Here is a 72,089-nt window from a genome sequence, read left to right on the forward strand (position 1 = left end):
TATTCTTAACTACAATGGTTAGTCCATCACCCCATTACCGCTTGCTTTATGCCTTACAATCACCATCAAACAACATCATGCGAAGACGTTTCTACTAATACGATAATATCGTACCATATCATATTTGTATATCTAATATAATTTTGTCTTACATTCTCTTCTGTTTTCTTTACCGGAAGGAAATATGAAATGTTATCCACCTTTCACGCTCATCGGATATTCGGGGATGTCTTACTCAATTCCCAAGTCATAATCCCTGCTCAAGACAAAGATATTTTCTCTGTAGATTCTTATCAGATTTTCCTATTTGTTGATTTCCTTCCATCTGTTGCACGTGCACATTACCTGCTTACAAGTTCTATCCCCTCTTTCAAGATCCACGTAATCTATCTTTTACTTATTTAATAACTCCTTGTTTTAAATTGCAGAGTTAAGGCATCACAAAGCCTTTTCTTCCACTCAACCATATAGTCTATAAATAAAATACGTAATACATTATTATATTAAACACAAACAACATATATTCATTTCACATACGTCCACACACACACACACATTATACTCAAACATACAAGTCTTAACGCGTTGAATATAACACACAAAATACAAAATACGAAATATATAATGCAAAATTTAAAATTGTATTCAAGTAACAATATATTTTTAGAATTCATTCACTTGCATATGCCTTTCAGTCTGCTTGACGGGAAGATTTAACGAGTACTCTGAAGAGAGTGGTGAACATGTCTTTTGAAGAAAACGACGGAGCTAACTGTTCCGGTGCTTTCTGCCTTACAGCAGATACGGAAAAAGAGTTGGGGAAGAAGTTGGATTTGTGGACGGGAATAGAAAGAGATGAGGAGCTGCGTGATTCATTGTTGTTCGTTTCCACCATTTTTTGAGATTGTAAACAAAACTGCTTTTAATTCTCGCTCTTTCATGGTCATCTGTGTGCCCAGTATTCGTTATGTTTTTACTTCTTCTCTATGTTTTCCTAATACTGTAAGTACTTTGCACGTTACCCTTTCTCTAGCATCAGTTCTTGTTTAATGAAATAAGAATTGAATTGGGTTTGTATTTCAGCTCTCTCAAAACCACACAGTTTGATGTAAAATAATGCAAAGTAATCGTGACCCCAAATATTCCTCGCAGAGTTCTAACTGGTAAGTTTGGTTCAGTTTTCTATTTTTTCCCCCCAATTCGTATGTTTTCCTTTTTACTTTTTTGCTCACCCACCTGTCATCATGCGCAGGTAATTTCATTATTTTAAACCTCTCCAAGATTAATTTCTATATTCTTTAACAAACGCACACTTATTCATAAATGCCATGGCATCAGTTGCCCGGATATTTCGCAGTAACGCTCAATATATTTAGACATTCTCGAGAAACTTTTTCCTGTCTTCTTAGAAACCGCCTTGCATACAGGAGAAATGCAATCATGACCTGAATGCAACATACTTAGAAAAACACGTGAACATTTTAAAACCCACACATATAAAATTGATTACATGAAAAACTAAGCAGTAAACTCACATCAAGTCCACTTTTCTCGAACCATTGCGAAGGCAAACACTCGAGATAATTTACCATCAGCTTACCTTGTAATCTCCTCCAATTTACAATCGAACGTTTCATTGGGTCGTCTGTTTGCCAAAATCGTTAGACTTGTATATGTCGCAAGATGCAAGTAACATGATACTGTCAAAGGCATCCAGGTAGCTCGTGGCGTGTGTGCACATCTATTGAAGTCTGGAGCAAAAAACTTCCGCGTCCGAGCACTTGGAAGAATCGAGGCCACGCACGTATCGCATGACGATGGGTTACGTTACTTGGAGAGCCTCTAGTGGTCCTCTTTTTCTCGCTGACCTCGCGAAAGGGTCACTTTCGGTTGAAAGAGAGCAAACACTCCACGCTGAAGTGGAGGACCAATTCGACTGTTTGATCAGACTGTGGCTGTGACTGTCCCAATTGTGCTGCTGCTGTTTACGCTCCACTCGACTCGTGGGCTGGGTTTGCTTTATGAAGCAGATACACCCAATAGTCACTTCTCCACCTGAGCCCATCACATGCTTCTTGAAACTAGATTCGAGCAGCAGTGAGCGAGCGCTGCTGGTTGGTTGTTTCTTTCTCAATGGAAAGGAATTGGGTTTCAAGACGAGTTTGTGTAAATGTAAACCAGAAGGTGGTAAAGGAAAACTAAGGCACGTGTGAAAGTTTTGCAATTGGCAGAAACTAATATACGTGAGCTGTACATTTAAAAGTGGCAATACTGTCAGGATGAGTTGATAACACCATTTATGTGCTATCAGACAGTAGGTGAGCATTGTCAGTTGTGGCCCATGTCGATATGTACCAAAAGTGGTTGGTGCAGCGAATGCTGATGTGTATGTACGAGGTTTAAATGAACAACATTTTGTGTACTGCCTGCTACGTCCCGCGTAGCGGTGCACTTCACAAGTACACTTACCTTATAAGCTCAGCAGAGCATGCTGGATAATCCCAGTGTTCGGGTTGAGTTACTGCGTTCCTTCCCCTTGGATCCACAGGTGAAGTCCAATGACAACCAACGAGGTTGTCCTCCTGATGCAAATACACTTTCGAAATAAAGAAAAACCGCAATATGTTCAACTTTACGTTTATAGACACACACGTATATCATATACGACTAAAATTACAATTAAAATACTTTCGAACGGTACAGCACGAGATGCGTAAGCCTATCTTGCCCGTAACGCGAATCACCTCTTGCTACTTCAAATCTCTCCGCACAACTGCTAACCGTTTTTCTGGAAGGCGATAACACCTCCCCAGTTACACAGTGTTACCAGACACAATAACCTTTTAATACTAGGAAGTTGATAAAAGCAAACAGTATAATATATTAGAAATGTATAGTAATCTGGCACAGAGAATTTAGGTATGTGGTGGCAACAATGCAATGAAAAGCGCGTGATCTTCTCACACGACAAGAGTTTAATAAATCAACAATAGCTTTCAAAAGAACGGCGTTTGCCAGAAACATGAAACAACAAATAGATATAAGGAATTTAACTCAGAAATTATTAACTTAGGCTTCAATATGTGACAATTACTTTTGTCACCAGTCTTTTTGTAGTTTATGTGAGTGTATTTTAGAATTTCGTAAATACTCTTTAACAACTTTCTGTAGCCAGTTGTGCTTTTTGGCTTTTCTTGGATTTTCGGTTCTAGACGGCGAGGGTAGGAAAACAATAGCGACTTGTGGAATTTTTGACGAACGAATGGAACAACGTCCGAGTTGCCGACCCAGGGGGAGTTCTTTCGCAATACGTGTGAGGACTGCTCTGTTTTTTTTCTTCACCCCCAAACCTCCCAAGTGGACAACGAGCCTGGAAGAAAGACCACCGTCCAGCATTTTTTCTAAGCTAACGAACTGCGAGGCGGTTGATTTTTGAAGTTTCAAGTTTTCCTTAAATACCCCTGGACTCCAGAGGACCGACACAGTTTAGCGCCATATTCAGACCGAACACCATCTCCGCGTCACTTTGCGCGAGATACGGAACTTTGCTTTGTTTTAACTTTTCGACCGCGTCGTGTTAATTGTCGTGAGTGTGTGATCACAGTGACAGTGCCAGGAATTGAGGCCGTGTTAATTACGTGTTTCACGTGCTCCAGTCGTGTTTTTCCCCTTTTTTTGTAAGGAGGGACATTGAATCAATATGGGCGGCTGAAAACTAAGAGGGACGGGACCTTCGGGTTTCCGATTACTGCTGCCATGAAACCAAGAGAAGAAGCCACGACGCTTGCTTAAGTATGCGACGCCTTAAATCAAGAGAACCGCACCATGACGCTTGCATAAAGGCGTCTGAGATGAAAGCCACGCCGCAGCGACAACTCGCATTGCCAACCCAGGTGAGAGACGACGGTACCACAACGGAGAGACGGATGTTACGCCGAGAAAAGGAGAAGAGATAGAGAAAAGAGAGAGATGAAACGACGTCCGCCCTTAGACGACCCGACGCCCTGCGTATCCCCGAACGGCCATTGAAGCCATGATCGGATGCAACGCCCCGAGCAGACAGATGGAAGCGAGGTGCTTTTTCCGCCCATCTTCGTCGCCGCGATGGAAAAAAGGAAGAAAAATGAATGTTACGTCTAAGTCGAAGAGACAGTTTTTGCCCGCCAGGAGGACAGACTGGCATAGCCACGAGTATCGTCGGAACGCCGCAACGAGGACCACGCCGCCATTGAGTCGGTATAGTATCCTCCAGTTATTTCTTTATGTGTGAGAGTGAACATTTGTCCACCTACGTCGCCACTGGTTCGTCATAACACAAAGCGAGATGAAATCGAACAATGTTGCCTGCAATTACTAATTATTTTGGCCAATCCAATCAAAAGTACTATAAATATTAAAAAATTAAGAACCTATTTCGCTCACCCTTCGAAATTCTATAAACGTAAAAGACCTACTATTTGTTATTGTTTTCCTATTCTCGCGCCGAGTATTTATATGATTAATTATAGGTGTGTTTTAACTTTTTTACCGAGCTCTTTGATATATATAGGTAGTAGAAAACTAGGTACTAAATAGTATAGCCGACTTAATCATTTTTAATATATATCCTAGTTTATATTACAGTCGTTTGTATTATCAGCACTCGTGTACTTGTAATGAAGTTAATTTCCTCTTGTCACTCATTTAGTGTGTGCTTATTTTTTTTTTGCATTGTAGTGCCTCAACAATGTGTAATGTCAATTATTATTTACTTTTGTAACTATGACGCCTAGCTAATCGCGTCTCATATGTGACAGAGTGCTGGCCGCGCGTATTTACATTGAAAGCAAGCCTAAGGGGCTAATAGAAATCTCAAATTCGAAGGTACACGGGAAATAAACCAAAGAGGCGGTTAGATATTTTATCATGTAATGGTATATTGTGTTCACCCTTGCAGTGTGTGTGTGTGTGTGAGTGCATGATGGAATGAGAGCGAGGGGATATGTACAAGTAATGTGTTATATTATCATTGTTGTGTTTATTTTTGCCGAATACACGTATATATTCGTTATCCTACAGGTGTTCTTGATTCATTTATATATATGTATAGATGTATATCCTCGTATGGTCGATATTTTTGGTTTTAGTCCTGAGTTTGAAGCTGTATAGCTTGTCTCCATTGACCAGAAGGGTTATAGTTTTCTATTATTACAACAATTATTATTATTATTATTGCTATAAATGAATAACAGCACCACTTTATGCACGACGTGGCTTACCGCCGGAGGTGTAAATAACCGACCCGGTGACATGAACCTGGAATTAAACAGTTAGCTGGTGGTAGGATTCGTGTTTCCTTAACCGGAGACGCGAACCAAGGACCGACGACCGTCCAATCGGGCGGCCGCGGAACCCTGAACCTACGGACCAGCGGTAGAGTAGTTTGGCACCTCGAACTGGGGACTTCGGTCTCCCGGACGAGTGGTCAAACCCTTTACAACTAACTTGATTAAAATGAAACTTACAACAATCTTTAGAACATTTAAAGGCAAATCAAACTATTAATTTTGAATCTATATAAATTGTTTAAATTTGTCGCTATTCATACTTGTAGATATATCAGCGTATAATGTTAACGATTATAAAGGCGGCCATATTGGAAAATTGGCTGAAGGCATTAATATATTTATGAATATATATACGAATTATTAACTGTATAATACGTTCAACTATAATAAGCATGAGATAATAATATAAGATATAATAATAACAATATAAAACCACGAAATAATGGCAAACTCGGGGTCATTACATGCCCTAAAATATGTTGAAAGAGGCAGAACAGCGATTGTGGATCAAAATCCAGGTGGCCCTTGGCAAAAATGCACGAGAATTTCATCAATGATGTCTGTACCAACAATATCTAGCTGAATTTGATAGTTGCATAATGGGTAAGTGCACTTCATGAGGAGGTTGGGATGTGTCAGTGAGATCAACCTCAACCTGATGAATAGTGCATGATGCTGGGTTCCCTATATTGTCACCATTGAGCAACCATCAGATACGGCTAAGTATTGTTGCTACAGGCTTCATGCAAGTATTGATGACATTCTCGTGCATTTTCACCACGGGCAACCTGGATTTTCATCCACAATCCCTGTCTTACCTTGGCAAATATTTTTTAGGGCAGTGAACAAAATGGTGTTCATTTCAACCTCGTACATATACAACAATGGCTGCACCAACCAATTTTAGTACTCCACACATCGACATGGGTCCCAAGTAACAATGCTCAATGCCTGATAGCACAGGCAGGGTGTTATCACTTCTTCTTAACAGTGTTGCCACTTTTAAAGTTACAGCCCACGTACGATCATATAATATTTACACGCAAGCAAGATTTGAATGATCAATAAAGGAATAAACGTTACGAGTAAATTAAAATTATATACGTCACAGCTGCATTTTAAGTAAGTTATAATAATAAATCATTGCAATGTGTAATAAAACTCCATTTATTGCTTTCCTCACACGTTAAAAGTACTCAAGCTTACAAAAGGTGGTGAACAATGTTAACTTTCAATCATTACAGCCAGTGCCGGATCTACAAGCCGCAAAACCTCGCAGTGCGGGGGAGCCTGGAGACATGTAAGCCATTAGGGGGCCATTGACATAGTAGAGGGTTCGCGTATGTAAAAAAATAAACGTAGTTACTCAGGGTTACAGAAACGAATACAATATACAGGGTGACTGGTAATTAGATGTATTCCCTGAAAGGCGTTAAAGTAGATACAATTTGCAATAAATTTGACCATATGATACCCCGTCCGAAAATTAGTAGTTTTCGAGATAATCGAGTTTCTATTGTTTTTTCTAAAAATGACAATTTTCCACATAAAAAGATGAATTGAGAAAAAACTGATAATTGTAGGGAACTTATTTAAGCGTTTTCTTATAGCTAACAAACAAGTGGTTCGTTTAGAAAAAAGTTTTTTCCAAATAACAATCACATGTAAGTACCGGGTGGGTCTAAACTTACAAGTGATGATAAAAAAATGCACTCTTAGTTTACTTGGCAACGTATTAATAACAAAAATGGTATGACACGAACCGTACAAATTACTTAAATTACTTCCTTGAGTCATCAGCTATCCAACAAGGTACAAATGTTGCTAACATTTACCTTTGTGTACAAGAAATAATACTTCATTCATCTTCATGTGTATGGAATCAATGAACAATACAATTAAAGAACATTACACGTCTTGCTCAAAGTGGGCACCTCCGTTACGAATGCAGGCACGTAAGTTTTTACGGGTCATTTGGTCTCTTAACTCGTGATGTGATGGTGTCCTTGACGTGTTGACCAGCTGTTAAGATCCTCTCCCTGAGCTCTTCTTGCGAGTTTACCGGTGCCTTGTCATGTGGCTCCAAATGTAAAAGTCGCAAGGCGTCAAATCGGGGGATCGAGCCGGCCAGGGAATCGGTCCGCCTCGGCCAATCCATTTCTTTGGGTACTTTTCATCCAGTCACTGTCGCACGCCCAGGCAGAAGTATGGATGGGCGTAATCAACAATCATTTCATCGAGCCATTTTTCCTGCCCCAAATCTTAAATGGCATCACTTATGAACATATTTTGCGGAACGGGATGGCAATGTTGTTGGAGGATATGCCTCTAGCTACAAGACGTGACATGATTTATCAGCATGATGACTGCCCAGCTCGATCCCCCGATCGATTTGACGCCTTGCGACTTTTACATTTGGAGCCACATGACAAGGCACCGGTAAACTCGCAAGAAGAGCTCAGGGAGAGGATCTAAACAGCTGGTCAACACATCAAGGACACCATCACTTCACGAGTTAAGAGACCAAATGTCCGTAAAAACCTGCGTGCCTGCATTCGTAACGGAGGTGCCCACTTTGAGCAAGACGTGTAATGTTTTTTAATTGTATTGTTCATTGATTCCATACACATGAAGATGAATGAAGTGTTATTTCTTGTACACAAAGGTAAATGTTAGCAACATTTGTACCTTGTTGGATAGCTGATGACTCAAGGAAGTAATTTAAGTAATTTGTACGGTTCGTGTCATACCATTTTTGTTATTAATACGTTGCCAAGTAAACTAAGAGTGCATTTTTTTATCATCACTTGTAAGTTTAGACCCACCCGGTACTTACATGTGATTGTTATTTGGAAAAAACTTTTTTCTAAACGAACCACTTGTTTGTTAGCTATTAGAAAACGCTTAAATAAGTTCCCTACAATTATCAGTTTTTTCTCAATTCATCTTTTTATGTGGAAAATTGTCATTTTTAGAAAAAACAATAGAAACTCGATTATCTCGAAAACTACTAATTTTCGGATGGGGTATCATATGGTCAAATTTATTGCAAATTGTCTCTACTTTAACCCCTTTCAGGGAATACATCTAATTACCAGTCACCCTGTATACAGGTAAGGGTAAAGTTAAAGTTCCCTGTGCATATAGCACCGTTCCATGAAGGCACATTTTGGGCATGTGAGGGTAGGGCCCCACATATTTTCGATGTCGGACATCTTGGAGGTGATGTGATCAGCACCATGCTCCGGTCGCCTTCCCCCGCCCCCCACCGGGTACCATATGATTTGAGGCTGGGTGGGTCCTGGAGCTGCTTTATGCGAGGACAAAGCCGGAAAAATTCCGCAGTCAGACTAGAATCAAATCAAGCTAGAATTTCATGAGAAATGCAGTGGTGAAGGTTTCTTCAACCTATCTTTAAACAGGAAAACGTTATGATCGCATGAGTGTAACAAATATCTCATTTTCCAGTTGTGAGAAAACAGTGTGATATATACTTCACATCACACCACGGACGCATAAATTGGAGGGGGGAGGCAGGGGGCCCGGGACCCTCGAGTTCTCGTTTGTCCCTCCCTTCCATAGGGGGCCCAATGTATAACTTTCAACATATTACATAACTTTTGCAAACAGAAACTTTGCACACAACAGGTTGAAATTACGCAGGATTCTGCTCTGAAATGTGCAGAATCAATAATGTGGGACTATCACTCAGTATAAGTGTCTATCTTGTGCTTGTGTGTTTACTATTTCAGTACTTCCTTTTTCAAACCGACAATGAATTAAGGAAAACGCATGGTACAGTCTGTAACAAAATAACTGCACCACTTAACAAAATGGAACGCAAACTGTGTTTTAGGTGATATGTAGACCATTATCCCGCTCATAATTTACTTTAGATTAATCCTTTGCCTTGTTTTATATGTCTATAAATGAAAAACCAGCTGATTTCAGGGCCATAATCTTGCCTTGTTTGCGTGGTTGAACCCAGCCTAACTCCTTTACTTTTTATAGAAGGTGTTAAGGGGTATTTTAGTCACCCCTGTAGGCCCTAGTATGTGACTTTGTCAACATGACATCAAGAATTACACACACACATACATTAAATATATATATACATACATAAGCTAGGTGGAGGGGGGCCTTTGGTAATATTTTGCGGGGGTGGAGTAAGATTTGTAGATCCGGAACTGATTACAGCCATTACAATTCTATTGTGGTGGAGACTGGTATCAATTATCACATGTTTTCACTTCGTGATTAGTGTGTCGTACTTGTGCAGTCAGGAGAGAATTATGGTTCTGAAACCATTAAAGCACATCTAAGATTTCTATAATTTAGAGATACTATTCCTTTGTGGCATATAAGCCACCTATTGATAAAAATCAAAGGTTCGTACACGGTCCAAAGTAGTTTTTCATGGTAGGGTGTAAGTTGTACTAATTACAGCGTGTATTTAAATAAGTTTCTAACAGCGGAATCATATTCCGAACTGTGCTTTAGGAATGCTGTCATACTAGGGGCTGAGCCAATACCGATGTATCGGTATCGGAATTTATTTACCAATACCAGCCGATACTTCTCCGGCATTCTGGTCTTTCACGGAGTCCGCAAAAATACCACGCGGCACTTTCGCATTCTCATTATCTTCGAAATTGTGCAAAATTCGAAGTTTCTTTTTATTTTGCACTAGTTTTGTGTGAAAAAACTTAATTTTGTGATTACATAAGATGTAATTTAATATTCCTATTTCATTCTTGAATATTTTAAAATAAAAACCTGGGTAAATTGTTGCATATACGTAATTAGAATGGAATACCTACACACTAATATTAATCAATATTGCGAACAACTTTTAATTATTGCAATTTCCAAGTATCGGCATCGGTTCAAAGTATCATCGGCTTAGCCCTATGTCATACACACTCTAAGTGAGGTAAATTACTAAACATAAATGTTGAGGTTTTGAGAAATTATTAAGTTGAGATAAAAATTTCTGGCCCAAAAAATTTCGAATGGTTGATATCCAATCGTCTCTCCATTATTACTATTCCCAACACTAGTTACAGGTGTACAGTTACTACAGCAACATTTCTACTTCGACTTTGCTGGCAAATATCACCTTAACCATCATTGGTTGCGGGTTAGGTGTCTTTGAATTTTCGTTAGGGTCTTTAACCAACCGACATGAACACATTTCATAGCATTACTGTGCAATGATTACAGACTTACTTAAAATGTTCAGGAACGACTATTTCTATTGGCTTTAGTTGTAAAGAACAATATTTTTTTTTTACTAATTTGTAATATTTTACAGTTTGATTGGCTTTCAAATTACCCATTATTTCTTTTAACCTTTTCTTCTTTAATTTTTTTTATTTGATTTGATTTAGTTTATTTCACTTCGCGTTTTGTGCCTCTTGGCTAATTTGCGAAGATGGGGATAAGAATGGACATTGGCCTACCCTTCTAATTGACGTACATCTAGTGATTCAATATTAAATTCTTTATCATCAAACATTCTGGATAATGTATCTGTTTAGTAGAGGTAGGAATATGTTCTATTTTGAATTTATACATAGAAAGCTTTTGTAAATATCGAGCATATTTTGGGTATTTTGAAGCTCCTTTTTCTCATCCATGCAACACTCATATTATTTATTTTCAATAGAAACGGTTGGCACCTCAAATAAGGGTCAAATCTTTCTAAGGCTACATCAGATTCTAATTCTACTTGATATATGGTCTTATTTTTATCAGCTTCTTTCAATCGCTTACAATAATTAGAATGCTGGTCTTCAAATCCACATCTTCCTGCAGTAAAATAGATCCATAACTGCTTGAATGACAAACCTTTTTGCATATCTGGTAGTTTTAATATGACATTCTCTTCAAATGCTAGCTTGATTGTTTCGATGGCATTTTGCTAAAAAGATCGCCAATTAAATTTTTGTTTGACTGACTTGATGTCGTTTAATGGTGAGATTTTTTTTCTGAATGCCAGGAATAAATCGTGAAAATAATTAATGAAACCCAACAATTTATTTAAACCTGTCAACGATTTAGGGGCTGGTAGATTTCTAATTGCCTTGATCGGCGAAGGATCCATACATAGACATTTACATTACTATCTTCAAACCTTAAAAAGTTTGTGTTAGTGTGGCCAAATTGCATTTTTTGAGGGGATATTGGTATCCCATAGTTTCTGAATCGTTTCAAATGAGATTTTTCATCATCAGATACAATTAAAATATCAGGACAATAGTAAGATATGAAACCCTTAAATCTCCTAGGACAATGTCCTTGGTTCTCGCCAGATATGCACTTCCAACTGTTAAACCAAATGGTAAGAATTTATGTCTATAGTGACCAGTTTTTGTTACAAAGCTTGTTACACAATTCAGTAGAGAGACTGTTTCACCACTCAACGTGCCCGAACACTAAGATTCATTGCATACAGTGTTAGAAAGTAGTGCGCAACGTTTAATTTTCATCACATGCACGAAGTTCACGTTATTCGGTTATTACTAACGTTTACATTCTTAATTCGAAAATGCAGTCATGGTGTTTCTTCTGAGAATTATATATTTTTGGAAATTTGTAGCTTGAGTTTACTATTTATAATTGATTCAATTTTGAAATGAATTACTATGCATCTTCGACTCGTATTATCAGAGTTTGTTACTAACTTAACGATAAAAGCACGTTTTTAGTACTTGTGCTAGTAGTGTGTGTACGTGTTAACTAAATTGCATAAGAAACTGTGACGGTATTTCTCTATTTTGAATGTTACCTTGATTGTAGAACTGGTCGGTTGATTCGCCAGGACCAATCATGTTTTGTTTTATCTTAAACTTGTGAATAGTAAAACATTATAATACTTGTGTAAACAATTAAATATCCTTGTCATATGACAAAATAATACATTACTTTCTGAGTAAAGTAACTGTCACGTTAGTTTTTGAGTAATTTACCCCGACTGTGTAGTACAGAGAACCTAAATCTAATTATTTATTACAACCGCGAAAAGGTCCGTACCCAGGGAGGGGCAAGGGGGTCATGCTCCCCCCTTTCGAGCCATGAAATATTTTGATCCAAACTTACAAAAAAAAACATGGATAACTAAGATTTTGCAAGAATTTAGATTTTCTTCTTGTAGAAATGAATGTTTCGTCTGTGGAGAGAGGCAGACTCCAGAAGTCTGCAGTCTACTATATTTAGTAATTTTAGTTTTATAACCATTTATGCGAAGCTACTAAATGTTAAAATTTGCTCGAGACTCCCTCTTTTGGTTAATTCACATTCAGACATGTTCATTATAAGGATATTTCTATATCGTTGATGGTCACGTTCAGGGTACTAATTCCCTTGGCGGAAGGGGGATCTCCCACCTTCCCAACAACGATCTTGTTCTAGTATTAAAAATCATCCATTAAAATTGTCAGAAGATAAGAGTTTGTGTTATTACAACAAAGATAAGCAATTAGTTTGGACTTCAAACATACTTTGCTAAGAATAACATCATAAACAAAGACTGAATAACAAAAAATGTCTTCAGCCTGTGTGTGAATATTGCATACATCTCTTGTTCTCTCTCTTTATGACTGGTAACAGCATGGGGTAAAAACGCACTTATACAGTCATAGATAAGATTTTAAAAATATATCAAATTGGACTAGTACGAAATGGAGCCGTAGCTGCGAAGGTGATTGCCATTGTCACCCTAGGCCCCTGGAACATAGTAATTTGACCGACCTGTTATTTCTTACCTCCTTTCGTCGGGAATAAAACATAGCACTTACATGTTAATTTAATAGGAAACTAATGTCTTCAAGTTTCTCATTTTTTGTCCCTCCACCTAGTTTTCTTTAATTTGCAATCGATAATAGATTTTGCAGATGTGAACAATAAACACACACTGCTTCAATGAAGATGGTGTGCGATGCACAACCGACTGTCCTCTTATTAGCCACATTTCTTGAATGCTAAGTTTTTTTTTCATCGGATTCGGCGGAAAAGAATAAGTACATAACATTTCTACAATGTCTAAGTATGCCAGATACATCTAGGTAGGGGGTGCAAAAATCATTCTCGTCCTGGGAGCTGAAATCTCTAACTACAGCTCTGATAAGGAAATATTTCCTTTCGAGAGATCATTAATAGATTTACACCATTATAAAAACATAACACAAAAAAGTATGAAAATGTAATTATTTTTAATAAAAAGCAATAATTAAATAATATCTAACACTTATTAGAAACATTTCACCTGTCTTCTAATTTCTTGAAATTTTGAACCAGTCGTTAAAGGAATTAATTTGCTGGTTAATAAATGTAGAAGATTAATTTGTTTATATATGTTTATAAATAAATTAATGATATTAATTAATTATTTAATAATTGACATATTTCATGACAATTTTATACACATATATAACCAAGGTTTCGGGCATGCCCCCTCCAAAACATCCTGGGTACGGGCCTGACCGCGAATATGGACAAATTTAAAGCGATAATTGTGCAAGGGCAAATGATGAAAGGAAAACAAATTTTATTATGAATGTGTAATATTTTCTTTTATTTTGAGCACTTGCGAATCAACTTTCACATACATATTTGTAAATAAAAATATTAACCAATCACGCCTAGTTATTGACTGTAAACTTCACGAGCATTATACAGCAATTGATTATTTCCTTGTACTTATATTTACATTAAGATCTCCACGTTGAATAAAGTTTTATAATATTCTTCTCTTTTTATGTACAAAAATAATTACTATGTATATTCCCTCTATGCTCCTTTTCAAAAATAACATTCCATTACATAATGTTTATCTCGATTACATTGTTCTTGAGTAGGCACTGTTTAGAATGACATTATGTACAGTAATCTAAATTTGCTCTAGCATTACTTGTTTAAAAAAAAGCTATGTACTTAAAAAATTACAACATTTTATAAAATTGTTCCAAAATTGCAGCTGAAGGCACAAATTTACAACAATATCCAGGCATTATATGATATATGCAAATAAATAAAATCAAAACATTAGTTGTAAAAATACATAGATATATTGATTTTCTTTATGAAAAAATAACATATTTACAGAATACAAGATGATATCAATATGGTAGTAAAAAAAACTTGATATGGCCGTGCTGCAAAAATAGAACTTTTAATGAAACTTGTACTCAACAATTTTGTAGTCTACTTCAAGATAATACACTTTCATATTATTAGCCGGTGTTAAACAGAAGGAAATTCGTAGTTACTATTAAGCTTTGTAGATTTGCACAATTTCGAAAAAAAAAAGATACTGATATTTAAAATATACGATATTTACATTTGGCACGTAGGAAATAGAATATAAAAAGGCCAGTCACCTAAAAAAACACATTTCACAATACTATTATCTGAGTATACATACACGTTTTCGTGAATGTGATCTGCTTATATACATATGGCTTTACATATATATGTTAATTATACACACAGAGACACACAGTCTATTGTTGATTCCAATGATGAATGCACATAATTGAGCAAATTTCAGGTCAACTAACAATAATCAATTTATAACTTCAGTTCATTTAACAATAATGTTAAGCTTTTTCATAATCGCGAGGTAATTGCAATAAATTTGCAACAGCATTTTATGTCCAACAAAGCCTATAGTTTAGTTCAGTCTTGCGTTACTATTTACCTCGGAAGGAAAAAATATAAGATGACTAGAGAAGGACCTATTAATTTCTAAAAATAGAAAATCTATTTCGACATTTACCTCGCTTAATAAATTCAAGGAAAAAGAGGGGGGGGGGAGTTCACAATCAACAACAAAATAACAAACTGGCGCTCACAAACATACGTCTAAATATATTAACAACAACAACTTGACATATAAAAATGGAACTACTAAACATTACATAGTCTTTGCAAATACACATAAAAAATTTACACACATCGGAGGGTATCGCTTCCGTAACACAATGTCTTTACGTTGTTTCACGCACACAACAGCATTCAAACACTGCTTGCAAAACAAACATGTATTGTAAACTTAGTCCTTTCAACACAAGGAACTTATTTAAAATAAACTATATATAGTTTCTGAGAATAGTCGCTTTTACGTATGGCCTAACTGCCCACGAGAACGATTGTCGTAAACAAAAGGATGCGAATGTCCAACCCGTACTCCTTATCCAAGTAGTCAGTCTTATAGTGTTTCGCTAGCATCTTGAATCAAGTCTTCAAGAGTATAGGAACAAAGTTGAGAGGAAAATACACCGAGTATGAAGAAGCGACCCTGGCACTTATGTAGCAGTTCGTAAGTTAACAGCACTTTGAGTACAGATGGCATCAGTGGAAGCCTCCTTCAGTCTTCTCCGTTACATAGCGAGTTGGATTGAGAAAGTTTTCTCTGCAGCCGAATGGCCTTCATCATAGCATGACGACGCACGTGCTCATCATCTTTGCGTATTCATTGTTTTTGACTAGACAGCTGCCTTTTATTGTAGAACATCCTGAAAGGAAAATAAGACTACGTTAGCAACGGTTTATGATGCAAATACTGAATCTATAAGCTAAATTAACATTATTCTAACCAGACCTTTATATAAAATACGTACTATTTAAGTTACTGTAAAAAACAGTGGTGGCGATTGGGTTCCAAACAAAATTGGGGGGCAAGGACAGTTTACTTTTCCGTGGTAGATAAGGTTTAACATACTGCGGGGGATATGTGAAAAAAAGCACGCATCCGCATAATCGCCGTCACAGGTAAAAACTAATCCTTCAGTTTTATGGATATAAAATTTCGTTAAGTCCAGAAAGTAGTAAAACACAATGGCATTGTTAGATAATGAAAGACTGCTGGATTGTGCTGTGTGATAAGGCTTCTGTGCTACAAATAAATGATGATAATTGAAATTATTCATGAAGGGTGATTTAAAACTATTTCAAATACTACATCAAATATATTCATCTCTGTGCAGGTTGTATTCTTTTCTATGATCTGCATTTCATAACCTGAAGTAAGGTCTCGCCGATGGAGCAGTACTAATGTTGTCGCTTTGTACCAGGTTCGATACACGGTGGAGGCACATTGCACAGTGGTTCCCACTTTAAACTGTAGGTCCAGTCCCGATTAGCCTATATGTGCATAAGTGGACTTAAAACAACAAATCAAATGCATAAGATAACGTCAAGTAAAATTTCGGAGAACTTAGTAAACCGATATGAAAAGTTTTCAAACTTGAATTTCTTTCCTACTGAGCTCTATACGTAGTTTACTTTGAATTCTGGACAATGGCATTGAGAATGAAATTTATTCGCATTCCTTATATTTTATTGAAACCCAATGTGTGTTCTTTCCGAATAAGTTTGTGCCACGTCAGCACGAATGCCCTGTGATTTACTTTCATAACTACTGTGTACAAAAATTACTTTGGAATTACTATTTGTTCTGCACAAAAGTGAGCTTTCTGGTTGGACTTATTGTGTATTGCCCACCAAGTTCACAGAAAATTTGGTTAAAGAGTTAAGACGGTTAACTGAAAAAGGTGACTGATTCACGACTCTTGCTTTCTCATCTCGCGAAGATTCCGGTTACAAGATGCAGCACGACGGCTCCTTTGGTATTTTGGGATGTTGCATCCGAAAGCGTGCCAAGTCAGCCCCCGCTGGAGCCAAAGCAGGAGACGGGGAGGAGGATTAGGCTCCCGGCCAAAGGATTTTCAATCCAAGCGGAGATAAAGAGAACTTTTTACGTTGGGAGGACTACAGAAGCTCTATGCCTGGGAATCCCCTTTGAATCCTTCGTAAAGCCTCAACATATTTCTTCGGGTTTTGGAGTAAAGATTTTTCCACTTGCAAATTGAAAACAAAAAACTATCTTCAAGTAGTGGACTGCTAGATCTAGAAGAAACAGTTTCATTGCAAGTTTACCATGCTATGAAGTCAAATGGGGGGGGGGGGGAGTAGGACCCCACACATTCTCGAACTCCGACGACCGTGGGTTGCTCCCAGGCACCCATTGATCTGAGGCTGGGTGAGCCCTGGAACTACGTACTTCATGCAATAACATTCTCGGAAAAAATCGGAATAGAATCTAGGTTTCCCGCGGGATTGCCAAACGCCGTACCGACTGGGGCACAGTGGTACCCACATTGTAGTAACAATGAATAAAAGACTGATTTATGAAGGTCGATTAACAATGTTGGAGATAGCATCAAGGCAACTTCCAACACGACCAATCAGTACCTATACTTCAAGTATTAAGGTTAGGATTTTCAGTTTCTGCCGACAAACTTTTTTTGTAGGTCCGAGGGAATTGAATTCTTGTAATTTTTTAGTTTGTCATGAACATCCGGAAGGGGGCAACGCCCCACCCTGGAAAATGAATGTCCACAAAAAAGTGTATATTTCACATACAATTTCAATTCAGTCATAGTAATGTATGTTAATTATTATAAGGGCGTTGAAGGAACATGATAATTTCAGACTGAAGCAATGTTTATTGAGGGGAATCACTATTTTTGGGAAAGTATGCCTCCTTTGCCCCCTTGAAAAAAATTACCTTGCTTACCCCTCCTTGGAAAAAAATCCTGCGGACGTCCATGTTATTTGTATTCTCGTTCGATGCTTGCATCCTGGCTATTGACAACAATGCCATTAACAAATGGATAACGATATCAATTTACACGTAGAAGCAGTAAGGGAGACATTAGCGGCCAGTATTAAATAACAAACAGATGAATGCAAGTCATGGTACCGCACCACACGAAATTGTTAATCTTTGATAATATTCAGTCAAAAGTTTTACACGCTGCCGCCACAAAGGGTCTCATATGAATCAATTCACTGTCTCTTCAGTCTTTAACTTTGCAGCGACTAAAAAGTCACCACTACCCACCCCCATTGGTCACCTTTATCACACAACGCGAGAACAACCTTGCGTTCTGACGTCACCGTGCAATTGTTAGGCTTAAAACAAAGGTGTTAGGTTTAGTTTTCTCAGCGTAAATAATACATTTGCAGTGTATTTATGTTAAGAGAAAAAAGGTATAGTGCTCCCTGTGCTTTACACCGCTCCCATGAAGGCGTATATAGGGTGTGGAGTTAGGGGCCCACGCTTTCTTGATCACGGCCGAAGGTCAGGATGATGTGATCAGCACCACGCCCCTGGCCGCCTTTACCCCCTAGGGTTTCCTCCAAGTACCCACTATATACGACGCTGGATGGGCACCGGAGCCGGTTGAGCAGGTGGAAAAAATCCCGGTTCTCCCCCGCCGGGGATCGAAACCGGGTTCCTCGCATGGTAGCCAGACGCCAAATCGACTTTTTTTTGTACATTGATTGTTTTGCTTTATTTTATTTCGCTTTTTGTGCCACTTTTGGCTAATTTGCGAAGATGGGAGATGAGTGATGATATGAATAAATGGACGCACTCACAAACATTCCTGCCCATGCCGGGATTCGAACGCAGGACTCTTGGCGTCGTAGCGTGATGTGCTAACCACTCCGCCACACGCCACTGGTCACGAGTCTGAGCATTGAAGCTACTCGTACGAGTTCACGTGCTTATGGTTTGCGAGTGAACAAGTCATATTTACGAAATAACTAACAACTTATAACATAGTTCCATCTATCAAGGATCAATAACATTAGCTTATACGATTCGAATATTTCAAAACCGACTGCCGATCAAGGCCCTCCATACGCAAATGGAAATTGAAACAATCACAATTTTCTTAGACATCGTGATGATTGATGATGTAGAGCCAAGGAAGAACGATGGACATTCAAGGCCGGGAGAGAATTTAGGTCACTGACAGCAACCATTATGCGTTAACCTTGCGGTATCTTAAAACAAGGCAATCTCGAAGGAAAACTAGGTCGGTGTAAGCCTAACGAAGCCGCGCTCCGACCAAAATTGACCGACTATTCCTACCTAATCATTACGAACTTAATGAAATAATTAGCTGGAAAAGTACACTCGCTCTTACGCAAAGTGCAAGGTAATTCGTGACGAGAAAAATGCAGTTCCGTAAGATACCTCAAAGAGACGGCATTGAGAGCTTTGAGGAAGTGACAATTACGTAATTAAACACACCGATTTAACCGTTTGGTAGTAAAAATTGCAACATCAATGGCCATCACAATAGACCACATCTGAAACTATGTCACCTTTCTTATATTTCGTTTCCGATCTTCCGATTGCAATTGTTTCAATGAGACAAGCAAGAAAATCATATGCGTGCGCACAAGGGAGTAAGGGGGGGACAGTTGCCCCTCCTAATACTCTCACTTAGAAGTTTAGTGTAGAGAAATCTTATTACAGTTATTAAACATCTATTCTTATTAAAAAATATTTTCAAGTCGACGAAAGTTCCGAGGAACTACGGCGGAAATTATTTTTTTTTATTATTATTAATTGGACTCTCTCACTTCGTTTTCCAGCAAGTTACTTGTTATTAAGACTCGCACATTTTATTCGTTAGCCTAGATATGTTACACAGAATATATGTGTCACTCATTGGAAATTAATATATTACGGTGTAGTAGTTTTTGAATCTGCTGTACGAAATCATGCTTGTATGTAAATAAGTCTGAACCACAGAGAAGGAAAATAAAAGGCAGGGGAACAGAGAACTTCTGTACCACGGAAGCTGGAATTCTAATAATAAGAGTAATTTTCGGTGAGTCCGGACACACACTATATACGCACCTGTTTAGTACCCCTGAATACAATAAAACAGTGAGATGGAATAAGGTTTTTCTTATTCCGATTGGACTTTCATCAAGGCTTCCCCCCCCCCCCAATCAGAGGGTCTGCGTACGCCTATGAAAAAATATCGTGTGAATGATTTGTGTCTGAACTTTACATGCCACCTAGAAATACCAACTTCAAAAATTACATATTTTATCTGGTACCTTGGTGTAACCAAATAGTGTCAGCAGAGGAGACGAAAAAAAAAGATAGTGACATTAAATGAATGACAAGTAATTTATTTATCAAAGCTACCACCTCCTCGCTGGCAATCCCTGTTATGATCGTTTCTACAGGCAACAATAATACGAAGTAATGAATTATTGTTAAGAGAACAGCAAGGACGTCGAAAGCAAATTCCAGGCGAATTCTACCAATATGGGTCTCGAAGACCTTGTTCATCAACGAAGGGAAGTTATCCATAACGTCAGTCTGCTTCACTGATTTCCGTCTCGTGCTTTTATGCTCGGCGGCTGCATTGGCAAGGCAAAGGGTAGGAAAGGAAATTGGTGGAGATTAAGCACATGCGCCGATAAAAGGATGAGGGTAAGGAGAAAGGTTCCGCCACAACAGGGAGAAGCAAACTGGAAGTAACCGGCTGGCGACAGATAATTCTCATTTCCTGTGAACCCCACCCGGCTGAACTTAGGGGCATTCTTTATATTCCTCTTTGAGAAGATCCGTTCAACGCAGGAGTTCATTTCTCTAAAGACGATTTGGAACAAGATGTACAAAGACCATCTTCATTGACCTCAGTTGGTAAAGTGTCGGGTGTCGGCTTTCGTATACAAAGTTTTCTGGAATATTTGAGCAAGGATGATTGAAACTTCTGCGGTAAAGTGACAAATAAAAATATAGGTGTAATTCAGTTAACCAAACAAAAATTAAAGTTTACTTTCAACTAATCTAAACCTACCTCGAAGATGATCATGGACCGGAAGTCGTAATGAAAGGTAAAGATTTTGAAATTGTAATTTCAAAACCAAACTTCCAAAGATTACTAGTCAGTGTTCTCGCTCAATATAAATAAAAAAGGATAATAAAGTGCAAATAAATGAATTTCTTTGACGTAGGTGATAAACGAATGGACAATATTTCATACCTATATACCCCGAACTCCACTTGCCCTTTTATAATCCGAGCCTCGTATATAAAGGATGTCTAGGCTAGAGGTATACAACAATACACACATATATTTTAGCATCTCTAAATTTATTCACTTTCTTGTTCCGGTTTTGTAAGAAGTAACTAAGAAATTTTTATGTAGGCTGGTACCACCTCACAATTTGTAGCTCATCAGATATTCAAGCTCGTGTCAAGGGTTGGCCAGTATTTGAGGAGTTTTCAACGCAACGATACGCTCTCAAATCACCCAAATCGTGAACTTTTCTCTTGTACACAACATGAAGCCCCATGCCAAAAAGTCTAATGGCTCAAATCTGGGGATCTGGGTGGCCAGTCAGTTTCTTTGCATGCGTGACTCAACACCTTTCTCTTTTTTATTTTGAATATTTCAAGTGAATATTTTTCAAGTTTTCATGGCATGTTGCATGCATGTTTTGTTAGTTTTTATTTTTTAGTGCATACAAATCTTGAGCTCGCCTACAATGTCATATTTTCTACTTTTTTACAGACTTTCGGTACAAGTTGACTACTGAAGTCTAGGATGGATGGTCAATCGACTGAGCTTCACTACGAGATAATATAAGGAGTAGTTTTCTCATTACAAGCAGTTATTTATGTATACCTCTAGCTCTGACACACATAAATACATACAGCACGAGATCAGAAATTCAAATCATCACTTGCTTACATGTTTTACTACCGAATGACTATTGCGACAACATTCTCTATTGGACAAAACTGATAAAAGCATGAAGATACAAGACTCGCAGACTTAGCCAAACGCTTCTAGGCACAGAGGTTTTCCAGTTTCTACAAAACAAGTGAAAAACAAATACGCCAAGTGAAAAACAAATACGCCAAGTCTGGAAACCTAGCCACCAGCAAATTTTCTCTTTAAGCAGCATGTTTTAAGAATTAAATTCGTGTTAAGTACGACCAGGCATTGGTATAACAATATTTTCCTTATTAGCCGGATACTTGGGACTTCCCCTTTAGCCAATTTCCTGTCTACGCAACATCCTTCCGGAGGGGAGGGAGAGGGTAATCCTCAAAATTGTAGTTTCTTGACCCTGAGCTTAGTTTCCTTAAGGGGAAGAGTGACAGTTTGGCACCAGTTGTGTCATTTATTTCAATATCGTCGGAATGGGTACTGCTACTAAAAAAAATCCCCGAGAAGTCAGTATGAACTTCTCTCAATCTTGCAAGTAGAAACGATTTTTAAGCTTTAGCTAGACACAATGTTTGAAAAATAATTGAATACATGTTTACAGAATCCCACGTATTCCTTATGGAGTATCAACTTCAAGTGGGAGTTTCTACTTTTCCGACGACCAAGAAATTGTTCAACGTGTCCTTTTTCATTCCATACACTTTCTACTTCATTGGATGTTTGATATTACCGATAGAACGAATAAAATAATGTTCCCATAAGTGTAATGCATATCCCCTTGCCTCCTACGGTCATCCAGGCAGTGTTGCCAAACCTGGAACACACAAAAGAGCTAAATTTCACCTTAAATGGAGCTAAAGTTGATTTTCAAGGAGCTAGATTTACGAAGGCTGGATAAAGTTCCTCCTACGGGAATATTAGTTGTTAAAAGGGTGTAGTGCGCTGCTATTACCGTTAACTTTAAAGTGCCGACATTTTATTCTTAGTTTTCAGCGTCTACGTAGATCTGGGGACATCACCCATCTCAATAATCCACAGATGGTCGTATGGAATCGAAAATAAAGGATTCCCGGATAACAATATTGTCATCTTCACCTCAGCCACGACGCTATCAAAAAGTAGCTGAGGATGTGGGGGGTGGGGCGATGCAGCCAATATAACAATATTGCGTCACGTGCAAAATGTATCTACTCATGGCAAAAGTTGATCTATGTAGGCCGGAGCCATTGATGGCATCATAGTGGGGCAGGGGGTCGGCGCCCCATTTCTCAGCCAAATAAATAGCACGAAAGAACCAAATCTGGCTCCAAAAGAGCTAAGTTGGCAACAGTGTTTCCCAGCTGCCGCAAAAAGAACCTCGCGGAAACCCTCCCTCACATTTCTTAGTAATTGTAACTGTGACGTAATAGTGTTTTCTATTTTGAGGGCATTAATAAGCACATGGCTTTTCAACCGAATCCCAGTTTGATTCGCAGTCAGCTGTTTCAGGAATCGAACCAACGATCTCCTAATTACATGGCAACTCTCTTGTAACAGCGATTTCTTTAACTCACAATGTAGCTGCAGTAAAATAGAGACTGACAATGAAAACTAATGTGAAATGTAAACAAAGAAAAAAATGAATGTGAACTTGTTCAATGAACGGCGGGTATTTTAAACTTTAGCGCTTGCACGTGAGTACATTAAAACTTCTCAAAGCGCGACCTTGAACAGACGACATTCACCTCGCGTGAATTGAATGTCACAGTGTCAACTTCAGACGTCGCCAAACTGCTGGCAGCAACTTCTCCCTTTCTGGCACTAATTTATTTATGTAATCGTAGTAGAAAGTTATTTTTAGGTTAAAATTTTGCGCAGAATGATTGTAATCTTAAACTGCATAACGAAGAAGCGAGTTTTTTTTTTGCCCAATTGTATCGTTGGCTCTACGCAACTATCTACGTACAACAGACAGCAATAACAAGGGGCTTAGCATTCTATCCCTCTCTCTACCACAGGAGCCAATGTTCGTGGAACTTTGCAAGTGTGCTCGGCCAACTCAAGCACAGTTAGTCACTCCAAGATATGGTAAACAACCGTAACAGAAATAGATTCCTTGGCCCAGTGTGAGGTATGAAACGTTAGGAAACCTGGCAGATGCTTACGGAGCAACACGTGCTGATGAAATCATTTCTGTAAAGATCATGCTGGGAGCAAAATATCACCACATTTGCTATAAAACAATGTACTTAGGTTCTTATGAAATGTCACGCTTGCGTCTAGAGCACTGCACCAAGCAAATCTGCGAGATGCAAGACTGTGCTGTGCCGAAAAACAAAGTTTGGTCAATGTTTTCAAATGGAAGACTATTGCGCTCTTGCAGAAAGTTTTTTTTCCGACTCCCGCCATAAAAATTGGCTGCAACTTCGGGGACATGACTTTAATTCCTCGAAGGCCTTATCCTCATCCTCTGAGGCATGCGGAAGCGACACCTAAGAATGAAAAACCATCAAGTACCATTTCAAAGTAACATAGACTTTCTGTATGACATAAAACCACAAGAGAGATTCACGGTGAACAGACAAAAAATTCATGAAAAATATAAAAATTCAAGGAAAAATCAAAGACATTCAGTTCACATATTAGAGTGCAAAATACATTTTTCTTTCTCGCCATAATGGATTTATTACCAGCACAAAATGAACCATGCTCAAAATTTTAATTTCGCTTGGTAATAATTAACATCTTATTATTAAGTAACCTGTAAAATTATTGTGTAACACAACAGGTGTAACCTAATGTTTATAAAACTTTATATTTCGTATATTTTCCTCCTATAAATCAAAACTAATTTTTGTGGGCTAGACTGCACAATCGACCTTTTTGTGTTTTACAGTTTCAAAGTAAAAAAAAAAATTGTTCGCTATACGTATTTCACACTTCGAATTGACACTGTGCATTTCTCAATTTGAAGTTCCAGTTCTATGAAATAAAATATATATATATATATATATATATAGACACACTACTACATTGCTTGCCATAGCTGGTTTCTTTTAACCTAATCCATGTTGTAAACACACAGTATTGCCAGGTCGAACTTTGGTTTTCAACTTGGATATATATATATGCGAATTTCCACTAGGATTGAACTTTAAATTCAGGTTTCCATTCGTATTTTTTTTATTTATATTGTCTTTTTGGATATTGAGGTTTCAATGTCTTTATAACTGCTATTTTTTCGATAATTTAACTTGTTTTCCTTCAATTTACATGGTTTTTGGTTATTTTATTGTTCAATGTTGTCTAATCGTTGTGCGATAAGCAAGACCCTGACTTCACTTGACTTCCTTATTGCACAACGTGAGGACAACCTTGGGTTGTGACGTTTCTCGAGGAATGCCTACGTTGTTAGGTTAGGTCAATTAGGTTTGGTTCTCTTAGCATAAAGACACTAAGTGAATTATATATGCTAAGGTGACTAAACCCAACAACTCTTACGTAACAAATTAGGTTCGTTATGTTTCAATTTTATTGGAGGTTCTTCAAACTTAAAACTATGTTTTTTCCACTTGCAATTGTTTCCTCACTCTAAATTCTACATTTCTGGAATCTTTGAGTCATACCCTTTCCAAGGATGTATCATACATATTTGTATTAGGCAGGGCCGATTCGCCAACTTTACCTTTTTGTGAATTAACGTTTTCTATGAGTCAGTGGCAACAGTAAATTCCAATATTGCTACAACCACTAATGATATAAGAATATATTATATATAACATTAGTACATATACACACACTTTTCTTTTTGCAATTTCAATTTTATCACACGAAGAGAACTCTGGCACTTTCTAGGGGTAAATTGAGCTTTCTGGTTATGGCAACACTGACCAGGAGTGCGAACAAAAATCCTTGACTGCCTTCGATTCTGAGATCACGTGAAGGAAACTCGACTCGCCAGACAGTGCGAGGGAAGGACAAGGAAATATTGCATAAGCTGACCTAGGTCAACCTTTCAACTCTCGCAGCAAAGGGAGCCAGCCATGCGCAAAAGGCTTCTGCCCAACACATCCTCTCCTGCATGTTTAATAACCGAAGCAAACATACGTCGGCAGCTGCTCTATTCATTCCTATGAGATGATAATGGATCATTCAATGTCTGATAAAATACTTCCACGATGCGATGGCATTTAAGAGATGTGTATCGAAAACCATTCATAACTCAACCACAGTATGCACGGAGTGACAAGGCAACTTGAGGATGAAGTGCGTGACACCGTTATTGAAGGTGACAGCAACTATGCTCTCGGGGAGTTCAAGTCGATCACGGTTTGCAACAGACTTCCTTTCGGGATAATTGTGCGAAGGATAAAAATCGCTCTTTGTACTTGTCTATACACACAAGTGGTGAAGGCGTTCCAAGGTTTTTGGCATTCTGTTCACGGCAGTAGGTTTCATTTCACAGAAACTGGTTTTCTTCACAAAAACAACATGTACAGTGGGATCCATGAGTATTACCGTGCAAATTGTCCATGGCTATTTTCATAAATTTTTCTCTTACATCCTATGTGCTTTTCAAGAAATAGATTTGTACGTATGCTGGTGCAGAAATTGTCAACAGCTTGTTTTGAGTTTTCTCTTACCTCTTGAAGCTCTTATTAGGTCGAACAAAGTGCACGAACATAGTGATGGACAATTTGCACTGTAATACTCATGGATCCCACTGTACACCCAACGGTAAAAGAAACAGTAGGCGAATTGTCCATCACCATTTTCATTCGGTCTGTAATCCACAATATGATGATAATGAATTGAAATAAAGACCTCAATAAGCGGAGGGCAATGCCTGTTTCGCACAAGCATAATGTCATTCCTTAAAACAATACAGGATGTACAGTGAGATCCATAAGTATTACCGTGCAAATTGTCCACGACTATTTTCATTAATTTTTTCTTACATCCTATATGTTTTTAAGCGATGGATTTTTATGTATGCTGTTGCAGAAGTTATCAACATCTTGTTTTGAGGTTTCTTTTTTAATTCTTGAAGCTCTTATTGGGTCAAATAAAGTGCACGAACATGGTGATGGACAATTTGCACGATAATACTCATGGATCCCACTGTACAATAAAAAGTAATGAAAATAACGATGGACAATTTACTTACCATTATATTTGCCAACAGCAAAAATAATAGGCAAATTGTCCATCACCATTTCCATTAGGTCTGTTTTCCACAATGTGCGAGTTATGTGTTTAAATTAAAATGCCAATAAGAAAAGGACAACCTCTGTTTCGCAATAACAATGTCATTCCTTAAAACACAGGATAAAGAATTTTGAAAAATGAAAAGAGTGATGGAGTGTCATCCTTGACTGTACAGCCTCTCCTAAACATTGCAAACAAATTCCGATTCTATGAAGCTAGGAACTAGGCCACTAGGTAATAGAGGAATTCTTATACCATTGTTGCAACAATAATATATAAAAATGGATACTAACTGGGTTCTTCTCTATTTACTTTCCTACAAGAATGCATACTAACTGTATACCAGTAAACAAATTTATAATAGAAAGAAAATCAACAGGGTGCCCGAAAAGTCACGCAACCGACACTTTTAAAGTACGCAACATTTGAACAAAATGCTATAGACATATAAACTTTGCACTGGTGAATGTGAATGCTTTTAAAACAATAAACAAGATAATGTTTCTCGACATTAACGTTCAGTATGGAGAATAGTTACCAAAGCGTAAAAAAGTTTTGTACGAAGTAACAATAACCATGGATTAGAAAGAGCTATGGAATACATTGCAAAAAATTCTGTGTGTTTCGATGATATCTGTGGGTATTTATCGAATTGATAAATAGAAAGCGTGAGTAAAATAATCAAGAGTATTGCTTACCTTTAAAATCTGAGCTCCAGCAGGCAGCACAGTACCACAGCAGGACGAAGCCACTCCATGGTGATGATAATGATGGAGAAGATTGATGAATTATTCCAGCTTCGACGATTCATTCACGTAATTTGCGGAAACGTTCGTGACTTCTTTGTTTTCGTAACGTGTTCCATGCGTTGATGAAATGGACGATGACCCCTTTTCTCGACAAATACAACGTCCTCGCCGTGAGCGCCTTTGCAGGGGAAGTTCAGCGACGCAGCATTTTCTTGAGTTCCTTCCCACCGGCTAGTCACCAATACGGGCCGTCGTTCACTAGATGGTTCCAGCTCGCGAACTCCGACCACGAGTCTATCTTGGCTCTGACGGCGTCGCTGTATTTGACGTGGAAGGTGGGTTGCGGCAAAGACGTAGATAGGGTGTCGGGTTTAGGTCCGGCTTTCAGGATGGCGTAGTTCTTTCCGTCATTGCTGTCCCAGTACTCCTTCCCCTCTGCGCGGAAGCAGACGCAGAACTCTATCCGTCGCGGGTGAGGCGGAATTCGCACTTTGAAGGAAAAGGTGTCGAAGAGCACGTACCCCGCTGCGGTGGGTCCCGCACCGTTCTGGACGTAGGTGCAGAAATTGTCCTCCTGGTTCTTCCACCCGTCGAACGTGACCCTCACGAACACTTCCTTCTCGAACGCGATGTTCTTCACTTTCACGGTCCCCACTATCACCTCGTCCTCCTCCTTCACAATAACGTTCTCCAGCGACACGCATTCAGTTTCCAGTCTGTGCCTGAACTCCAGGTAGTTTGATGCCGGCTGAGGGAAGGTGAGCTCCCACGGTTCCGGAGCTGCGTCGGCCAATACTCCCTTCGTCACCTGCGCCAGGAACTCCAGGGTCCAGAAAGGAGGGCAGTCAGAAGGCTCGGTCATGACGCGGACCTGGAACAAGAAGGAAACGTGTAAGGATCTAGCACAAAAGTCTCTGAACTCACCGAGCCATTAAACATGACGAGCTACCAAGTGCGAATTGAATTTTTTTTACGATCCCTTGTTGATTTATAAAAACTTTAGAATATATAATATTTTTTACAGTAATAAGACGCCAGGGGTCTCGGGTTGGAATCCCGGCATGAGCATGTGTTTTCTTTTTGAGTGTGTCCGACCCTGTGGCCGAGTGGTTAGCACATCGCTCTGCGACGCCAAGGGTCCCGGGTTCGAATCCTGGTCGGGCTTGGTTGTTTGTGAATGTCCATTCATCAATTTCATTATTTCATCACTCATCCCCATCTTCGCAAATTAGCCAAGAGGCACAAAACGCGAAGTAAAATAAACTAAATCAATCAATCAATCAATCAATCTTTTTGAGTGTCCCTTCATCAATTTCATCTTATCAGCAATCGTCCTCACAGTGGCAGAAAAGCTACGCTAAATAACAAAAAAACAAATCAAATCGCATCAAATTATTATTTATAATTTCTCAACAGCACACAGAAGCTTGTCATTTCTTAAAGCGAGTTCAAAACATGTAAATACTTTTCTTACAAACAGTCAAATTTTCAAACTTTCCTCTAATCATTATAATCTTGCTTCTTACAATGTTAATAAGGATGACACTCATTTTCATCCACACTATTTGTTAGGTTGGGTGAATGAGTTGTCACAGATATTGGAACGAGTTGGCCAGATGTCAATCTGTCAGCAAAGGCAGATATTTCTGCCACTCAAATATTGCCGCTCTTATCTACAGTCTATTCTAACAAAAACTCCTCACGAGCTACTGGAAATAACCCCACGAGCTACCCGTAAGCTCGCGATCGACGGTTTGGCGATCCCTGATTCTAGCACGTTGCCACGAAAACTACCTAACACACATCCCTTGCTTTCTTGCCAACCTTGCCATCCTGATACCAATAATCTTACTCGTAAATACGAGTAGCTTTGTTTATTTTTTTATACTTTAGCCTTAGACGTAAAACACCAGTCGCTGGATTTCAAGGCACAAGGCCTCTAAGCATGTTCTTGGGTCTACAGGCCAACGACATTGATGACACTATATCATACCAAATGAACCTAACGTCCTTCACTTATCTACATTTTCTCATTGGCTACATTTTGACAAAATGTTTCGTCATGTTTCATGGTAGATCGTGCTGTAAAATATTTGCGATCGCACACACATTCTTGATGAATTGTTTGCCTCCAGCGTAAAAGTCGACAATACACAAAATGTTTTGAGATTAGGAGTATACAAAAGAAAGCCCTTGTCAATCATTTGCAATTATGAACAAAAAATATTACAATTATGTTTTTGTTTGAAAAGTACGACGGACAGTCGAGAATAGCAAGCAACATGCTAAGCCAAACTTTGTAAATGATATGAATTCGAAGAAATTTAAGATGAATAGAACACTACTTCCTTAAAATTCCACGAAACAAAACAACAAATGAAGCACTGAGAGGTATATTACGCTATAACCCAAGAATCCTTACAATGTCAAAACTAATGTCAAAATTCTTGTTCTTAGATTAGTTCAGAAACTAAGGAATCGTCAAAATACCAATTTAAATGCTTTAACTTGTAATTTGAGGGCGTGATCATGTTTTGAAAGACAGCCCAAAAGAATTACGTCCATTTGCATCTTGCTTACATCTAGACCCCCCCCCCCCATTAAATGCATCATAATGTAAGATTTGATTTGATTTGCTTTATATTACTTCGCTTTTTGTGCCACTTTTGGCTAATTTGCGAAGATTGGGATGAGTGATGATATGATGAAATTGATAAATGGACACTCACAAATATCCATGCCCAGGCCAGGATTCGAAACCGGGACCCCTGGCGTCGTAGCGCGATGTGCTAACCACTCCGCCACAGGGGCCGGCATCATCATAATGTAAGAAACCAGTTTGATACTTTCATTGAGAAAAACTGCTTGCATGTGTGCACATATTCTATTTCTCTAGTTCAGGTGCACGTGACAATATCCTACCTGAGTGAGTGAGAGTCCTTTATCGTCAGCAAAGACCACCTTCTTCTTCAGCTTGGTGGGACTCGTGACCTCTGGTTCCTCCGTGACCTCGACAGGGTCGGAGGGTCGGATGATAAGGCAGGGTCTCCTGGGCGTCGCCACCGGCATCTCTGGGGGCGGCGGGGGCACCAGCCTCACTCGGGGCCGAGGGGGCGACGCTAAGCGGAAGCAGGAGTAGTTGCTCAGAAAGCTGGTGGCCGCGGAGGTGTACAGTGGGGGGCTTGCTGCGACGACCATCTCATAGTCTGCGGGCATAGCTATCGAACACATGAGCACGGGATTCTGAAAGACAGAAAAGGACACCTCGAATCAGTTTGGAATCGAACAAATTATTTTAAAATAGCTATTACAGTTTCAGGGTTCGCATTTCTTTTTATATAGCAGGAGTACCAACCACACTACGTTCTAATACTAAAACATACTGACGAAAATCACCAGGCACACGCACAGAAAGAAACTATTCTCAGGTTTTGTTTAAATCCACTTTATGCACGGATAGGCTGGTTGGGACTGAACCTACAATTTAAAGTGATATCCGAACCACTGTACAATGTGCCTCCATATCGAACCCGGGGCCCCTTGATTACAAGGTTACTGATATAATCTCATTCCCAGTTGCTTAGATTTACTTCATGATAAATAAAAGTCATTAAGAACAACACCTGTTTAATTGTGAAAAACTAGCACATAATATATCACAATAAAACTTATTCATGTATACATTTACTCCATGTTCGTACCTCCATATATCACAAATCGTGTCCATGGTAACCCACACAGATTACAAACTTTGTTACCTTCTTTAGAATTTATATCTATCAGTTACTACTCCGTCGTCGGTGAGGTCCGAGGAATTTGTTATTTTTCCTAGTTGGGGAGGAATTTGGAAGTGAGAGCAGATGGACATAGGAATTCGTCCCACCTGCTCAAACCTAACTCTGCGTGCACCAAGTCACGATGTGAAAATCAAATGCACAGAAATAGAAAGACGCCCGATATGTAAGTTTTGAGTGGAAATTGGGCTTTGAAGTTACAAACCCCGTAATCTTACAGAAACCAAACCAAGAGAGCTCTGTACGACAAGTTATGGAAATCCGGCGAGTAACTACCCACATACAATGTACGTATCAAAATACCTAAATAAGTAGACAGTGATAACAAAACGGCGGATACGTCACTGTGAGCGAAATCAAACATTTTCAGAACCACACAGAAATATCTGATTCCCACAAAACTTTCATCAATGTTCAAAAAGTTGTGAAAACAGTAATGAAAAAGTATTAAATAACTGTCACTCAGCTGGAACGTGCCTCTGTTAATGAAAACAAGTCGTCGGATGGAATGAGACTCGTGACCGATAACCTTTTACACAGATTCTGGTCATCTCGAGTCAAAATAGAGATGTCAAGAATGACTTATGACCATGCTACAATGCATAGTTCAGGCCTACTGAAGACGGAACTAATATGCGAGCTTATATGTTTAATGTTAATAGAAGGAAGTGAATGTTAAAAATTATGAAATATCTGCTCAGAAAACTCAGTCCCAACTACCCAGAAAAACTCATTACTTCATTGAGTTTATAGAAGGAAAAGGCCTAATATTACATTTATACGTATTTTCCTAAATGTATATGTTTTGTTGATGCTCTTCCATTTCGATACATTTTCTGCTTACGAGGAATGAAACAAGAAATGACATTTGACTTTTTTTTTTATTTCCCCTGCCAAAAAAGGCAAAAGTTTGATATTTTCTAGAAGGGTAGGTTCTGCAGCAATGAATACAGGGGCAGTACCAAAGTGTAAAAGTATTATAGGCAAATTTCATGATAAAAAAGTGCATAGAAAATAGGAACTTGTTTGTTTCGATTGCGTAATAACAATGTGAATATATATTTATTTAATATTTATAACAAATATTATGGTTGAGCCGACACTCTTACCGATTCCCATCGATACCGATACTTTGCAAATTGCATTAATTAAAATATGTTCAAAATATTGGTGTGTAAATATTCTTCTCCAATTTTATGTATCGATTTACTAAGAAATATGCTTTAGAATATTCAAGAATTACATCAGAATATTAAAATAGATATTATGTAACCACAAAATATAGTTTTTCGTGCAAATTTGATGCAAAATACAAAGAAAGTTGCAATTTTGCATAATTTCCATGAGAAATAGCGCGGCTTTATTGCGGACCGCGCAAGAAAGTAGCGGCTAGTACTATCGGTAGATGGATTCCTACAAATACTTTCCGATTCACTCCTCAGTGAATAGAAAAGTAAAAACGTGTGAGGAGGAGCTTTTCTGGATCCCAGACGGAGTTATTGAGCATACACCAAATATATACAAAAAAAAAATGAAAATTCGCTGCCCCTGTCCCCCTCTTCTGCTACCGTCGCTTATCCTTTACATTGTAACTGAAAATATCGAACGGGAGGGGGGAGGGGGTTTAGTTCAAGCAATGAACAGCAATCCTTGGTTTGCTCTATTTTGAGTTTTTAACTTACCCGAGGGGCAGGCACGTATCTAGAAATATGTTTCGGGGGGGGGGGGGCGAACCAAGTGTCTCAGGGATGATAATAATTTTTAAATTAAAATTATATTAAATTAAATTAATACTAATTACAATACATAAATTAATATTACGAGTACACGATTAAGTAAAAAAGACTAGCTATAAAAATAGAGATATAACAGTGCATATTCATTACGTAGCTTACCTTTAGTTAAGATCGGAATAATTTACAAAAAAACAAGTGCTCTGGCAACGAAATTAATGTCAAGTAGATGAATAATTGAAATTAATAACCATCGATTATGCAACAAATGCTAATATTTTCATTACTTAATTTTAGTACTTGGTAAGTCTTTAGAGGGGGCCCGGACCCCTGGACCCTTCCTAAATACGTCCTTCCTGTTCCTCAAAAGCCGTATGATCCCAATATAATCCTTGTCTTCCAATAAGTTCAGAGGAAATTATACAACAAATGCTAAACGAGTATTTTTCATTATTTCATTTTCGTACTTAAGTCTTTCGGACGTGTGTGTGTGTGGGGGGGGGGGGGCGGACCCCCTAAATACGTCCTTTGTGACCCTGAAAGGCCGATAGTCCCAATATAATCCTTGTCTTCCAATAAGTTCAGAGGAAATTATACAACAACGGCTAAACGAATGTTTTTCATTATTTAATTTTAGAACTTGATAAATCTTTCGGGGGGTCCGGACCCACTGGACCCCCTAAATACGTCCTTGCCGAGGGAGTAAGGTCTGTCAGCCCCACCACGTCTATTCTAATCATTTTTTCAACTGAAAATTTTTATTAAAAAATTGAAAATACATTGATTGTTCCGGTGTTACCAATATTCCTGAATTGCTTTTGTTCATAAAAACATCAGTGTAATGTAAATAGTAGGCAAAAAGCATTATATGGGCTCATTCGAGACACCCATGCCAGTAAGAGCGTGCAATTGATTTCGAATAATAGTAATTATTATAAATAATGAAGAACTACATCTCTATAAACAAAAAAGCATTGATGAAAAATTATGTTTTTTGTGAGTTTTAGAGAAATGGTAAAATATGTGTGTGACACTAATGGAATAATTTATTATTTATTATTAATTATGACATTTTTTTAATTGTTATAATTAATAAATAACTGCTCATATATAATCAACAAAGGAAGCAGTGATTCAATAACAAAAGGGTTTCTTGAATTGTAATGATAAATAAAGTGTGTGCCTTTTAGCTCCCCTCAGGTAAGTTCAGTTATCGTAGGGAACGAGTAAGCTAGCGGTGAGTGAAGGGTTGGCAGGTGTCCGGTCGACGGGGCGAGAAATAAAATGTCCTCGGAGGCCGTTGGTTCAGAAGGCACACACACGGAACGAGGAAGAAGATATGTTGGCAGCGACGAAGGAACTTTGATTAGGCAAATGAGTAGATGGAAAGAGTCCCTTGGGCGAGTAACCTGGTTCGAACCAACTCGGGGTCTCGTTACTACGGGCGAATCAGGATGATACTTATCATACCAACCTAGTTTCTAGTTCCTCATGTACCGTACAATACCATTATCCGTCCATACCAATTACTATGCAGGGTTGTTAAACGTCCAGGAAATAAAATCAGTAAGCTAAAATGGGTTCTGGACTGTAAAGAACCTTTTCGTCTGTAACGTATTTCAATTCGGTCCAGGAAACATTTTTTCGGATCAATTTAAATACGGTCCAGGAACCTTTTCTTCCGGATCAATTTAAATACGGTCCAAGTTCCGTATTGAAATGAAACAATACGCAACTTCGATGGAATTTAAGTTCTGCGAGCAAAAAAAATTCGGGGTTCTGTTGCGGAACCCAATAGAACCAATTAGAATTTATGGGTTCCTGCACCTTTAACAACCCTGGTACTAAGTCAATGTGAACAAAGCCACGTGACCTGAAAGAGACACTATTGGTTGATTTCGACGGCAGCTGTTTCATATGAAAGGTCAGTAAATGCACAATATTAGTAGTGACGTCAAGAGCACGATTGAGTCCGAACAAAAATATCACGTAGTTTTCGCCTAGCATTGGATTTTTAAAGATTGTGACAGCAGTTATGATGTTTGTCGTACATCCATGTAAAGGTGAGATTTCGGGGAATACGTCGATATATTACACATACCTTACAGAGCATAAGATAAAGAATAACTGGAATAAGGAAACCATGCATTTTTAAAGAACATCCAGCGATTCTGCTTCCGAACCCAGCCGAGCTCAACTCGTGTCCAACGAGAGTGACGACAGAGATGGACGCTATCGATAGGGATTATGGGAGTCAGAAGCCTCACGTGACTGCAGAGGTTCCGGATCGGACGTCGGGTAGGAGCATTCGCTTTAATCGATTTCTTACTTCACTTTCACTTTACCTTATCACCTGCAAGGTACGTGTAGTATATTGACGTATTATCCGAAATCTTATCTTGACATTGACTGCTGTCACATTCCTTAAAGCTACTTCCCATGCAAAATCCAATGCTAGAGAATAGGCCAAAACCACGTGACATCTTTGTTTGGACTCAATCTTGCTCAGTGACGTCATACTAATATGGTCCATTCAAGGACGTATTTAGGGGTCCAGGGGGTCCGGAGCCCCCGAAAGACTTATCAATTATTAAAATTTAATAATTAAAAATATATTCGTTTAGCCTTTGTTGTAGCTATAATTTCCTCTGAACTTATTGGAAGACAAGGATTATATGGGGATCATACGGCTTTGAAGGACAGGAAGGACGTCTTCGGGAGGGGGAGGGGGTCTAGCGGTCCGGACCCCAACGAAAGACTTGCCAAGTCCCAAAATTAAGTAATGAAAATATTACCATTTGTTGCATAATCGATGGTTATTAATTTCCTCTGAAATTTTTAGAAGGCAAGGATTATATTGGGATCATACGGCTTTGAATGACATAACAAAGAAGATTTATGTACACTACTACTCAAAATAATATGCATAAAATATTAATCAGAAGCTTACTTCTCTCCAACTACATGAAACATTATTTTTGATATTCGATAAATATTCAATTATTCATGTATTTGATATTAATTTCGTTTGCCAGGGCACTTGTTATGTAAATTATTCCGATCTTAATCACAGGTAAGCTCCACAATGAATATGCGCTGTTATATCTCTATTCTTATACAGTGTTTTTACTTGTGTAATAATAACAATATAATATTAATTTATGTATTGTAATAAGTATTAATTTGATTTAATACAATTATTTTAATTTAAACATTATTATTATTATTATTATTCCTGGGACACTTGGTTCGGACCCCACCCAAAACATCTTTCTACATACGTGCCTGTGTCCATTATCTTTAGTGCTTTGTTTACACTTACTTCGGTCTTCCTAATGAGGCTAGCGCCTGGACCTACGGCCAGGTTAATCTTTTGTGAGGTTGTGTTGTTCTGTGCGCTGAGTTCCCCTTTACAGCCTCAGGTTCTAAATTAGGTAAGGAGATTTTAGTCCTCAGAGAGGCCATAGTTTTATTTCTTGTTAAAGATAAATGTATGAATTAATTTTAGAAACATGTTTAATGTTCTTGTTAGTGGCCTGCCCTCAATTTTGTTTTAGTTAAGATACTTATGCTTATTCCCGTATTGCGTTACGGGCAAAAATAGCTTGTGTGCTGATGGGCCCAAACTACAAAAATTAGTCAATCAATTTAAAAAAAATAAACAAATATGGAAATAGGAAAAATATGGCAAAATGTAGAACTGACTTATAAAAAAAATACTTGATCCTCTCATCCCCTCACCTTTCTTATGCACGCCATTGGTAAGAAAAGAACAAATAAAGAAATAAAAAGGTTAGTGTCGCGACTAGCAGGTTGCACGACGCGTTCGTTTCGTTACAGCGCCTTGTAGTTTTCTTCCCTCTCCTCGCCAACAAGCCGGAAAAACTCGTAGACAAGCACCGCCCTCCAGAAACCAGACATAACCAGATCTGAGGGTTTCCTCCCCCCACGCAGCGAAGGTCAAACGGAAAGTCAATGGTGTCCGAGGGAACGCTTCCACTCCCCTTTACTGGCCAACTCAAATTCCTCCCAGCGGGGGCAACACTCCCGACAGAAACCGCGAATTCACTTTCCCGTCACGTTCAACTGCATTCCATTCGGGTTATTTTTAAAAGTCTCCTTTTTATCGGGGGTCTGTTTCCTCTGGCAATTCCTCCCGACCGAGAGCCCAGAGACTCTTCAAGAACGTCTTATCGCGACATTCATTCGGTGCCGAAAATAAACGCAAACCCTCTCCTGAAGTCATCTATTGGAACTGCATGAACCAAATGGCTACTGGAACAGTTCAACAAAGATGGTATCGTCGTACGCTATGTGCTAAGTATAACACCTTCCTTCACGGCGACTATACGAAGAGTGGGCGTATGCTGCGTTGCCAATCTCCCGATAAGAAAAAGTGCCGTTTAATCTCTGCATAATCGATGATAAATCGATAATCGATAAATGCTGATAAATTGTGCTAGGATCTATATAATAAAAAAATATTACTATTATCGATAAGTAATAGTATTTTTTTGTAATTATTTTTCGGGTGATTGTAATTTTAAGTTTTGCATCTACTTTCCGAGATGAGTTGAACATTCAAATAGACAAAGTGTGAGATGATTCGTCGACTACAAAGCTGAACATTCGTTTTATTTGTGTCCCACAACGCCTACCTATTTCTTGCCATGAAATGTTCCTCTCGAAGTAAACTCGGGAGAATAAAGTAACCATGAAGAGAAGAGGATGTGATTAGACCAGAAATAAGACCTGGATATAATTTTATTTTTAATTTCTCAAATTATCGTTCTCTGAATCCCCCCCCCCCGAGAAGCAAGTTTACAAATTGTGCTAGATTTTCCCAACGAAGCTCAAATTGTGCTAGGTTTAACATCATTATGCTAGGGTTGGCATCACTGGCCGCGTATGACAAGACATATACGTCCGGAAGGTGAACAAGGGGGGCCACGCCCCCTGGAATTAGATTGATTGAATTGTTGTTTTAAGTCTTACTTTATGCGCAGAAAGGATTATTGGGACTGGACCTACAGTTTAAAGTGGGATCCGAACGACTATGTGCCTCCACCGGGTATCGAACCCGGGACCCCTCGATTACAAGGCGCCATCGGGGAAGCCCCCCTGGCATTTGATTATTGACATAAAATTACATATAATTGCCCGGGGTTGGTGATCTAAGATCGGTAATTTTCCCAGCCTTGTTCCCGCATACAACGACTCTGGGGCTCACCCAACCTGAAATCAATGGCTACCTGGGGGCAGCCCTGGGGGGTAAAAGCGGCCGGAGCGGTACTGATCACATCACCTCTAAAATGGCAGAGATCGAAAATGTGTTTCCCACATCCCTTAAATCTGCCTTCTTGGCACGGTGCTCTATGCAAGGGAAACTTTCACTGTTTCATTATAGTCAGTAATTTATGTTAGTTATTGCCAGGGCGTTGCAAGAACATGATAACTTCCAACAGAAGGACTTTTATGGGGGAAATTAAGTTTCGTTCGACCCCCACCCCCTCAAAAATACCTTGCTTGCCCCCCATTTTCTCCGGAAATCCATATGGGTAGCAATCTTCGAAAATATAAGGCGGTAGCAACGCCAATAAAAAATCAGAAGGGCGACATGGTGGGACAAAAGTTGAAGTCGGGGGGGGGGGGGCTCACCCTCTAGCATTTTACCGCCCCCACTGAAATGGCCGTGAATAGTATTAATGAAATGAACGATGATCACGAGTAGATACATATTTCCAGTAGTGTTGCAGGCGCTGGAGATGAGAGCTCGTGTTTCATTTTATTGTGATTGAATTATCTCCGTACAGAGTTTCCAACCTATAAGACTTCTCACAGATATGTCAACTTTTTAATGACCAAATGACGCAAAACACTAAGTTATAGCCATGCCAGTAGTCTCGCTGAGAAGAACGCAATGTAAGTAACATTATCAATAATTACTTTTGCAGTTACTTCACGACACTTACAATTAATTGATTAGGTTTATTTTACGTTGCATTTCTGCCTCTTTTGTATAATCGCGATGATGAGGATGAGTGATGATGGTATGATGAAATTGATGAAGGTACGCTCACAAATAACAGCCCGGGATTCCAACCCGGGGGCACTTAAATTGTCAACTTCAAATTTTGTAACGTGGAGGTAGACAGAGCTAGTAACTCTGTTTCCATCTGTGTCTTCTCTGGATGCTAAGGTGAAATGATTTTCGTGGAATCGTCAAAGGCAAGGATGCTACAGTGAAATCGCGGTATATCCTGGGGTGGGACCCGCCTTTCTGGCAGTGACCCTCTGTTGCCGCGTTTACCAACGAAGGAACATGCAATCAAACAGCCAATTAGACCAACCGCTGCACTTCTCTTTGGGCAACAAGCGGCAACATTTCAAACCACCCTCCACGAAGCAGCCATTAGGGAAACAGGATTTTATCAAAATAACCGTTCAGCGCTGCGATTGCACACAGGTCCCTGTAGGCTGTCTTGCATGCTAAATTTAGAACATCCATATTTTATTACAATTCGTAATTTCTAATTCCGTGTGAATGGAATACTGCATTCATTTGGAACGTGCTAAACGTGAAGCCAGGAAGAAGTAATTGCTAAGTAGGAGAAATTGTTCAAGGTATATACATTGCATAATGAATGATAATGCAAGCAAAGCCGACTTCTTGTTCAATAAATTTATAATAATAATATAATCACGAGTTAACAGTGTACAATTACTATGTTAATTATTTTATGAAATGTTTCACTTGTCTGCATGGGCGTCAGGAGGGGGGGCCTACGTCAACAGAAAGTTGGTTACGTTACTTTTTATAGTTATTAACGGAAATAAAAGTTCAATTAGTAAGTATACGGACAGAATAACCAAAGTAAAAGATGTGTTAGATAAAAGAAAATTGAGTGTTATATCTACCACAACTGATTGTTGTCATATTCTTAATCCTTGGATTAAATGGTGTCACTTTTTGAAAATTACAAAAAATCAAAGTTTTATGTCAGATGTCACAACAACAAACTTCATGACAAATTTCCCCCTAAGATTAAAAATGTTTTCTTGAACGACGTGTGTAAAATTTAATAAAATACAACTATTAATTTCGCTTCACTAACCGAATGAAATGTAAAAAAAATAATGAAAAGCATGCTGGATGTTCATTCATCTTCAGCCGGTCTCCGTAGCGGAGTGGTTATCAGACGACGCCAGGGGTCCCGGGTTCAAATCCCGGCCTGGGTGTTCACTGTGAGTGTTCCTTATCAATTTCATCATATCATCACTCATCGACATCTTCGAGATTAGTCAAAAGTGGCAGAAAAGCGAAGTAAAATAAATCAAATCAATCATTTCACTCATTTTGTGGATACAATAAAAAAAAATATGGTAATGACAAGATAATACATTTCGTTCATTTTTATTAGTTTATAGTAGTTATTGTTGCACAATAACAAACATAACCACGACAATAATATTTATTATAATTATACCATTGTTTTATCAATGGCCTGATCGCCCCTATAAATATTTCTGGCGACGACCACGTCTGGCTGCATTAATAGCAATAATAATGAAACATAATGACAGAACCGAAAACCTTTGACATAACCACTTGATGTTGTATCACCACTAGATCATTAAATAATACAGGGCCTCCCCGATGGCGCAGTGGTAGCGTCATCGCCTTGTAATCAAGGGGTCCCGGGTTCGACACCTGGTGGAGCCACATGGCAGTGGTTCGGATCCCACTTTAAAAACCGTATGTCCAGGCCCAACTAGTCTTACTGTGCATAAACTAGACTTAAAACACCAACTCAAACCAAACCAATTAAATATTACAGTTAAAAACTCGTTGATGTGGGTACATTCTCATTAGATCCTACATGAAAAAAAGGCCACCAAAAAATACAAGCGAGTTTCATCACGAATTCATTGATCTGATTGCTTTCTGTCGGTCATGGACAGTCGATTCATCCATATGTTCAACTCCACCCGAAAACACGTCAAGCCCTATCTGCCACGTTTTTAGAACCGAGCTGACCGATTTAGGAAGGGAAATCTAAAGGCTTCTATTAATAGCCTTGAAAACAAGTGACTTATCACGTGATGAGCAACATCGAGGTCAACGAAAAGCAGTCTGAACACGTCACCCAATGATTTGTAGAAGGGGGTTGACTTCATCAGCATGGTTTACACAACGTTGTAACATTTGCGGGGGGGAGAGTTTTTGTTACAACAAACAAAAGATAAACAATTAGATTTAATTTCAAATATACTGTTCTAAGAATAATATCGAATACATGCACAAATTAGTGTAGTTGTGAGTGTTCAATGCTTTTTCTCTCTAATTGACTTATATTAACAAAGCAAAAAGTTAATAAAAACTTACACATAATAAAACCACTTCAACTATTTCATAATGTATTAATATCTTTAACCAGTTAGTAAAAAACGTAATTTCCCACTTTATAATATCCAATATATTTCAAAGTAACAAATTTATTTATTTTTGAGTAATTAATAATAATATTTTTTAATTTAGTAATTTATGTTTACATTTAATAACATTATAAATATGTATATCGTATAATTTATATGTATGTTTGTGGGGAGGGGTTGTAGATTAAGATCTTTCTCCCCCCACCAGTCTTAAATGATTTCGCACCCTGTTTTTACAAATAAATTGCTGAATCAGCAGTGAACCTCGCTACCTAAGGGTTGTACTTAACCTATAAGGGTTGAAAAGAGAAAGCAATTTCATAATACTGACATAATAGAGCCATTTCGATAAGTCCTCATTGCATCTCCATTGATTGATTAATTATTTTTTATTTCGCTGTTTCTATTACTTTTGACTAACCGCGAAGATGAGTATGAGTGATGAAGAAACACAAATGCCCAGATCGAGAATCGAATCAGATATTCCTGCTGTCGTAGCGCTAACCACTCCGCCACAAAGGTCGGTTTGCAAACACGCAAAAATTTCGGGGTTTCCGCCGAGAATCGAACCAGGGACCGGTATTTACCAAAAGCCAGAGCCAAACTCCCTTTCACATAGCTGCCCTAGTTCAAATATATTGACTATAGGCTATTTGTTTCTATATTTCAGGCATTTAGGTCACCTTTTACCTCTCAGGTTAATCGCGACGATGAGAACGAATGATGAACTGGACGATGCACGCTGACCACTTCGCCACGGATTGATTGATTGAATTGGTTAATTTTACTTCGCTTTTCTGCCACTTTTGGCTAATCGTGAAAATGGGGTGGTGATATGTGAAATTGACAAAACATCCAGGCCGGATTCGAATACCGGCCCTTGGTGTCGTAGCGCGCTGTTCTGCCCACTACGCCCCGGAGGCCGGGGAATTATATGTTTGCGATTTTCGCTGTAGACACAAGTATATAACGAATTTATACAACGCTTCATGCAGAGTATTAGAAACGAATTCATGGAGAAATAGTGCATGCAATTTTGAAATGCAACAGTTTGAAAAGTTAGCGAGTTGACTACCTGTAAAACTAAAATTTTTGCACAAAACATCTTTAAACTGATTTTGTAACTTTAACGTCAATAATTCAACTAAGATTTAGCATATAAAAACGCATTTAAATCTTCACAGTGTAAAAATTTAATACAAACGGTAAGCAAACACTTCTAGAAAATGCCGTTGACAGGTTTGTTATTCATTTGAAAACGTGGGCTGTAATTTTCCATGGAAATCTTAGCCGCAACCACAGACATTCGAGAAGGACTCAAAAGATCCGTCCCAGTCATTGATCAAAAGGCCATGTGACGTGTGAGGAAGGTAAAAAGCAGTTTCCTTCCTCTAGGCCACGGAACATGCGAATGCTAAAGAACAGATTGCATAAGACCCAAGGTTGCGTTCTTGGCCGGTCTATGGTTCAGTTATTTCTACAATGTTTGCTCCATTTGCTTTAGGAACTCATCATATTTGGTATTACTCATTCAAAAGAATGATGTACAGTGCTTGCAAGAGAAGCACACAAAACCCTTTGAAGCTGGGAAAACTATGTCAGCTCTTATTATTTCCCAGTTTCAGAGACTTCAGATAATTTTGTTTCCTAATCTTCCAAGCACTGTATCAGAAAGCACTAACTGAGAACAGTGGCGTGACAAATTATTAAGGTGTAGATCATACCCCACTATGGCAGAAATAAGGCATAACACAAACCCTTTCGAATATTATAGGTACGCCACTGTTTGCCTTAGGTTTAATTTATGCTCAGATAGGCTAATCGGGACTGGACCTACAGTTTAAAATGCGATACGAACTGCCGTGTACTCTGCTTTCACCGGAATCTAATCAAGTCTTTTTTCAATTATGCTCTCACTCAGCGATGTCATCTACTATGTTATTGGAGCTATGGTTTATTGGATATTTTTAAAAGAAGCTTTCACGATATTGCAGGCTAATGTTGATTACTTCCGAAGTAAACATCTGTGAAAGTAGCAATCCAAAATTCTTTGGTAGCCATCCATCCGAAAATACAAATCATTGTGAATGAAAATTTTATTAAATCATTGCTGTTAAAGAAAAAAAAGAGAAGATAAAAAATTTGTTGGTTGAGAATCTAGTATTGTTCGTGCTCTTCGAAAGGAAATTAATCTCCCAGTGTTGCCAATTCAAATTCGATTTGGGAGCTCAAGTTCCCATCGAAAGGAGGCAGGGAGATAACATATAGCCCGAGGCAAGGGGCCAGAAGATAGTACCTTCTGTTAGCATTCCCCGAGTTCACTCAGTCATATCTCAATGCCCTTTGGGGACTTTGGGTTATCACGAACAGCTTTGAATTCAGAGGTTCAGATAAAGTATGGATAGACATTATTAGTGCGTGTGTTTGTGTGAAAGAGAAAGGGAATTCGGGTGCTCGCTTTATACTTCTTTCCCAACATTCTTTCTATGCTTACCATGCAATTAACGACCAATCCAATCATAGGCGTCCGGAAAGGGGGGGGCAAGGGGAGGCGTGGCCCCCCTGGAAATGAAAGTCAACCAAAAATTATGTATTTCACACATTTTATTTTAGCCACAATAATGTGTGTTAATTATTGCATGAACACCATAAATTCAAATTTAAGCAAGTTTTTTTTAGGGAACAACACTATTTTTGGTGAAAATGTGCTTTGTTTACCCCCCTGGAAAAAAATATCTTCCTTGCCCCTCCCTGGAAAAAATCCTGCGGACGTCCATGAATCCAATTGTTAAGTAGCGACAAACTATCGGGGAAGAAAAAGTTCTGGGTTTGAAGAGAATTTTGTAATGAAATTGTCAGTGGAAGCGCAAGAACCCCCCCCCCCCCTCCTTTCCCTATCCTGCAAGATTAGCTTCCTATGAGCAAAGCAGAATTTCTGGAAGTATCGAAATGATTTTCAATGGGCGAACTACCAAAATGTGTAAACAGAGTTACACTTAATTTTTCTGCACATAAGTTAACGCGTATTGGAGGGGCAGTTATTACAAATATATTCTAATTACGGCGGGGGCGGAGTCAATTATTTATCGGGTGGGGCCACTAGGACTCGAAAGATCCCGGTCGCCAGGTCGACTAAAAGTTTCAGCCTGGCGACTGTGATCTCTTGCTGTAATGTTGCATGTACGAAATTTCGAAAATTCTATGTTCAAATTGCAGTACAGCGTAAGTTAGAAAATGATTATTTTATCAACGTTGTGAACATTCCATAGAATCAGTAAAAATTTCTTACTCGTTGTTTCCCCTATTTCCCACTTTCTCACATGATTTAGCGATGTTTTGAATATGGTGATGCTCAGCTTCTTATAGATTGATTGATTTCCTTAATTTACTTCGCTTTTTTTTTTTGCCACTTTTGGCTAATTTGCGAAGATTGGAATGAGTGATGATATGATGAAACATCCATGCCCAGGCCGGAATTCGAACCCGGGATCCCTGGCGTAGTACCGTGATATTCCAACCACTGCGCCACGGGGGCCGGCTCACCTTCTTATAGTACGCACAATTGCTAGTACCTGGCGCCTAGCTCCCAAGATTTTTCGAGCACTGGGGGCCACAAATCCCTTGAAGGTATAATTTAACAATACCGGGAATTTCTCCATTTTATTTGAAATTCGGCATACTCACTAAATTAGGGCTCCTAATCACGAATCTGCACTTAAAATTTGGCGCTCACGTATAGAAATTCCTGAATTATGGCTAGCCCCACGGACCATTGGCGCGTGGTTAGGTTAGGAAACAGTCAAAATTTGGGGTCGTAAAACGGAAAATCTTGCGATAAATAATGCGCAATTGTGCATTGTCGGTTGCGATGACTGACCCTCTTATTTTGCACGTTTGACACGTGAGCGCCAAATTTTAACTTCAGATTCGTGATTAGGAGCCCTAATTTAGTGAGTATGCCGAATTTCAAATAAAATGGAGAAATTCCCGGTATTGTAAAATCGCTCCGTTTTAAGTCCACTTTATGCACAGTAATGCAATTTATGCCAATCGGGACTGGACCTACAGTTTAAAGTGGGATCCGAACCACTATATGCCTCCACCGGGTATCGAACCCACGACCCCTTGATTACAAGACGACAACGCTAACACTGCGCCATCGGAGAGGCCTCCAAAAGTGGCTGAGAAGCGACGTAAAATTAATCTTATTCCATCAATCAATCAATCAATCGAACTAATAAATAATTGCAATTCTTGATCGTCGAGAAGTTTATCTATAAGAAATTGGTGAAAAATTTGTTCCACTGAATAAGTTCCTGCATCACATTTATTGGTTGCTACTACCCCTGATTCCTCCCAATCTGCATTAATGGTTACTTGAAAACTGATATTACAGTCTAAAAACTGAAAGCACGGTTTTCAAAAACAACACTGCACATGCCGCAAAGCATTTCGAAAACATCCTCAAGTTGCAAGTTAATTTTGCAAAACTTCGAGAGGGACCCGGCCCGGTAAGCCCATGAGCTACTGACAGAAAACTGGAGTCGAACCGATGACATCTTATTTACAAGGCGATGATAATACATAGTACAGGCGAGAAGCTGTGAACTACTGCATGTGGAAATAGTGAAGCCCACATTCTTTCAATGTCCAGTACATGAGTACAATTATTTATTTTCACAACAACTGTACGCACGTTCACTCTTTCACTACAAAATAATCACAAATAGATCATTAGAAATGCAATAAAAGAATACATACCAAGCTTATTGGAAGCACGTTGCACAAACACGTATAATAACGTGGCCCATTACTCCAGCAGTTCTGGTAGAAATTTCACACTCAAAACAAACACACTTTCTACACTTCTTTCCGTTTGTTTTTCAGTGACGCACACCCGATTTTTCTGCGATTGTATTGTACACTCGTCCTCTCCGGTGCAAAAGAAATATGTAAAAAATATAATAGGAGTTGAAGCGGTGTTTCCGCACGTTTGAAGTTCTGATCGTCCAAGCGACGAATGAGCCTCGTGTCCCCCGGTATGTAGAAAGCTTATGCAGGCAGCGCTGGCTGCTGTTCACGTGAAGTTGCCGGTCGGCGTATCAGCCGCGGAGGTGTGGTTCGTGATTGCAGGCGCTCTGCCAATGCCAGGCAGGCATTCACATCCACTAGGCAAAGTTTATCAGCTGAATGTAGAAGGGAGATCGACTGAACTAGGAGTTTGTTTATAGGGTACAGCAAAAAGAAATAACGCGTAGAGAAAGCTTGTCTTAGGAAAAAAGCATGAAAAAATCTTCCACTAGACAGTTTCCTCGCGCGTGCAAAAAATACAATAAAAAATATTGTGAAAATTTATCAGACGTAGAAACGAATAGAAAGTCAATCACCCACTTGTTCGCAGACTAGTGTAACTTGTCTGGCATATTTCGTAAACTTATCAACATACATATTCCTGGCAAGAGGCTACGATTTTCTCACAATGTGACCACACGTCATTAACCTTTAACCTATCGCCAACGTCAACTTTTTATTGTAAACACTGACAGAAATTATTTGCGAACTTTGTTCCCTGCATAGCGTGCACAAGTGGAGTTTGATACTGATTTAAGCCAGGGTTGTTAAAGGTCTAAGAATTTTAAATAAACTCAATTCCTGTCCAGGAGAGAAAATCAGCAGGCGTAAATAGGATCTGGACCGTAAAAAACTTCTTTTTTTTATCTGTAAAGTATTTTAATTCAGTCCTGGAAAATTTTTTCCAGATTAATTTAAATTCGGTGCAGGAAGCTTTTTTCAAATGAATTTAAATTCGGTCCAGGAAGCTTTTTTCAATGAAACAACTTGGACCGAATTTAAATTGTGCGAGAGAAAATATTACGGTCCTCCAGCGGAACCCAATAGAACCCACCAGTAGAATTTATGGGTTCGTGGAAATTTAACAACCCTGATTTAAGCCCTCTGATACATATTTCTTAAAAAGAAAGTGGAGTAAAAAAACCCAACGAAAAACAGAGAAAATATAAAGTTGCTTCTAAAAACTAAAAGGAAGGGAGGATCTTTCTAAAGCACATCACTGCTTCCCTAAATTGATGGCAGGCGCTGTTAGATGCTTGGATCCACAGTTAAAATTTTGCCTCAAACATTATTGGTGGATTTAGCGCGTGGGGGGTTGAATATGTCGACATATTCCAAAGGACAAATCAAGTTGGACTAGCATAGGAGAGAAATATCGAATAAATGATGATGATGATAATAATAATAATATGGTTGCATCTTATCTACAGTCTAAAATACGTATAACGGGTACTTTTTAAAAGAAAAAGTTTTGGAAACATTGCTATAAAAACAATATTCTTTGTGTAACAACAAAACACAAGCTATTCAACAAGAAAATTAGCGCTCGACAAGAAAACATTCTGTTTGGCTACAAGAAATTTTCTTCGCGATAATGTTTTTTTTTAAAAAAAATCTTAGGTGGATCTCGCTAAAACATGGGTCTTCGAGTAGGTTTGTTTGAGTTGGTGTTTTAAGTCCACTTTATTCTCAATAAGGCTAATCGGGACTGGGCCTACCGTTTAAAGTGGGATCCGAACCACTATGTGCCTCCTCCGGGTATCGAACCCGTGACCGCTTGATTACAAGGCGACGGCGATGTGTCTTGGAGTTTACCCTACTTGCTATGGAATGAAACCCTTGGACTACTACTATAAGCTGACATCCGTTTCGGAGTGATTAGCAGACGACGTCAAGGGTCCTGGGTTCAAATCCCGATCTAGCTATGGGTGTTCTTTCTGAGAGTCCCTTCATCAATTTGATCATGTCATCACTGATGATTCATGACATGTTCGGAACCTACCACTATATTTAAATTAACCTCAGAAGAAGAAAGTAAATTTAGTTTAAGAAGGTTTTTCAGTTTCATACCAAAGTCTCGTTCTTGACTCGATTTTTAAAAGGCCGTCTCGGTCGAGACAAGACGAGACCGTGTCTTATCTCGTCTTGGTACCTTCGCTATCCAAACCCATATGCAATGTGCCCCCACCAGCAAGTTAACCGCGACCACTTGGAGTGTGAATGTGCAAGTAGACTAAGAGGAGGAAGGGGGTAGGGAAGGAGTACTAAAAATTTTTCACTTGTATGGTATGTTTTGCATCCAAAACTCATACTTGAAATAAATTCTATTCTATTCTAGAAGGCAACGTATTAGCCACTTACGATATCGGAGAAGCAAGCGAAATAGGTAGATTGTATTCCTGTTTTCATCACAATGTTGTAAGGTAATGTAACAACAAAGGAATGTAAAAAATGTGGTTATAACTAAACGCACGGCCATGAAAATAGGCGGCTGGGCAGAATTGCGCTGGTGCCACATATGGCAAGATCAAAGCGAGAGCGGGACAAAAGTCGCTGTTTCCCGCGCACTGCGTGGCAATGTCAACCGGGCTGCGTTGCGTCAGACCGACCTCTCTCTCCGGGGCACTTTTGTGTCATCCCTGACCGTTGGAGCAAATACTGTCGGTTTGTATCACATGGATTACAAAGACCAACTCTACAACGAGATCTTCCATTTTCTTAAACCTCCAAACAGAGTTGTGCTCTGACGTGGCAACAGCGCGAACGTCTGCCACGCGCCAAATTTCATGGCCGTGCGTTTAAGAAACCTATATGTAGCCTATACAACGAACATTTTCTGTCCATCCCACGTTTGTGAAACTCTATGTAGAAACTAATATATTGACGGAACACGACTTTAAATCTCTTTTAAAATTAATAAACTAGACAGCTGTAATTAATTTAACCTTGCGACATTAAATCACTCAACGCAGTCTTAATTGCGTCATTGCAGGAAGTGCGTGACGTACTTTACTTTATGAAATTCTAAATTAAAAACATATAAAAAGGGTAATAGCATGCATGTTATTGGCTTCAAATAATTTGCAGCATCCAAAGACTTTGATTGATTGATTTAGTTTTATTTTACTTCGCGTTTTGTGCCTCTTGGCTAATTTGCGAAGATGAGGATGAGTGATGAAAGGATGAAATTGATGAATGGACATTCACAAACAACCAAGCCCGACCAGGATTCGAACCTGGGACCCTTGGCGTCGCAGCGCGATGTGCTAACCGCTCGGCCACAGGGTCGGGCGCAGCATCCAAAGACAGAGAATTAATTGCATAAGCACTCGGGGATCTGATATCTTCCCATATGAATATTATGTAGAGAAAGAAGTGCATAGCAAAAGATGCATTCAAATCCTCATAACTAGGGTTAGAATTTTTATGACCTAAAAATCACCAAAATATATGCAAAATAAAATAATGACGTAAAATTTTAAAAAAAATATGCACTATAATTTGAAAAATATGCCCTTACAACTGAACTGTTTCAAACATCAATATTTAACGTATGCTGAGATACGTATTATTTCACTATATGAGCCCTGACTTGCAATGTACAATGAACACTTTCTGTAAATTTTCAATTGAAAATGATTGTCTATTGTTAGGCAGCAAAGCCTTGTACTGAGAAAGCTTCTTTCTACTTCGGCTGACACAAGAGGAGCATATTTAAAGTACACAATGCCATTCGGCTCAAGTTCTGAAGTATCGAGAGAAAATTTGTCTCCCAATAAAATTTCTGCAGTAGAGCACAATTTGTTATACCTTTTGTCTTTTCCGAAAATTTCCTAATCTTCGTTGACACTTGTCCCACTTCCTCACAAGCACCATGTAAGTTATTCATAGTTTTATTCACAACTTCTCACACTTTAGCAGAAAATACACACTTCAAAGAAATTCAACAATGGGCAAATATTTGCTCAGAGTTTTTTGAGCCAAAGTCGATTTTATCATTTCATTCTACTGGAAAAGGAGACAGGTTTACACAATTATTCAGGAAATAAACTGGGACGAATAACTATAGAAAATTTAACAACTTGAGTGAACATGGTAGTAAGAATGAAAATGGCTGTATATTCCTTGGGAAAGGTGAAGTATGCTGAATATGACCGAAAATCTATCAGCATATGCTTTATCACGTAGAAATGGCCAAACATGATTAAATATACCCTTAAACATCACCTGAATTTAATTAGTTTCTTCATAATGTGAATTTCTATATGTTTACAAGATATTTTTTCCAGGGGGGAAGGCACATTTTCCCAAAAATAGAGTTGTTCCCTAAAAACTTGCTTACATTTAAATTTATGGTGTTCAATCAATAATTAACACATATTATTGTGGCTAAAATCAAATTATATGTGTGAAATACATAATTTTTGGTTGACTTTTATTTTCCATTGGGGGAGGGCACGTCCCCCCTGCCCCTCCTTGCCCATGGCTGTATTCAGAACATATTTATAGACGCACGGCATATGACATTTACTGTAAATTATGATCTTGCAAATGAAAGTCTACCAGCAAGACATAAAAATTCCGGTTTATTTATTTTCTGGGAGGTTGCACGTGCATGCAATATAAAAATCGATGCATACAAATAAAAATTATTAAATATATCCTTCTCAAAGACGTTCATAAACTTTGACGTGAGGTATAATGAGCAAAAAATTCAACGTGCACAAGAATGCAATCTTGTTCACGACGTTGAATAGAGTAACAATCGTTAGTTCGAGTATTGTAACGAAACTTAAAATAATGGAAGTGTGGACAAATTAGAATAATTTAGATAGCAATGTAGAAGTATAGAAAATGTAAATGTGAATCAATGTGCGTAGTAATTATAAATTATAACTTACTTAATAAAAAATTCTAACTTTGTCCAAAGCTATAGTTATAGTGTTATCTGATTAAATTTACCAGGATATTATAATATTTCTTGTTAGATATTATTTTTTACATATTCAAATATGCAATTGTGAAAAGTATAAGTGCTGGGAAATTGATATAAAGTTTCTTGATCATCGCCAAATATACACTTGAAATATTTGTTAGTTTTGCTTTTCCACGAGAAAATAACAAATTGAACGTAAACATATTTTTTGTTACATAAGGTTGAAAGAAAATTTGAAGAATTTGAAACGTTTGATTTTACTGTGAAAATACAGTCGCCCACAATAAATTTGAATGAATTTAGCGTCCCTTTTCTGCCCCTATTGGCTAATCGCGACGAGTGATGATATGATGAAATTGAAGGGATGCTCGATCACAAAGAACATCCATGCCCAGGCCAGGATTTGACGAACGTCTGGCGTCCATTTCGCCAGTTCACCCACAATAGAAATGGAACATCTACGTCCCGAAATTCCCACTTCCTTGCAAGACGTTTTGTATGTTGATACCAGGGTTGTTAATGTTCCAGCAATTTTAAATAAACTCAATTCCTGTCCAGGAGAGAAAATCACCAAGCGTACATCGATTCTGGACCGCAAAGAACCTTTTTATGTTTAAAGTATTCAATTCGGTCCAGGAACTTTTTTATGGATGAATTTGAATACAGTCCAGGAACAGTTTTCCGGATGAATTTAAATACGGTCTAGTAACCTTTTCTCCGGATGAAATTAAACACGGTCCAGGAAGCTTTTTTTTAATGAAACAATACGCAACTTGAGCTGAATTTAAATTGTGTGAGAAAAGAGGTTCCGGTCCTGTTACAGAACCAAATAGAACCCATTAGAATTTATGGATTCCTGCACGTTTAAAAACCCTGGTTGGGGGCCTCCCCCATGGCGCAGTGGTAGCGTCATTGTAATCAAGGGGTCCCGGGTTCGATACCCGGTGAGGCACAAGTGGTTCGGAGTCCACTTTAAACTGTAGGTCCAGTCCCGATTAGCCTTACTGTGTATAAAGTGGACTTAAAACAGCAACTCAAACCAAAAACCCTGGTTGATACCATTGAAGATTTGCTGTTGTACTGTGCCATCGCCGTAGAGGTACGCAACACACGCAACACATTACAGGGCAGCGAGTATTTAAGGTGTCTTATTTTATTCCTGTGACTGTACGTTAAGGCCTACGTGATCTCGGTATAGTGCCGCCATATACGTAGTAGCGCTCTCATATCCAGATTAGATGTTATCTGGTTAAACAAAAATATTGTCACTTTTCAAACATGTGCAAGATCATCCATCAGGGTAACACCAACACATGAGGTCGTACGACATGTACGTTTGAAACCATGTGACGTCAAGAACGCAACATTCAACACGCACGCCGATGGTTTACTGCCGCCGTCTACGATCACGAGAGACACAAGGTTCAATTGAGACTGATAAATTGTGCTGCGTTCGAAACCAATCTCGTAAAGTCACAAGGTACTGTGAAGTTTACAAATCTCACGGAAATTATGACATATTGTCTGGATAGGATAGATCATGATAAGCCTTGAAGTTGAAGTGTCACTATTACATTCCTCGAATACACACTACAAGGACTCTATTTATATAACATAATGATTGTATATAGGGCTCGTAATTTGAAATATCATCTTTCTTTCTGAACTTTGAAAACAATGCTAAACCTGGTATCAGTCCACAACCAGGAAACATTTTGTTTATTTTGCAGCATTTTTTTTGTCGTTTTTGCTGCATTTTTCTTAATTTTTCATCATTTCTGAGTCTTATTTTACCCCTCCCTTCTTGTTTCGTGAATTTAAAATGCATTTGCTAGGACAACTTACATATTTAAATTGCCTGACATGATGTTTTTTGCACGTTCGCTATATGGTCAATGGAAATGCACAATATTATTTTTAACTGAAAGTTTGGCAGTGGATTATATATTTAATTTTTGTGCATTTATTTTTACTCCAACACTTAAAATACTTTGTGTGAGGTCTTGTTTGAGGTTCCTTTGCTGGCCGCTATAATCGCTTTATCTTGGGTTTTAATCACAGCATAAAAATAAATATTATCTTATTGTCGCCAAACACAGTACTTTCAGAAGGTGACCGACTACCCTATCGTGCAAGTCCCACTCTGAAAGGAAGTGAATGACTTACACAGAAAAACCTTGATGTAAAAATAAAGAAAACTAAATTAGCACTTAATTGCTTTTATCCCCCCCTTTGCTTCAGTGTTAAACCACCGAACAAAGGATTTGTGTAATTATTTAACTACTCTGTTGTAATTTATGAAAAAAAAAACAAGCATTCATTTTAAGAGCGATATTTTAGGTCATTCTGTAGGTTATTTTTTGACATTTTTAGGTCATCAACTTCCGATCCCTAGTGATATTATTAAGTGGTAGAGTCAGATTATGACCACAACGTCTCCAGCTGACTACCCAGGGCTAGCTAGCAAGCCTATTAACAATGTAGAGTGTTAACGATGTGGGGGCAGAGCCCCCAAAATAATTTGCTTAAGAGGATCTAATGTATTATTTTGCTTCTCTTGTAAAGTTTACTCTGAATTGTGCCACATGAACTTCACTCTAATACACACATTTGAAATGTTCTATACCATCAACGCTGGGCGGCTGTGACCGCTAAACCATCAATTTGGGGTGGGGGGGGGGGTATGAACAGAGACAGCAAAACACAAAACACATGCGGGAGGTTATCTAAGTGTCCCCCTCCGATTTCCATGAAACTTGGCAGGTGTTAAGAGGGACTCAAAGGAAGAAATACGTGTTTTTTTTGTTTCGGCTAAGAAACGGGTTTACGGGGCAAATCCCCCCTCAAATGTCAAGATGAGGACAAATTGAAGTGGGGATCTGACTCCTGTGTCCCCTCCGATTTCCATGAAACTTGGCAGGTGTTAAGAGGGGCCCAAAGGAAGAAATACGTGTTTTATGCCTTCATCTAAAAAAACGGGATTAAGGGGCAAATCCCCCCCTCAAATGTCAAGATGAGGACAAATTGACGTGGGGATCTGACCCCTGTGTTCCCCTCCGATTTCCATGAAACTTGGCAGGTCTATAGAGGGGCACAAAGGAAGAAATACGTGTTTTTGGCCTTCATCTAAAAAAACGGGTTTAGGGGGCAAATCCACCCCTCAAATGTCAAGATGAGGACAAATTGACGTGGGGATCTGATCACTGTGTTCCCCTCCGATTTCCATGAAACTTGGCAGGTGTATAGAGGGGCCCAAATGAAGAAATACGTGATTTTTGCCTTCATCTAAAAAAAAGCGGGTTTAGGGGGTAAATCCCCGCCTCAAATGTCAAGATGAGGACAAATTGACGTGGGGATCTGATCACTGTGTTCCCCTCCGATTTCCTTGAAACTTGACAGGTGTATAGAGGGGACCTAAGGAAGAAATACGTGTTTCTTGCCTTCACCTAAAAAAAACGGGTTTAGGGGGCAAATCCCCTCCTCAAATGTCAAGATGAGGACAAATTGACGTTGGGATCTGACCCCTGTGTTTCCCTCCGATTTCCATGAAACTTGGCAGGTGTATAGAGGGGCCCAAGGGAAGAAATACGTGTTTTGTTTTGGCTAACCACGCTCCGTTACCCTGCTCTGGTCCGTCTATTGTTATGCCCATGCCTATCCGGAAACAATGGTGTCTATGAATTCAGGATCTCTCTACAATTGCACTGCGTTTTGTACCGACAATCCTACAGTTCTGTGCTGTGTGTATTATAATTATATGTGCGTGTTCTTCCTATGCCAGGTATACGTGATTTCGGGGTCAGATCCCCACTTCAATTTCTCCTCATCTTGACATTTGAGGGGGGTTTTGCCCCCTAAAAGCGTTTTTGAGCTGAAACAAAAAAAAACATATTTCTTCCTTTCGGCCCCTCTATACACCTGCCAAGTTTCATGGAAGTTGGAGGGGGACACAGGGGTCAGATCCCCACTTCAATTTGTCCTCATCTTGACATTTGGGGGGGTTGCCTCCTCAAACAGTTTTTTAGCCGAAACAAAAAAACACGTACTTCTTCCTTTGGCCCCCTCTATACACCTGCCAAGTTTCATGGAAATCGGAATAGAACACAGGGGTCAGATCCCCACGTCAATTTGTCCTCATCTTTACATTTGAGGGGGGATTTGCCCCCTAAACCCGTTTTTTTTTAGATGAAGGCATAAACACGTATTTCTTCCTTTGGGCCCCTCTATACACCTGCCAAGTTTCATGGAAATCGGAGGGGGAGACTTAGATAACCTCTCTTGTAAGTATATACGAGTAATTATGAGCATTGTTAACAAACATTTTTACTAAATAGTTTCAAAAGACGATGTGCATGAACTAGGGGAGTGGATGGGACGTTCGGGCTACAAATGGCTCTCACATTACATTCAGAACGAGACCCTTGATATATTAAGGAGATCTGTTTTGCGCTCCGTGGTAGCAGATATTAAAAGTCGGGAATGTGAACAATTGACATTCTGCATTCGAAATGTGAATGAAATTTTTGATATTTTTGAGGAATTCATGGGCTTTTACGAGATTCCGAACATTGAGGCCAAAACTTAAAAAAAGGGAGGGAGTGAGTCATTCATTAATTTATTTCAGTGATCAGAGCCCCCAAAATAATTTTGACAAGTCGGCGCCCCTGAGTGTGGGCAAACACGCGAGCGGTATAGGAGCTGTGATGCGACTCGCCAGGATTCGCGCTAGGTGATTGGAAGCTTAGGGAGCTCTAACACGCATCCAACCTACACATGAAGAAATGGGAGAGACTTTTCAAAACTAACCAAACTCTAGTTGCACATTGTAAAATTCATGAAAGTGATTCTGCAAATTTTCTTTCAATCTTAGGTAACAAAAATTAAGAAATGTTTACGTTCAATTTAATATTATCTCTAATATGAACTCTTTTATGTTATCTTTTTATGAAATGGCAGCGGAAGAAATCAGTATATTTATATTGAATTCTATAAATTCTGAAGTATTGTTTAATGACTTGGTTTGTTTTACTTCGTTTCTCTGCCACTATGGAAAATCGCGAAGATGAAGATGTATGATGATATGATGAAATTGATGAAACTCGAACCCTGTGTATCGCTGTGCGATATCGATTTTTCGATATCGATTTATCGCTATCGAAGTTTGATATCGATTCAATATCGACCATACCGATAATATCGATGTCGAAAATATCGATATCGACAATACCGACACATCTAAATCTTTCAATTTGAAGTTTTAATTGAATACGAGTATGAGTGTTATCTAGGAGAATCAGAGAATCCTGTATTCTTTCATACTGTTTGCTGTTGCGCAACAGAATGCATGTACAGATCACCATGTATTTCAATGCCGACAAATTTAAGAACGGCGATACCGACATATCGACGTCGATAATATCGAAATCGACATATCTAATATCGACGTTTCGGATATCGACATATCGAATATCAACGTATCGAATATCGACTTATCGAATATCAACGAATCGAATATCGACATATCGAATATCGACTCGATATCGGAATATTGTATAGCCCTGCCCGGGACTTCTGCCGTCGTAGCGCGCTGTCATAACCAATCCACTATAAAGGTCGGCAGTTGCTAATGAAATTACAAATTGAATTATTTAATAATATTTGCGAATATAGTAGCGCCGTAAACCTTCGACCTTGCGAATGTAGCTCAACGTTGCCAGGAGCCGTCTCCCAGGAGGGATCCCCGAACACGTGATAGCACGTGCTTAGGCGCCAAGGACAGCCGACGGCGCCATCTCGCGAGGATCCCTCCAACTACAGCAATCGCTTGAACTTGAGACTGTCACGCGGCGCTGCTGATGCGTTACCAGGGGGAATGAAACATCTCACACAGACTCTTCCGTAAACAGTATTTCTCGTCGTCAGCTGATATGTTTGGGGAAAGGGGGCAAATACATACATACTGTGGCGCAGGAACGGGAGGGAGTACAGGATATATTGTACCCCCTAAAAATTCTAAAGCGGGTACAGTAAATTTGCCTTAAATCCGTAGAATTAAGTTGTATCCCTTGTACACCCCCCCCCCCCCCGCACACAAATGATTGGACAGACGCCAGGTGCTACTGTTAAAAGAATCATTTTCTTGTAGCTCCTAACAAAATGAATAAATAATAAAAAATAAACAATTTGCATGTTACAAACTTCTGATTTCCGTTCCATTAAGTTTAAAATCGCGAGGACCAGAGCGTTATATGTTTTGAAACTGTAATCTGTTCTTAAAACAGGTTTTTAAAATTGCCATGCATTCTAAAACAAATAGAGAAGTATAAATAATTTATGCAAATTTTCCATTAAAGAACACAAAATTCATGTGTCTTGTTCTAAAATGGAATTTCCCAATACATACACATGCACAGTGGGATTGCTCATTACCGTGAAAATTGTCCATCACCATGTTTGTGCACATTATTTGACCCAATAAGAGCTTCAAGAATTAAGAGAAAACTTAAAACAAGCTGTTGGCAACTTCTGCGCCAGCATACATAAAAATTCATCGCTTACACCACTTAGGATGTAAGAGAAAAAATAATCAAGATAGTCATGGACAATTTGTACGGTAATACTCATGGTTCCCACTGTACACATACACACACACACTAAATACGATCTCGTATATATGAAGGAGGTGAAAAACGTTCCTGCGCCACTGCATACGCACACGCACACACGCACACGCACCCCCCCCCCCACACACACACCGGGGTGTAAGGGGTGGCCTTCCACCCCGTAGGCACCCAAAAGTCAACTTCACTTCCACGTAGTACACCCTGGACTGCATTTTGCAGACGAACGAGGCTCTGGCGACTGGCACTATGGCCAGTGCTGAGTGCCCCTTTACAGCCTCAGCTTTTAACGAAAGTCAGAATATTTTAATACTTTAGTAACACGACACTGCAATTATGCTATTTAATTTATGGTAAGGGTATGGACCCCGTATAATGTGACGGGTGCAAAATAGCCTAAGTGCTGACGCACCCAAAATTTTAAATTCAAATTCAAACAAACACACACACGCACAGCATACCATATAGGTGTGTTAGCCCTTTCCTAAGACAGCCAAATGTCAATCTCCCTTGACTGCATTTTTGCAGAATAGCGAGGCTCTGACGCCTGGATCTGCAGCCAGGATAATTCTCTGTAGGAATTGCGTTGGGTGTCGTCCATATGTGTGTTTGATTGTTCCTTCACCTATTTCATTGTATCATCCATCATTCATCCTCATCATCGCGGTTATCGAAAAGTGGCAGAAAAGCGAAGTAAAATAACTTAATTCAATCAATCAATCAATCATACTAGAGTGTTCGAATGGATCAAAATTTGCTGGGAGGGATGTTTGGATTAATTGGTTAATTTGGTTTATTTTGCTTCGCATTTCTACCACTTTTGACTAATCGCGGAGATGAAGATAATATGATGAAATCGAAGGGACACACACAAGGAATACACACGTCCAGGTCGGGATTCGAACCTATGGCCCCTGGCATCGTCGCATTGTGCTGACCACTCCGTCAGGGGATTTTTGGATTTCAATACATTCTTCGCAAATAATTGTGAAAATGTGTAATTAAAGAGAACAACAGAAAGGGAAAAACTTTAAATAATTCATGTTTAATTGTAAAAAAAAAAGTGGAATATTGTGAAATATTTATGTAGGCCTATTTGCGAGTAGATTTTATTTGAACACGAAATCCATTATTCTCTAATTTGGATTAAATTTTAGGGTCACATGTTCATAGAACGTTTCATGTGTCCACTCTTCATTTTCAGAAGAATTCTTTTTCTCGATAGGCAAATTGCTCAACCTGATTTGCCCTTGTGTCACTCTGAAATATGAAACTTTTAGAAACTTCTTTCAGCCGTTGCCACAAAAATTTAATTTACTCACTCACTACACTACACACGCAAGCTTGCTTTAAAGAAATTCCGCGCAGCAAGGAAAGAAACTCTCTTGGAACATCCCCCGACGCGATTTCGGCTACGAGTCCTGGCCCTTTTGCCACTTTTGTAATTTTTGTCTGCAGTCGTATTCATCCTTGGTCAGCCATCTCTCCGCAACTTGTAAACGATAATTTCTCTCTCCATGGTAACGCAACTGTGCTGATGGTTTGAAACTGCCAACGGCCTATCTCTACTCGTTTACAAGTGATTTACGATGGAACAGCGATATTCTTCACTCAGAGGGCATATTCCTATTTTCCTGTAATTTTTCGGATTGAATATTTCCCGGTCATAATAAAGTTCGCAACACTGATAGGGAATTTTCACACACTCACCTCACCCGTTTCTCCGCGTTACCTCGTCTCGTGAATTCAACAAATAAAGCGAGCAAGGTTGCCGATCCTAAAAAAATCAGCTTGCCAACTCATAAAAACCAGGTTGCCAATTCATAAAAAATGAGGTTGCCAACTCATAAAAAATCAGGTTGCCAACTCTTGAAGCACCATCATCTTATTGAAATGGACAAGTTTATACATATTTTTCAATCAATCAATCGAACACTGCCGGAAAATAGGACGACTGTTTGGGATTCTTCTTTCCACCAACCTCATGAATACCACAAGTTCATCATTATCCATTCTCATATCCGATTTTAACTTTTTCCCCATCATAGGCGTTATACGTGCTCCACCCACAATCTGGCAGCGACGAAGGACCAGCCAAAGAGAAGCGTGAGCCACGCAGGAAGCAGAAAGCAAATACTGTCGGATCACACGAGGCCTTCGTGGGCCACACGCGGATCCAAAGTTCTTACAACGGGACCACGTACTGGTTTCGTTCGACTCATCAAACGCGTGGTCAACGCATGCACCTTCTGAACTTGCGGGAATCAGATCTCGAAATACAGCAAACTTTTCTGATAGCTGATTTCAAAATTACCCAGTTCTTTCAGGGGCGGAGCCAAAGTGCGAAATCCTGGGTAGTGGGGTGATTTCCCCCGTACCAACAATCTTGTCCTAAATAGTTTTCCAGCACCAATAATTTCAGAGGGGGCGGGGAGTTTCTGTTATAACAACAAAAGGTAAGCAATTAGTTTTGACTTCAAATATACTTTACTAAGAATAATATCGAAAACATATACATAGTGTGGTGTTGACTGTCTCTCTCTCCCTCCCCCTCTCTCTCTCTCTCTCTCTTTCAAGAGATCGTTAACAGATACAACGACAATATACGCACAATAAAAATAAAACAAGAATGCCATACAAATATAACTATAAAATATAATTGATTTATATTGATAGGAAGCAAAAATTAATAAAAACTTGTACATAATACAACATTTCCAACTGTTTTGTAATTTACTTTGTAAATATCTGATATATATAAAAAGAAGAAATTAATTGCTTTATATAATATATTTAATAACTAGCTAATTACCCGGCCTTGCCTGGGTATTTATTTATCCCAATCTTGTATTAGACAGGAAAATAATGAATTCTAACTATAGCGTAAAATGTAAATAATTTTATTTACAGGTATTTAAAAGTATAAGTACAGTATTTACATTATAAAGTAAAATCTTTTACAAATTCACTATAATATCAATTTAACTCAAAACCTGATTATAAACAACATTTTTAGTTTCACCTCCAGGACCAAGAATAAATAAATACTTTGATGAACCCACCTTTGAGCAAGCAACATAAAGTTGTCCGTGGGAGAAACATGGCGATCTTAAATCCAATACTTAACAGACTGCCCCTGGGGATTGTTGATCGTGATCGAAAAAGCAAGGTTCTCTCTCTCTCTCTCTCTCTGAAATGTCTTTGTGAATGTCACCAATTAGCTTAGAGACTCCGAAAACTATGGATTCGACATAATCTAGGTCATTTTTGACATTTTATTTTTCACCCCCTCTCACCACTCATCCGATAGATCATGAACTTGGAGTTGAACGGAATTCGGAGTGTCACTATTAATCTCAGCAAACCCGATTCCACACCAATATCGGTCGTTTTACAGGTCACCCTCATCCCACCCCCACATCACAATGCCTAATTGGAGAGTGAAAAGTGTCCATATCTTAAACGAGATGGTCCCAAAATGCAATTCCACTTGACAACCAGCAATCAGAAATGATAAAAGCACACATCTTTGAAATTGAAAAGCATGTATTCAATTGTGTAGAACGGAAGTTGTTACTCATTAGGACGATCTTCATTTCAATGGCTGATCCTTGGCCTTGAATACTAACAGAAGCATTGTGCTGGGTTCCTGAAGGGTGAAATGAAAAGGGAGGAGATAAACCATCAGTCAATGCCTGTTGATATTTCCAGAGCTTTATGCATGATAACATAAGCACTGTACAATTTAAAATAACTTGCAAATATTACGATGTACAGGAGTTGTGTTACGTCGATTTCCCGTGGCTACTGCATGCCTATCGAATCGAGAGTATAGCTTTCTACCATAACGTTCTCACTGGGGTGTTAGTGTAAACTTGAGTGCGCGATCACTGTGCATGGAAAGCACTGTATGTTCGATACGGTATCATTACACAATAAACATAAGCACATGATTATCGTGCATTGCTATTTGCGCCATCGATGGCCGTTGTGCATTGAACTAGAAGCAATTGCGATGTTCTGCGATTAATTCTTAGTAAGTACGCTCTATCATAGAGGTAACAATTTTGGTAGGGAACTGCAGATTCAAATTCTTCGACCTACCACCTGCACCGGTTTCCGCGAAGTTACTGTGCCTCTGTGTGAGAACTGGATTAGAACATTAGATTTAGCAAAGTCTCCTTTGCGGTCGAGGACCCTGAGTAATCCGCTCACGATCTCTGCATCGATAGTTCCCAATTCGATTGATTGATTTGCTTAATTTTACTTCGCTTTTTGTGCCACTTTGCGGAGATGGGGATGCGTGATGGCATGATGAAATTGATGAATTGACACTCACAAACATACTTACCCAGACCAGGATTCGAACCCGGGACCTTTGTCGTCGTAGCGCGATGTCCTAACTACTCCGCCACGGGGGCCGGCAGTTCCAAGTTCGAGTCACGGCCTGGGTTTCTTCATGAGCTTTACTTCAAGAATTTCATTAAATCATCATTCATCCTCATTGTCACAACATCGCTAAATCATCATCATCCTTCGCCGTTTCCTGCCTCTGGCTGGGTTGGCATAGAAGCCTCTCCATTTTTTTCTGGTCTTCCACCACTCCTCTCTTTCCATGGTGTTTCAATCTTGTCCTCTTCTTCTAACAATCTGCACTACCTGCTCTTTCCACCGACATCTTGGATTCCCTTTTGGCCTTATTCCCACTACTTGTGCATTATAAGTTCTTACTGGTTTCTGCATCCATTTTCTTCATGTGTCCAAACCATCTCATGTGTGCCTGATCTATTCTGTCCTGAAGCTTCACTACCCCCACTGTCTGTCTTATCTCCTCATTCCTTATTCTCTCCCTTCTAGTCTTCCTGCAATATACTCCTTAAAAATCGCTAAATATACGTAGTTCGCAAAATATAATATTCGAACTATCCTCCCAGTACAGAAATCCCCTGAAAATTTAAGATTTAACACTTTATAAAGAGTTTCGATCTCCTTCATTAAGTTTAATATTCAATCCACCAATCAAAATTTCCATGCCAATTTTATACTTACTGTTTATATTTAAGAGTGAATATTTCCTCCTCCACAACAAATTATTCTCAGTCCCCAACCACACCAGAATTTCCGCAACAGTCTAAAGCCGTAATACACAAGAATTTCATACCCCCTCAAATTTAATGTTCAATCTCCCTCCAACTAAAATGTCCGCCATAATCTTAGACTCAACACTGATATTCAAGAGTTGGATATTGTCCCCCCTCCATCGTTTAATGCTCAATCACCCCCACAACTCACGTGTCAATTTCAGGTCTAATATGTAAGAGTTGGATATTGCCCCCCCCCCCTGATAATACATCTTGCCCGTTACAATTCCCTTGAAAATCTACAAATTGCTATTTATGTAGCAGCGATGGCTAACGTAATGCAACTTGTGTCCAATGCTATATTGTTCAAGTCAAATGTCCATCATTAAAAATCCCCCTCCAAAGTTGGGTGAACGTAACGTGCGTGAAACAATCCCTCCTGTAGGCATCCCTGCCCCTAAATTCTTCATCTAATGGATTAAATATGGTGCATTTAAGGTGTAATTTTCCTTTACATATATAAAAACACATAAATATTGAATTTTATATTATTTGAAGGTGAACAAATCCCCCCCCAAAAAAATCTCTATGGCGCTGTGTGCACCCTGTGGGCACCCCTGTGTTCAATTATTTTATCGTTTATCATTTTACAGTGGCAGCGATTGAGTTCCTAAACCGGGGAGCAAAGTGCAAAAACTGGGGGGAGGGGGGCAAAGACAGTATATTTAACTTTGTACATAAGAGTTAGCATAGTGCATGGACAAAAGTGGCGAAAAGGGGGGACAACTGCTCCTCCTAATCGCCGCCACTGTGTTTTACCTCTAGGAAGTTTAGTTTACCATTTATTGCCATTGACTTTGTTTTATCCTCTGAAATGTTCATGAAGAACTGATTGAAATTTGAAAACAGACTTCTGTAAATCATCTTCATTTGCTGCCACCAATATCTGGCCGTTACATGAATATCGTTACGTATCCCTCATTTTCATTTTCGAGTTACGTTTAGCTAGGCAGCCTGGCAGGAAGTATAGGAAAGTGTTAACTTCAGCGCCAGCTCAGCTAAAAACATTCGCCAATATTTGCAAAGGAAAATTGATGAGAGAGAAAAAGGGGAGGAGTTTTGATTAGGAGGAATGCAGGTTGGATCTGGCTCGAGAGAGACAGAGAGTTGGGCTTGGAGTTTGAAGATAACAGGAGAGTGGTTCGGGAGTAAGAAAAGGGAGTTTTGAGTTTTGGAGAGAGGAGAGTGAGTTTAGTTTTGAAGGAGATTCAGGCTGGATGGAGACTTTTAGAAACTTGTTTGGAAATGGAGTGCAGCGAAGCTGGGTGATAATTTAAGAGGCGAACTTCGACCAGCGAGTGAGAGTTACTTTAGATGCTCTTCTGTCCACGCTTCTAAAGAGAGAGAGACAGGTAATATACTTTTATAATGCCATCCTTTGCCAATGCAGACTTAAGGTCATAGTAACCCAAATCATGAGAGTTGCCATTTTATAAAGGGTTCTGTAAATTTAAGTTTATTCAGGTACCTCCTGCAGTTAGCAGATGCAGCCAAGCGAGAGCTTACGAGCTACCGCTAACTCCTAATAGAATAATTACATTCATCTAAAAGGCTCCAGGTTTGATCCCCGAACCTTTCGAGATTCACACGCTTGGTAAAAGTGTGTCACAGTACGATATGCATGTTGCAAATATGTCGCTCGTTGTAACTGGCGGTTGAGAAACATCGAATCAGCGATCAGTTGAATTCTCTTCGACTGACATAGGCATTTTCGTGTCACAAGGCACCGAAAGTTCCTGGCGGGAGGAAACAAATGAGCGTCGGATACACAGCATGTTGCCAAACACACACTAAAACTGGTGTGGGGAGTTGATCAGCGCCGTTAATGGATAAAAGTTGTACAATAGTGCACTAAGCACAGACAATTAGTACACAAGACACCCAAACACTGTACAAACAAGCTAATAAAAACAACTGACTAAACAGGCGTAAGCTTGGCAACGTTGCAACGAGAGAGCGATGTTACCTCTACAACCTTTTCTTCGCAACTGAGGTTGTTGACACTCATCAAGGCCCCCCCCCCCTTTCCGAAGACGATTGGTGGACAGATAGAGCTATGTAGCAAAAAGTAGGTCGGCCGCCAGTTGGGCCTGCGATCAGTAACACAGCCACATACATCCACCGATGGTTGTTGGTGCATAACGACGTGGTTCAACATGAACACAATAACTCGTTCACCAGCAGTACTCATTGTTAATTAAAGAGTGGATGAGACGTTGCTGCAGTACGTATAAGTAGGTCACGTGAATATTATTTTGTGCTGGCTGCTACATAGTGTTAACTGCTCATGCAGACATTCGCAGAAAGAACAAAAACGAAAGCAGAACAATTCCATTAGTGATAGCTTGGAACGTGCATGACTCATAAAAAAGCCACTTATTCTCTGAGAACGAGAGTTTAGAGCTGCCAATGAACATCTGTTACTCTTGCAGGCGGGTAGAAAGAGGGTGCGTTGACCTTTGAATCAAAGCGATTTCAATTAGGTTAACCGCTGCAAATACAGACGTTATCTCAATTTTGTTTCATTCCTGATATTATTGACAATACAACGTGGGAAAAAAACCTGTGCCTTAATTTAGCTCTACGTTGATTGCTATGCTAAGAATGAATTCACACCTAAGAGACACGCGACATGCGACACGCTGCAAGAGACACGTGTGGCTTGCAAGCGAACCCAACCGGAGGCCTTACAACATGCTTGAAGCTATAATTTGTTGGTATAATAAGGTATCGATATGTACAACCGCCGGCCCCTTTTATCAACTATACTGAGCCGAGAAAGGTTCTGCTGAAAGTGGTTGACTAATAATACAATCCCAATAATTTGAGTTGTGAGTTTTCGTTTTTTAAGTCCATTTTATGCACAAATCGACTAATCAAAACTGAATGTGGCCGGTGCCTCCACCGGTCAAACTCGGGATCACTTAATGACAAGGAGACGACGTTGCCACTTCGTCATCCATATTTTTATATTTGTCAACAATCCTACACGTAATCAAACTATTATTACTCTTTATAATTATGCTAGAATTTTTTTTTCAATATTTAATTTCATGAGTACATGTTAATTCATGCATAAAATCTTAGTTACTGGAAAGGTATTTACGAGGAAAATTGTTAGGCTAAGGCCATTGACTTAAGAAAAAAATACCGGGTCATGGTTTCACGAAGTTTGAGAACCCTTTCTACAGTATTTATGTCTTTATCCAGGCTGGAAACTCTAGCGTATGCAGTTTGAGGTCAGTGCATATTATTTCTCAGTTTCCTCATGCACAACATGCCTCTCACGAGTTTCAATAATTTGCATAAATTTTACAACGCGATTTATATGTAACAATGTCTCTTGTTACGTTCTCTCGGGTGACTAAAAAACTGATTAATGCAATTATATCGATATCATCATGCGAACTGAGCAAGAAACGAGGGTCGCTTGCACGTGTCGCGTGCAGCTTGTTTCTTCGGTGTGAATTCTCCCTAATGCTCTTATCTTGTACAAGGGTCGTTCAACGTTGAACGAGACATTTGTGAATAAAAAAGTGTTAAATATCTGGAGAACGATAAAACTGCAAGAGGATGCAACTTCATCCTTTGTGAGTATTGCGTGTTCAGAGCGTCAATACAGAAGAAAATCTGTAATTTATAGATCAATTGAGTATATCATCACATCAATGCAGCCTTAAAACTCATTGATTACTTCTGACTGCTGCTACAATTTTCAAATTATGTGATTACATTGTGTTTGCGACTATGCACTTAACGCCAATGAACATACTTCTTCAATTATTTGAAAGGCATATCGTATTCACATATAATTGGGAGCACATACGTAATGCAACAGAATCAGCAGCTGAAGAAAGTATAGGATACCATAAACCGAGAAAAAGTAAGCCATGGTTTGATAATGAATGTCATAATCTAATAGAAATAAGAAATCAGGCTAGACTTAGATGGTTAAATAACTCTGATGATACAAATCTAAACAATTATAATAGAATAAAGCGAGAAGTTAACCGCACGTTTAGAAATAAAAAGAGAGATTACTTGCAAATCAAAATTAACGAAATTGAAACAAACAGCAAAAATAAAAATATCAGAGATTTATATAAAGGTGTAAATTAGTTTAGAAAGGGGTGGCAACCTAAAGTAAACTTGATAAAAGATAAAGACGGTGATTTTCTAGCTGACCCAAGCGATATTCTAAATAGATGGAAGAACTACTTTAATGACCTTTTAAATGTCCATGTAGGAGATAAATCAGAAGTAAATGAAGTCCACACAGCAGAACCTTTAGTTCCAGAACCTAACTTGACTGAAGTTAAAGATGCTATTAAAAGGCTAAAGAATAACAAAGCACCTGCCATTGATTTAATACCAGCTGAGTTAATTAAATATGGTGGAAATTCATTAATATGTCATATTCATAAATTAATTTGTTTAATATGGAATAAAGAAGAAATCCCTCAACAGTGGAAAGAATCCATAATTGTTCCTGTGTTTAAAAAAGGTGATAAAATGAACTGCAATAATTACCGTGGAATTTCTCTACTCTCAACGAGATATAAAATATTATCTAACATTCTTTAAACAAGACTAACCCCATTTGCTAATGAAATTATAGGTGATTATCAATGTGGATTTAAACGTAACAGATCAACTACAGATCAAATTTTTCAGATCAGACAGACACTTGAAAAAAAGTGGGAATATAATGAAAATGTCTATCAGCTATTCATTGATTTCAAAAAAGCATATGATTCGGTCAAAAGAGAGAAATTATATAATATATTAGTAGAGTTTGGAATACCTAAGAAGCTTGTTAGTATGATAAAAATATGCACCAGTGAAACAGAAAGTAAAATTCGTGTGGGTATTAATATGTCTGAAAAATTTACAATTCATGATGGGTTAAAACAAGGAGATGCATTATCTCCATTGCTCATTAATTTTGCCTTAGAATATGCTGTTAGGAAGGTAAAAGAAACTAAAGAAGGACTAAAATTAAATGGTGTGACTCAGTTGTTAGCATATGCAGATGATGTAGACTTACTGGGGGATGATGTGAATACAATTAAGAATAATGCTAAAATATTTTTCAAAACTGCTAAAGAGATAGGTTTGGAAGTTAACAAAGAGAAAACTAAATATATGCTTACAGGCCGAAACCAAGTGTTAGGTAATAATCAAAATCTAATTATTGATAACAACTCGTTTGAACCAGTTTCCAAATTCAAATACTTAGGAGTAATATTAACAAATGAAAATTATATTAAAGAGGAAATAAAAAGTAGGCTTAATTCAGGAAATGCATGTTACTTCTCTCTTCATAAACTTTTGTCTTCTCGTTTAATATCTAAGAAACTAAAAGCTAAAATATACAAAACAGTAATTTTGCCAGTAGTATTATATGGATGTGAAACTTGGTCTCTTACATTGAAAGAGGAACATAAATTGAGAGTATTTGAAAATAAGATCCTTAGGAAAATCTTTGGACCTAAAAGGGATGAGGAGACAGGTGAGTGGAGAAGGTTACATAATTTAGAACTACATAATTTGTATTCATGTCCAGATATTATTAGAATAATTAAATCAAGAAGACTTAGGTGGGCAGGCCATGTGGCACGAATGGGAGAGGAAAGAGGAGTTTACAGGATTCTTGTTGGGAAACCTGATGGTAAGAGACCCGTAGGAAGGCCAAGCCGAAGATGGAGGGACAACGTTGAGATGGACCTAAGGGAAATCGGTAGGGATGGAAAAGAGTATATAGAACTTGCTCAAGATAGGGAAAGATGGAAGGTCTGTGTCGCTGCAGCCATGAACCTTCTGGTTTAAGAAGGCTAGGGAGTTAGTTAGTTAGTATTCAAACCGAAGAAATTTACCATAATAATTAACTCGAGTATTATCTTATTTTGCAAGGCAGCATTAACTTTGGGTAATAACGGTTTTGATTGCGTTGTGTAGTCTCTTTCGATTCCAATACTCTGATTTTAGCTAAAATTAATAATGACCAGATATTTTGAAAAATATTAATTACAGTTATAATAGGATCATGAAAATGTTAGTATACAACATGAAACGTGAATTATGTTTGAATCAAGTACCTTCTGATACATGAGTGTCCAAGAAAGGGGCTCATAAAATACAGTTGAAGCATGAGTATATATATATATATATTATTCCGAAACTATTCTAGATTCAAAGACAAAATTTGGCACATTAACAAATCAATAATATTAAAATTAAGTACAATATAAACCAACTTCACTGATCAGTTTGATCAGTTTCAAACACAAAACCAGGTTGATTAGGAACAGAACGAACAGTATTTGCTAGCCAGAATGAATTTCGAGCTCAAAAACTCTTGAATACATCTTTACATCTGGTATACACAAACTTTATTTTATAAAGCACAATTGGAGAAAACAATAATAAAACAAAAGAATAACATCAACCAAATGTAAAAAAAAGGCACTTATTGATATCAATTTTCAACCAAGCATTCCGGTTCTTAAGTTTCTTATTTGAATAATGCCTGGTATTTAAAAAAAACAACTTTTTTCCCGGTTGTATATATTTCTGAACTTTTTGATAATCACCTCTTTCACCAGTGCCTACTTGCACCGGCCCATTATGGGACAACCAGTAGCGGCGATTAGGGGGGCGGGGGGGAATCTGCCCCCACACACTTTTTGCAATTTGCCTCCTAATTTTGGAACCCAATTGCCGCTAGCAAGGTAAGCACAAAAGTGCGATAATTTCAAATAGTTGCTTGAATCTGTAAAAAATAAAGGGGGGGGGGTATGTCATGTCATGGAGAGTGGTTCAAGGTCTCTCCAGGCCGATTATTAACTTGTCAGTGGGGTACGTTTTCAAAAGCGTTGTTACCGACCATCAGTACGATAATTATGTCTTTTAGACGTTATCCCTTCCCGCCCACCAGATGTCATCAATCTAGATTTTTGTTCATTTCATTGTTTTTGTTTGTATTTTCTCAACCCCTGAGTGATTTATGCACACACCTCCAGAAAGAACTAGCAATCATGAGACATCTCGAAAATCTAACGAATAGCGGTCGAGCCCTGTTGTCAATTCTTCATCACTTTTTTTCAAATGTATTTATTTATTTTGCAATTGAGGTGAAAAAGGGAAAAATAACCCTATAATTTTCGGGCCAGTATGGCGTTTGTGCCGTGAGCAGACGACAGAATTCCGCACTTTCAGCGACTGTCAGTTTGGTACGAACTACTGTTGCTAATTTAGTTTTTTTGGAGCAAGACTTCCTCGCACCAAGGAAAACACCATTGTTATCTGTTGTCTAACCAAAGGAACGGTTGTAGTTAATTCCAGTCTTGGCTTTCCAGATAAATGAATTTCTGACACCTGTATGTGCAAGTAAATATACGTAATTTAAATTTTTAATATTTTCGTCTCATTTGTTCTGATCTGTTATTCGTGACGTTGAGAATGTATGGAGAATGAATTAAAGATCAAGAAACATTGCCATGCCCACAATCATGTCACCTGGCTTCGTAACGTGTTAGGATGACCACTACGGGGTGGAAGCGTTAAAGAAAAAACAAAGGTAAAGGTGACCTCTCTCATTCAGTGTGAATACTTCGCATTGTAGTTTGTTCTGACCCTCGTGTGAGTAGACACCTTTACGTGATAATAGGATATATAGGATCCTTGTTTGGGACCCTTCTATGATGGCAACACAACAGATTACTATGTAACATATAAACAGGTTATATATAATAAATGTAGTTGCTTGAGAGAATAGAATCCCAATTTTTAGGCGCGATTACCTCGTTTCTGCCAATCCAATGTGACAACACTGGCCTGTTCCGCCAGACTTGAACCGGAATAATCCCATAGCACTCTTTGCCCTAAACCCCAAAAAAGTCTTCCCTTGCATTCTCAAAGCCCCTCTCCTCTTGTTTTCTCTTCAGGGTAAACGAAACGGCCTACCTCTTCGCTTGAGTCGGCTGCATAAAAAAATGTCTGCTTCCAATATCTATCCGACGACAGTGTTAACGCATTAAATAATGTTTCAACAACTTTTTAAATTTTTCTTATTTTGCTGTCACTTGCCACGGCTACTTGCAAAGGAAAATAGAGTTGAAAACATTTTAGAAATTATTGTTATAAGAAGGAAACATGAAAGAACAAAAGTGGGTTTTACCTTACCGATAATTACATCTTCACTCAATTAAGAACTCAATTGTTCTTGCATTTCAGTCCAGCACTTTCTTGCATAAATCTCATCGCTGCACACGACTCGCAAACAAAGCTCTACCGCCATGAACTTCGCGCTCCGAGCCCCGCTGCCTTGTAGCGTTGTAAGCAGTGGCAAGTTTTCACAGGAAGGGAACAAGCGAGGGAATCCCCGTTCACGATAAAAATAAATTATTCTATTTCCAGTGAACGTAAAACTACTTTGTAAATGTAGGGCGTAACTAGCATTTTAATTTACATAATTTGGTATGAAGACTTACTTTACAAATATAAGTTTTTAGACTTTCTGTTTACGCTACGGTGTTGGGTGAATCAACAAGACCATCAGCACTCTGACCAGAAAACGAAGTCAGAACTACAGTACTCCGTAATTTTCAATTTCACTTATTCTAGTCGATGAAAGGAAGGAAAACTTAAGTTTCGTACAAAATGTGGAGAATGCACAATTGAAATAGAAATATCTCTGCACGAACACAGGCTAATGTTTATATAAAATGCTGGTACATCACAAATTTCGAACCCTG

At 38.7% G+C, this 72,089-nt stretch overlaps 1 protein-coding gene across 1 annotated transcript; it reads right to left on the minus strand.

The window, feature by feature from the left end:
* Positions 1 to 13,884: 13,884 nt before the first annotated feature.
* Positions 13,885 to 46,839, minus strand: Gbs-70E (Glycogen binding subunit 70E). The gene is made up of 4 exons (XM_083143150.1): positions 46,547 to 46,839; positions 30,745 to 31,065; positions 27,772 to 28,693; positions 13,885 to 15,844 (listed from the first exon to the last, which is right to left on the minus strand). Exons 2-3 carry the CDS (start codon positions 31,051 to 31,053, stop codon positions 28,058 to 28,060), a joined length of 945 nt encoding a protein of 314 aa, XP_082999276.1. The 5' UTR covers positions 31,054 to 31,065; positions 46,547 to 46,839; the 3' UTR covers positions 13,885 to 15,844; positions 27,772 to 28,057.
* Between the last annotated feature and the right edge of the window lie 25,250 nt (positions 46,840 to 72,089).

The sequence above is a fragment of the Lepisma saccharinum genome, chromosome 21 (genome assembly GCF_977018435.1).
Source record: "Lepisma saccharinum chromosome 21, izLepSacc3.1, whole genome shotgun sequence".
Lineage (NCBI taxonomy): Eukaryota > Metazoa > Arthropoda > Insecta > Zygentoma > Lepismatidae > Lepisma > Lepisma saccharinum.

Excerpts from the sequence above, each read along its gene's own strand:
- Gbs-70E (XM_083143150.1), bottom strand. The coding sequence starts at position 31,053 with ATGTGTTCGATAGCTATGCCCGCAGACTATGAGATGGTCGTCGCAGCA. Across the intron at positions 28,694-30,744 it reads AAGGACTCTCACTCACTCAG|GTCCGCGTCATGACCGAGCC; the intron begins GTAGGATATTGT and ends TTCTTGTTCCAG.